Raw genomic sequence first — 72,089 nt, forward strand, 5'->3', positions numbered from 1 at the left:
ATGCCTGTTTAACCACATGCTTATCAACATTGAATTTTTAAAATTTCTTCATTTATTGGAAATTTAACAGAAATACAAAAAACAAAGACAAAATAGAACCAAACAAAAGCCCAATGACTTGTTTACATTTTTCTTTCTTCTTTAATAGTCAAATAAAATGTTTTTCAAGGTTTGTTAGCTATTTTAATTTCCTCTTTGGGGAACTGTCTTCCTCTGGATTTTGCTTGTTTAAATTTGAAGGATTATCGTTTCTCTCAAGTCCTGCTGTCATATTTACAGCCTTTCCTGTCTAGTTTGTGGTTTGCTTTGATATTGTTTATTTGACATAGAAAATCTTTTATCACATATAAAACTGAGTCTTCTTCACATGGTCTTCTCTTTGTACCCATTCTGTGTCCAAATTTCCTCTTCCTGTAAGGACACCTGTCATATTGGAGTAACGCCTATGCTAATGACCTCATTTTAACCTTTCCTCTTTAAAGACACTTGTCTCCAAATATAGTCACATTCTGAGGTACTGGGGGCTAGCACTTCAACATGCGAATTGTTGGGGGTCACAATCTGGCCGATAACAACGGTCAAGGTCATAATTTCATGGGAGCAAACATGGGCACTCTGTCTCCAGAGCCATTGCTCTTTCTTTTTCTTTTTTCAACTTTTTATTTTTAAAAGAGTTTAAGACTTCTAGAAAGTTGCAAAAATTGTACAAGGAGTTTTCATATATCTTTTTCACACAGATTCCCTTATGTTAACATTTAAATACATTTGTTTTTATTCCTCTTTATATAAGCCAGTACTGTTTATCAAAATTAAGAAATTATCAATACAATACTATTATCAAATCATCAGACCTTAATAAAATTATACCAATTACCACATTACTGTCCTTTATAAAGAAAGAAAAACAAAGCTTTCTTATGTTCCAGACTGTAGTGTTTTCTTTAGTTGCCACACCTCTTGTATTTCCTTTAACTTTAAACATATCTTTTTTTTTAAAATTTTTCCTATCCCTGACAGTTTTGAAGAGGACAGGACTGATATTTTCTAAAATGTTCCTTAGTTTGAGTTTGCTGATGTTTCTTCATAATTAGATTTAGGTCATGCATTTTGGGCAGGAATTTCACAAAGAGTTACTGTGTCTCTTAGTGCATCATATTCTTTTTAAGATTTTTTTTAAGTTTATTTATTTTGAGATGGGGGAGGGGCAGAGAGAGAGAGAGAGAGAAGGGGGGGAAGAGAGAGAGAGAGAGAGAGAGAGAGAGAGAAATCCCTAGCAGGCTCTGCACTGTCAGGGCAGAGCCCAATGTGGGGCTTGAACCCATGAACTGTGAGACCATGACCTGAGCTGAAGTTAAGAGTTGGATGCTTAACCAACTGAGTCACACTGGCGCTCCTCTCAGGGCATCATATTAGGAAGTACATGATATTGATTTTCTCCTTTACTAGTGATAGTAACTGATCATTTGTTAAGATACTATCTGCCAGGTTTCTCCCCTATAAAAGTCACTATTTTTCATTTCTAAAATTAATAAATGTCTCATGGGGAGACACTTTGAGACAATATAGATAGCCTTTTCCCAACACAATTTTACCTCCTAATTTTGTATCTGCTGACAATTCTTGTCTAAAATAATTATGATGATGATTTTTGAATTTGATCATTCCTTCTATATCTATGAATTGCACTTCTGCCATTTGGATGAAATCCTACCGTGCCCCATTTATTTATTCATTTACTTGTATCAGTATATACTCATAGATTCTTATTTTATTCTATGGGTAATCTCTTACCGCCATTATTTATTTTGTTGTTCATATTATTCCCAGTTTGGCCAGTGGTAGCCACTTCAAACTGCTTCTATATCTTTTTGACAAGTCCCTATTATTCCTTGAGCATTTTCTTAATTTCTAGCTCAAAAGATGTCCTGAGATAATCTTGTACTCTCTCAGTTCCAGTCCTAGAATCATCTATCCCTTCCAAGAGTCATGGTTGCTGTTCCTGTAGAATGGCCTTTAAACAACAAGATCTGGGCTCTAGGTGTGCTCACTGTTACTGAGGTGTAGTCGATTCTCAGCAGAGAGCTAGTAAATGTATGTTTGTAGCTATACATCTATACTGACTATCATCGACCATTCATCTCTCTTCCTCTATCCAAATTGATTCTGTATATCTAAACATGTTGAAACCTTCGTTTCAAGTTGTGAAGATGGTCCTGACCAACAATCCTTCTAAATCTATGTTTCAGATGATCTAATATCCCTTTGTTAAAACTGCTCAACTTTAATTTCCAGTGTCTTTCTGACTTTTTATTCTGGAGGTTACCACCAGACATCACAAATCTAGGATTAGGAGCACAGGAAAGTTAGGTAACATTCCAAAAGAACTATATATGAGAAATTATTGGAAAGTCTGCAGACAGAATTTGGATCTTTTCAGTCTTTTTTGGTTTGCACTTATGTAATTTAGAGCATGTACTAGTATCACAATTGTATCAACCCTGAGGTTTGAGAATTACTAAGTCCCTGGAGGCATAGATAGCTGAGGGGTAGGTTTAGGATTACTGAACTCTGTCACAGACAGATCTGGCCTCAATTCCATATCCCAGAGAGCTCTGTGTCTTAGGTCAGAGGTCAGCAAATTATGACCATACCCATTCATTTATACATCGTCTAAGGCTGCTTTTCTGCTACAATGGTGACTTGAGTAGTTACTATAAACTGTAGAGCCTGTAGAGCCTAGCATATTTACCATATGACCCTTTACTGAAAAAAAGGTTGCCTATTCTTATACTAGATCATCTTGAGCCCTGATGTTGATAATCTTTTTGCCATATATCCATGTGTACACACACACACACACACACACACACACACACCCCACATACACACATACCATTGCAAGGCAATGCCATCAAGAGATATTTTATACATGAGTGCTAGCTGAGGGGAAAAAAAATCTGCCAGTGGTTGACTCTGTATCACATCGATGCAATTGCATTGGCATGAAAGCCTCTTCTTAGATTTCAAAGTATACTACGCCCAGACAGGGCATCAGATTAGTCTGCCTGTCCATTCTGTGTGGCATGCAACCTCTTCGAAAATTGGACAAATAAATGAGACCCCCGGATTCGGCAGACTGTGTCAGTTCTATATGACTTATCAGTTTGGCTTTGTGGTACTGTCAGAGGTGGACTAGTCCTATGTCTGCATTTCTCATTATTTTGAGATCTGAAAAGAAAGGGAGACATTCTTTGGAAAGACTACGAATACAATACGAAGTTCAAAGCCATGTGGAATGGTGTGATGTCTGCTGGTAATGCCAAATTACCGCATGGGTGATCCACTTGCCAAGGTCAATAAGACTGCTGGAGCAACCCAAATCCCCCTTTGTTCTACCCATAATCAGACATGTAGAGATACGGACACCGGCAATAGGAATTTAAACCTGGGTTTGTCTTACTCACTTTGGCCTTCCTGCGAAGTCTCCTGATGTTGACTTGATTTTTCTTTAACACCTTTTACTTTATGTTGAATTAAAAATGAGACTATGCTTCGGAGCTTCCTCCACCACATGTTTGCCTCAGGGCCCTCTGAACATTTTCTCTTGCTATGAAATAGTCTTTCTAGAATCAAAACATTCTGTGTGAAAATACCTTCTTCTTTGTTTTCTGATGACTCAGGCTGCTACTTACTTTGTGCACCTATTCGGATGTATTATGTTTTTATGTCCACTCCTTTTACCTGCCATAAAGCACCATCGCTGGGCTGCCGGCTAAGCTTTTTGTCTTAGAGGTGGGAAGGAGGACACACACAAACATAGGCACCACCATTAACTCTTTGATTGCTTGAACGCAATGCCCTCCAGATCCACCTGAGGACTGCACTGAGAAAGTGACTAGATTTTAGTTTTAGTTTCTTACAACGCAAGCCTTTTTAATCTATCCTCTGGTCATTCGCCCAAATTGTGAGTTCTTTAGGTGGAAACTTTGGCTCCCCATAATATAAAATTATTATTCCTAGAGGACGGAGGCTTTTAAGGAACTGGAAGTAAATATTGCAGGACTCTTGAGAGTAAGAATGCTACTTTTCTTAGGTAATAGTAGAGGCAGTGTTTCAAATGTCTTTTAGCACTTAGGGCTCTTGTTAACATCAGAGATATTGCAGTCTGCCCTTTCACACTTTGCCCACGAACCTCAGTACAAGATGCACACCATTCAAATCACCTGCAAACGCCCTACAGTGCTGAGTAATACTTATCCCTCACAGCCCTCCCATTCCCACTTGATAGACCTGATACCCTTGATAGTGTTCAATACTGAAGCCTTTTTAAAAAATGAAACATGTTCTTTTATTCCAGAGTTTTGGCATCTTTGACCCACTAATCTAATCCAAAACTCTTTGGGACTGACACTTTTCAGGATTTAGAATATTTGAGAGTTTAGAGAGATGTATGTATACTGAATATTATAATACCCCCTGTGGGGGGATCTGGGACAACTTCCTGAAATAAGACATACCAATATTTCTACAGTAAATTATATAAATATTCCCAGTGGATAAACAAAAAACTATAAATAGCTTCGTATCAATTTAAGTAGGGCTATGTTATTGCTACTAAAAGATTTTAGGTCAGTTCAAGTTCTGCCACCAAACACATTTTTAAAAATTTTGACTTGGGGTATTGCAACTATGGGATTGTTGACCTATAGGAGGTCAGCAAAATGTTTCTGTAAAGGGCCAGATAGTAATAATTTTAGACTTTTCAGGTTATACTGTCTGTGTCTCCTCCCACGCTCTGCTGTTTGGCCTTAGAAGATACGTAAATGGGCGTGGCTGTATTCCAATAAAACTATGTACAAAAACAGGCTGTGGACCAGATTTCGCCTGTGGGTCATAGTTTTCCAACCCCTGATCTATACAATAGTCACTGTGTTAAAATTCTATACCCTGGGTGTCAAATCCACTCACTACCTTGCCATGATTTCTTTGAATTAACATTTTGAGGATGGGACAACTTCTTTGAGAAGAAGTGACCTCTGCTGCTTGTCACACCATTCCCTTACCCCCTCTCAATCTCACAAGCCAAAAGTATATACAAGAACAGTATTTAGATCTAGGATAGTACTTAGTATCGCGATCTGAGTATGAACGAGAATATACTTGTCATTAACCTCATGGTTAATATTATGTGACATTATCATTTGAAAATAAGGAGTGGGTAGAATCTGGTGGTGTCATCGATTGTCACATTAATTATTTTAAGGGGGGGAAAGAAACTAGTTTTCCAGGCTTGAGTTTAACTTCTGGTTAACTTCTTGCTCTGACATTAGATTGAGAATTTGTTCTGTTCATACCTTACTTGTTTTTCTTTGTGTTTATTTCATTAGAAATAAAAGTTTATAGTGGGACTAAAACAAATGAACCACTTGTCAACTGTTCATGGAAGTTTGTGTTTTTCTTCACACAATATGGAGCATAACTTTAATGGATCAAGTTTGAAGGGCGGCTTCTTCTTCTTCTTCTTTTTTAATGTTTATTTAGTTTTGAGAGAGAGGGAGACAGAGAGTGAGAGAGTGTATGTGACAGCTGGGGAGGGGCAGAGATAGAGGGAGGGGCTGATTGAGAAGGGGACAGAGGATCCAAAGCAGGTTCCCTGCTATCAGCGCAGAGCCTGATGTGGGGTTTGAACCCATGAAGTGTGAGATCATGACCTGAGCTGAATTCAGATGCTTAACTGACTGAGCTACCCCTGAAGGGCTTCTTTAAATGGGCTTGTTCTTTTAGTGGGTGTTGTCCAGTACTTGTGATCAAGAGTGACAATAGAGAACAGAGAAGTATCCTCTAAGGGTGGCCTTCCAGTGTGCTGAAAAATTATGGGCCCTCACAGTAGATGATTCATTGAGTATTTGAATGAGATTGAGTTTAAGAGACATGACCGTACCTTCTGGAAGTTAGAAAAAAAAAACAAACAACTCTCAACAAACTCTGAGTCATGAAGACCTATTTCTTTAGCCTGGTTGTATGAAAGGGATGATTGGGGGCAACCTTGAGGACTAGCTAACATTTTTGCCAATTATCTGCTGAGCTGACTGAGTAGTGACCCATGCTAAGCGTGCAGCATATTTAGGCATTCTTTCCTCGCCTGTAGCATCTGCTCTCTTGATAACTTCCTGTCTCCATGTGGGAAGCTGCGTTCATGATTAGTTTTATGAGTATGTGGATCAGATTTTGTCATTGGAGGGGACATGATCCTTTTTCATTGTGGTTATAAACTTTCCAGACTTGGCCTTAATCGTTAAGGGTGTGTAGTTCTTTGAGAGTCTCTTGTGCACTTTCAAGAAACTTTTTCATAAAGTTTCTTATGTAGCTTCACACCTTGGTTTCCCTGCTAGATACTGGGCTCCCCGAGAGCAGGAACAGGACTTTTGTATGACTGTGATCTCAACATCTCCATTGGTACCTGATGCACATAGACATTAGACTTCAGATAAAACAAACAAATATGCATTAATATGCAAACACATTGTAATGACAAAAAAAAGTTAACCCAGTTCAGGGCAATGAGAAATAATACGGTATGTCTACTGGAAACAGTAGTAGGAAAAAGAAGGGTAGATTTGAAGGACAAACCTTCTTGTTTTAAACAGGTTTGACTGGGCCACCTTTGAGGGCACCTACAAAAAGAAAAAGGGCCGATGGTAATAATTTCTGCTTAATTTCCTCTGGATTTAACCTGGTCACTAGCTGATTTGGTTGTGTTAAGAGACAACGAACTTTTATTATCTAGTTATCTTTAAGGACTATTCATGTAACAAATGAAGAAAAAAGAGTCACTTGAGCTTAGAAATCACACGCTAAGGTACGAAAAAGGAGCTAGGGTTTGGAGGACCAAGCACTAATAAAGTAAAGAAGACAGTTTCTAAACTGTGTTGAGAGAATTCTTAGTGGTTGAGAGAATATTGTCTATAAGATCCTACATGTATATATTGCAATCTATACGGCTTCCCTTCTAGTCTGAATGTGTCAGAGAGACGATCCCCCTTCTCCCTTCCATCCCATCTAGAGATGAGGGCACGCAGCAAGCAGACAGTGACATCTACCCAGCTGCCAGGGCGGCGCAGTGAATGAAGCGGCCCCTCACAGCACTCTGAATGGATTGCCAATTTTTATTATGTTTAAGGCAGGCAGTAATTTCAGTTTTCAATTCCACTAAGTAATAATAGTTATTAATTAGCAAATTAGGCCACTGGGTTCTAGAGGTGAGCTCACAGAATGATTAAAAATGAGAGAGAGAAAATTCACAGATAATGCTCAGGTTTCATAGAAGCCTGCCACGATTGAGAGTTTATGTTTGTACATCTCTTCAGAATGGATTGCTGCACTTAAGAGCAACTTACATTGCCTACAGTGCTGTCTGTTCAGTAATTGCAGCAAAGTGAGGTACTGCACCATACATTGTCATAAAGATGTCAAGAAATGAAGGGAGATGTTCGAGGGCTCAGCTTCTAATACTTACATTTTAAATCTGGGGGCATTAAATCCAGGGAGGAGAATTCCTGAGTATTTTCCCCCACATACCAACAAAGGGCTTAGACATCTCTTGAGTAAAAGCTCTGAAATCAACCCCAGGGAGGATTTCTGGACTCCAGGTAAGTCTAATTCATTTTAGAGGCTAATTTGGGGGGCTTTATATTTCAAATATGATAGCTTTCATGGAGGTATGTGTACTCTGTCTAAAAGTACTTTTCATGGCTCTACCGAGATAATAACAAAATCCCTAAAATATCATTAAACTCCTTAAGGACTTGAAAGGCTAAAACTGAAGTTTATCTTGCAGGGTTCTAGATGGGCAAAAATTCAGGTAACGTATCTTCAGACTTTTGGAGTATATTCTTGATACTAAGAGAAATAGTTGAAAAGTGGAAACATCAATAAAACTCATTCTGAAGATACACAAATGTAGCAATTTGTTGGAGTTTAACATGATTTTATAAAACTGTACAGAGGCAAACAAAATCTAGGTATGAATATAGACTTTGCCTATAATGGCAAAGCGAACTAAATCATTAAGACAGATCCCAGACTGCTCTTTTTCAGAAAAACAGCAAAACAAACAAACAAACAAACAAAGAGAAGAAAAATAGCATCTCCTTATTCCTCTATTAAAATTAGCTATTGCATGAATTTTATTTAAATGAAAAATTGGTCTATTTTAGTTTGCTTATGTAGAAATAAGAAATAGGCATTACTTGAGACTTTAAGACAAATTTCCCTCTTCAGTTATTCTTTTCATCTGAACACCCTCTCCTTGCCTTATCTTTATTTTTGCTGCCTCTGTAGAGATTCATCTTTCAGGGATTTTTCCTACCATTTTTTCTTTCTTTCTACTTCTTTTGGTATTTTCTGAATACTTGCCCTTAGGGTCATCATGGGATAATAGAAAGAGTGGGTTTCAGTCTGACAGAAACTAAGTTAAGCCCTCGACTCCACTGTTCACCATTTATTTTGGCCTTGGGAAAATTGATCAACTTCTCTGAGCTTTGTTTCCTCATCTGTAATGCATGGGATATGTAATACCTCACACGGTGGTTTTGAGTTTGCTATGGTGCAAAAAAATACTTGTTCTTGGAGTGAAGAAAGGAGAGAACTTGGAACTGCTTAGTCAGCACATAGACAAGAGCTTTTGTACCAGTACTCATGTTAGACTAGATAAGACATAATCATCTGAGAGGTAGATAGACTTAGTAGCTATCAACACTAATACTGAGCATGTAACTGTGATAGCTAGCACTCAGTGGGTGCTTAATACATATTGGCTTCTTTCTCACCTTCCCAATCCTATTCTTACCTCCGACCACACGTGTGTACACAGATGCACAGACATACACTCACAGACATACCCATATGTTCATCCTTGCCTTAAGTGTAACCCGTGTCTTTAGGTGTGTGTGTGGATTTAGTGACCTCTTACCTATACTTACTATCCCTAGTTCCCACATAAAAGTGTAAATTTCCACATTAGAGGCTCTGGCCCTCTTCCATTATGTTCTTCTTAATATTAATGCATTAGGAAATCTCATTTGCCATGAGAATGAATGTTAGGTCTGTCCACTGAGTTTTGTAATTCGGAACTCTCATCTAATTTTGAGTCTACAATGTAAAGAGTATAACAGTCAATTTCCATTGGTGGAAGATAACCACAATTTTGGAGAGAAGGTATTGAAACACACTGGAAAGGAGAGAAGAAAGGGTTGACAGTGTTAAACTGACACAAGATTTTCAAATAAGATTTGAAATAAGATCAAGTTCATCAGCTTCTATCATAGTAAGTCAACCGAATCTTGTCCTTGAGTAATCAACCAACCAACCAAACAAACAAACAAAACTAGGATGATCTGTGAGGGAGACCAAGAGATTAGATCTAATATTTGAACATCAATCCATTGTTCATCATTTGACTAGGAAAAATAAATGTCTCTGTTTGTGTCTAAGGATATCACATGTAAGTCCCTAGGGATCTCACTCAAGACTGAGAGTTCAGCAAAGGAGCTGGCTAGATTAAAAATGCATTTCAAGGTTAAGATGCTCTCAAGGAGTTTCTGCTTCAGTCATTGCTATCACTGAACTTTTCTGCCTTTAAGGGTTTGTAATATCTAAATTCAAATTATTCCATCTCTAAAGCTACTGAGTGATTTTTTTTTGACCACCAGCACAATGCAGTTTTCTTTTTCCTGTCACCTCATATCATCACCTATGACACAGGGTTGTACAGGGAGCACAAACCTGGAGCTTTCATTCAAGGTCACCTCAAGCCCTTCATAGTGAGACATTTTGAATAATTTGAAATTATTTTTACTAGATGTGTTTGTGGCTGTCAGACTCCAATCTACATGGTTCATAGAAGCTCAATTTATTTTCTATATTAATAGCTTATTGAGCAAACATACTACGCCAGGCTACATATATATGTAGCTTTTTTTCCCAGTGAACTCAGTGGTCTTGAATACCCAATGAAAAATGTTTCTATTATCTTTGCCTGTTTGCATTTCAAAAACTATAACAATGTATTGATTCTTGAGACAATTATTGGGGCTTATAGAACTTATCCTCCTGCTTGGATATGACTTAGAATTAAAGGGTTCATTAGATGTCCCAAGGGGAGTTTTCATATTCCAGGACAGAAAAGGGATACCATGGGTTATGCAAATGGCTCTGTCAAATGTGATGTAAAGTACTGGGTGAAATTGACAATTTCCGTCAAATATCTGAAGGTGTGATCTACATGAGACTATCTTTAAAATATTCAGGAATCCTGATAAGCTGCATTTTCCAATTTTTTTTATATTTCATGGCTTATATTTGGTACTTGATTGTACATCAATTAAGCTATTGTACCAAGTAGAATTCAACTCCTCCGAGGCACAGGGGGCAAAACAAAGATATTTTGAGGAATTTACCATGTAACTGAGAAAATGAGCCTTGCATAGATGAAACAATTAGAAAATTGTTGAACCACACAGTAAGTGACTAATCAGTATTGGAAGGGATAGATCAGTGTGGAATGTTAATAGCAGGTGATGACTTTATGAAAGAGAAAAAAATTTAACATAAGTGTTGGTATTTAAATAGAGAGGAGAATGGGTTTGGGAAGTACTTTCAGTGCAGGAAAATAACATGACAAGAGGCATAGAAATAAAAACAGACAGTGTGAACTCCCTTAATTAAGTTGGAAGTGAGAATTGAGAAATAGTGGGAATAATTTGGACAGACAAGAAGAAACTAATTTCTGGAAGTTCTTGTAAGTCAGACAATGAGATCTGAGACTGATACAATAGGTATTAGGAAACCTATGCAGTACATTTTTAGGAGTGATTACTGATAGCATATGCAATGCATATGCTATGCAATGCTAGCAATGTATTACTCTGATAGCATATGCAATTGCATCAAGGTTCTCAGGTCTTTGGTTTTGAGTAAAGAATACAGCAACAAAGAGAAAACATGCATAAAATGATTGTGGAATTCCCAGTATTCTTTGGAGAATGTTGCGGGAGATGGGAATGGGAATGATACAATATTATTGGAATTAGGCAAATATTCTGAGAACCAAAAAATAGAAAATGTGCATTATGGAAAGTACATGTTAGTAATTTTCACATCCATTTCTTAAAAGTTTCAGAATTATTTTTTATTTTTTTATTTTTTTTCAGAATTAATGTTTAAATGTTCACCCTGTAAATAATAAAAAACAAAATACATGAACATTGAATCCTTCATAGGTTCACTAAAAACAAGTGACAACAGATGTGAGATATTTTAATTTTTAATAGCATTACTATGCTACTATGTATTAATCTTATGTCCTAGGAAAAGGTCTGATATATGGTAGGTGCTCAATAAACAAATGTTGCATAGCTGCTTAAATATGTAAATCAGAGGAACAGATTTGTCTAAATCTAGATTGGTCAAAATCTCTGGCAATGTTCTATGGGGAAAAGACAAAGAAGTGTGTTGAAAATGATTTTATAGTTAGGTTGGTTCATTCCTTGTTGTCCAGTCATAGTGTTTTGATTAACACGTTAATTTCAACTGGAAATACACTCAGTACCAATACACAGGCTGTGTTCTTGTCCCATCTCCCCAACACTTCTATTGAAAGTTTCCATGTTGCTAAAAAAATAAAATGCCTATTATATTTGAATGGGTGACAAGTTGCAAAGTTTGGCTATACATTTGTTGACAGGTTCAGAACAACAACAAAAAAATCTAAATGGCCTCCAAGATAGTTAAATATACAACCTGAATTAAGGAATGTGATTGGGCCAGAACAGAGAGGGCAGATAGAGCTTTAGTGCAGCAAAGGAACAGCCCAGAAATTTGTCCCCCAGGTTGGGGACCTAATTAATTATGTAACAACTTTTCTCTTCCTGGTGGTGGAGGTGGAGGTGGAGAACCCAAAGTTGGCCTCTATTAATCTGGCCCTATGACTTGTTGCCAAAAGGTCCATTTTAGTCCCTGTTCATCTATTAAGTGGAGTTGCTCTCCATTTAGAGTTAATTGCTATATAAATAATTGAAGTTCCCCCAATGGGAAGATTAATAGAAGGAAGTTCTAGCAGAACCCCTTTCCATTAACCATAAGAAGGCAAAAGGTATGAATTGATTAAATATAAATAAGAACCTGGAGCATTGGCTCCAGCCACTCCTTTCCTATCCTTCTGTGGACAAGTGCTAGTTCTAGGCTACCCTTCAGTAGGGGACTGTTCCATCATGGTGCTCCAAGGAAACCTGTCTTTTTCTGATAGGATAGCACTGGGTCATCCTCAGACCTCTTCTTCCTTATTGACAGCCCATAGTTACATTATGAAGCAGATAGTTTATTCAAATACTCTCAATTGCCCATAGTAACTGACCGTGTCATTCTTGGGATCTTTCCTCTATAACATATTCTTTTTCTGATCCCCTTGTAGATGTTCTGAGTGACCTACTATTATGACTGGTCTCTACCTGTCCTTGAGAAACATCTCAGACCTCTACTCAGAAACTCATTCCCTTAGACCAAGTATATCCAGTTTCTCTCTCTCTTTCAGGGTTTTATGTATGGGATAGTTATCTAATCTAAACAAGGAAATTAATGAAATATCCACCACTCCCCTAACCAAACACACACACACACACACACACACACACACACACACCTACTCCAGCATTCTCTGCTTTAGGAGAACAATGATGCACTTCTGTGTGGCAAAATTCTACATAGTCTTAAAGGGAACACCTTGATAAACTATGCAGTGAAGGTGGGGGTTTGGGGTGACAATATCTCAAACAAATGTGGCACATGGTGTGCTCTCAGTAAATATTTGTCAAATAAATGAGTTATGATTCCCATTCTATTCAGTCCATCTACTGGTATGAGCTACGACTAATGTCCTCACTGATTTTCCCAACAATCATGAACACCAAGATAAGTCATCATGGTTTTTTGCAGAAAGTTGTCTCATAAAAGAGCAGGATTTTTATCTTACCCATTTTGAAACAATAATCAAGAAATAATTTTTCTAAAATCTTGTGAGGATTTTGGGAGCTGAATTTAAATTTCAAATACCATACCACATTCAGAAGGGATAGCCTCCTCTTTTTGCCCCTAATGGAAAGGATGCTGAGGCTTCCAGTCTATTCTGCCAGTCCAATAATAGAAACCATTTATAATGCTCTGTTATGTTCCAGTTACTTCATAAGGTGCTTTACATACGTTATTGATTTAATCTTCAAAAGGGGCGCCTGGATGGCTGAGTTGGTTAAGTGTCTGACTTCGGCTCAGGTCAAGATCTCACATTTCATGGGCTCAAGCCCCAGTTCAGGCTCTGTACTGACAGATCAGAGCCTGGAGCCTGCTTCAGATTCTGTCTCTCTCTCTCTCTCTCTCTCTCTCTCTGCCTCTCCCCTGCTTGCACTCTGTCTCTCTCTCTCAAAATAATAAATAAAAATGAAAAAAAATAAAAATAACAAAATCCTCAAAACAACCCAGTTAGGTAGCTATTGTCCTCATTTTAAAGATGAGGAAATATACTTGTAAATGCTATGCCTGAGATCACAAAACAAGGTATGCAACAAATCAGGGGTTACACCAAGTGGTCTGACATTTTGGTCTCCCTGGGAGCACAGTGGAGCAAATCCGGGGTGGCTGGATTCAGTCCTGGCTTTGCCACTTACCATCTGTTAATTTTGTTAACCTGTGAAACTCCAATGTACCTCAATTTTATCATGAGTAAAATATGGAAGGTAATACATTTATTCACAGGGTTAACCTAGGATTCAATTACTTAGTTCATGTAAAATATTTAGAATAAAGCTTGGAACATAGCAAGCATGTAATATATCTTAAAGGTTATCATTTGAATTTGTGTAGAACCAGTGCTTAACTTTTTTGTAATTTAGCAATTAATAGTTTAATAATCCTTTGTTTTATTTCAAGGTGTGATATCAGAAATTAGATGACCTCATGAAGGGGTCACTTAATAAACTGTAAACTCTTTAAGGACCGAATGCTTCATGTGTTTTAAAAAACTGGAGGATCACCCAACGAATATTAGACACACAATTAACACTTATGAATAAGGATGAAAAATCCAACCTACTACTCTTCCCAAACAAAGCCTTTTTTACATTTGTGTGGAATTTTATAGTTTACAACGTGATTCACAGACTTAAACAGGAAAACCTTCACCTAACCTTTGCAAAGTATGTCCCTTTATCCTGCATATCACAACTCAGAAAGCCAAGCTTCAGGATGGCCATCAGATGAAACAAATCAAGATTTGCTTCTCTCACATAACAAGGACTGAAAAGTGATGTGGTGACTGGCATGGTTTTACCAGCTTGATGAGGTTAGGTTTGTCTCTGGTGTCATTTTTTTTTTTTTGAATTTTCCTCTGTGGTCATAACAGAGCCACCCCATTTCTGGCCAGGATGTTAGCATTTAAGGCCATGAAAAGAGGAAAGTTTCGCCCAATTGCTCATTGTCGTCTTATATGAAGGAAGAAACGCTTCTCTAGGGGTTTCCTAATGCCCCAGAAAACTTTCTTTACGTGATATGGGTCACAAGTTCGTTGTATGGAAGCCCTTCATTGCAGGGAAGACTTGGGAAGGATAATGGCTTGGCTTCCTCCCCTACAGAGTGAGTAGTAGCAAGAGCAAGGTGGTGGCAATAGCTTCAAGCTTCTTGATAGTGTCCGCCAAAAATCACTTTTAATACTACTACTATTCCTGCTATCCCTACTACTGCTACTAGACATTTGCCCTAACAAATACAGTCTACTCATTTGTTGTTCCTCTAGTTCATCAGGAAATGAGAAATGAGAAGATTCTTTCTAGCATTGATGAAGAAAAGTCCGTATTTGAAGGTGAAGATGAGCATCTTTAATCCCACGGTGGCCTTTTGACAGAAGACATTGATGACTAGCATCGGGGCCTTTAAAAACCCTCAACTCCTAAGTTTGTATTCAATCAGGAGCCCAGAGTTGTAGCATGTGTGTCTATGAGCTCCTGGTTATGTGATCACTGGAAATACCCACACTTTGAAATAAAAAGCTCAGATGAAGCTATGACAATGTCTGAAAGATTTGGTTTGGCTTAGATGGGGCTTGAATGGTGCCGAAGCAGGAGAAGGACAGAATAAATACAAACCAAGTTGGAGCATTCCCAGTGACATATCTTTCATGCGAAAGTGGCTTCCTGGGAAGTGAATAGAGACAGCCCCTGGGGCCTTTCTCACCAAATATGAACACCCTTCCAACACCATTTCTGGAGGCAGGGCCCAACAAGTACAAAGGAGGGGAAACTAATTGAAATCTTTCTGAATTTCACAAACACAACAACATTACCCAGAAGGATTAAGTGAATATAGGCTGGCATTTATCCAAAGGATGGACTTCAAGTCACTCTTGCCTTATCCATCAGCTATTTCCTCTCACAAACCCTGCTTGTTCCTCCCCATATCTGCAGGGAGATGATTATATGAATGTGGTCTGTTTGGAGAAGTGAATTGAGCCCATGCCACTGGAAAACTCAGGAAGCTGGAAGCGGGGAGTGTGATGGAACTGAATCAACTCCGGCTTCATATCCAAGCTGGTGTGAGCAGGTAGCTTAGATCATTTTGAACCTAATGTCCTCTGGGAATTCTGTAGCCACTCTCCTGATTGTGCCCTAACCCAACAGTAGTTTGGAAAGCCAAGACTGGATTTTGGAAATGGGCAAGTAAAGAGAACTTTTCTAGTTATTGAATGTTTGGGAATGGAAGAAGTGGAGAAAACACATAGAATCACCTAATTTTTTGCAAAGTTTGAAGGCCGCTGGCAGTGTGTTTGCCTCACAGCTATGGTGCTAGCAGACCCAGCTGAGCTAGACCCACTGTACTGTGTCTTTAGTATACATCTGAAAGTATTTGCAAATACTTGGCACTTGGGAAAATGATTTTGAGCCAAGTACATTTTCTCAATATAAATTGAGAGAAAGAGAGACAGAACAGACAGATAGACAAAGGGAGAGAGACACAAAGCTGCTTATTCAGATGAAGGGGAACTTCATCTGATCTGCTTCATTTATACTTAGCTCATCGAAATGAGTTAGTGTTGGGCTCTTTACTGTGCAAAATGCAGTCAGCTTCCATGGACATTCCTTTTCCTAGAGAATGGGCCAGCTGTGACAGGATGATGTTTTAGGATATTGGTCCCAGAGCTAAGATTCACAAAGTTTGGCTGAAGGCGAAACCTATTCTCCTCTGCTCATTACCAAACAGTTACACTGCATGCAGTTGGCCATTTAGCTGCCTCCTAACACCTTGCATTGCCATCTTATAAATGCTGCTGCTTTGTTGAAACACCTGCAGCGTTTCTTGGCTTATTAGCACCATTTGATCACACAACAGGAGTAAGGGAGGCTCATTTGCCTCTTGGCAAAACAGGTGAGGATGAATTGAGCGCTGGATCACCCCTTCCTTTAGCATGGCAATCCTGTTGGTGAGGGAGCTTCCCTGCCATCAGCAGAAAGAAGTGGGGATCAGCAGCTTGAAGCAAGAAGAAGTCGACCACATGGCTACACAGTCAATTACTAGTAGATTAGATACTAGCTTCCCTAGTAGTTCTCTTTACCTTGTCGAGGCTACCCTTAGACAGTGCTCTTCTTTCCTCTTGAGTTTCTCCCCTCAGAATAATATTCATTCTGGAACAATTTAATTGTAAGTCAGAGGTGGTTTTCAGATTTGGGCAAGAGGTAGAGGGAAGAAAATACGATATTGGAAATAAGCGTGATATTTGTGTCCTGAAGAGACATTGCATAGAGCAGTGGTTGTTGAACATTTTGGTCTCAGGACCCCTTCACACTCTAAAAAAGTTACTGAAGATCTCATAGAACTGTTGTGTGATATGTGATACACACATAAAATACAGAAATTTGAGCATATATTGTTGCAAAACAAGATCACGGAGGTTGTAAACTTTTTGTTGTGTTTCCAAAAAAGAAAGATTTCCAAAGACAATTTTTGGATTTCAAAATATTGATACACTAGATAATATTAGGGTTCAAAAACGCTATAGCTAGTATACACAAAGATAGCTGGTGAAAGTACAGTAGAAGTAACGAGAAAAAACTGTTCATCTCTGAAAACACACTTTTAAAAACACTATTTCTCATCTGCCCTTTGCCCTCACACATGCATAGTCTTTCTCATCGTAAACATCCTCCACCAGAGTGGTAGACGTGTTATAATTAACGTATCTGCATCGCCACGTCAAAATTACCAAAGTCCACAGTTATTAAGGTGCAGTCTTGGTGCTGCTCATTCTATGGGTTTGGGCAAATGTATAATGAAGATCCTCAAGCTCTACCTCTTTAGGCCCCCTCTCCAACCCCAGCCCTTGCAACCACTAATCTTTTAACTGTATCCATAATTTTGCTTTTCCCAGAATGTCATATTGCTGGACTCATACAGAATAGAGCTTTTTCAGACTGGCTTTTTTCTCTTAATAATATGCATTTAAGTTTCTTCCTTGCTTTTTCATGACTTGATAGCTCATTTCTTTCTACTGATGAATAATAACCCGTTGTCTGGCTATATCACAATTTATTTATCTATTCACCTACTAAAGGACATCTTAGTTACTTCTAAATTTTGGCACTTATGAATAAAGCTGCCATAAATATCCATGTATCCCTATTTGTCTCAATACCCATAACACCTTTTTGTGTGCACATAAGTTTTCAATTCCTTTGAGTAATACCAAGGAGACAATTGCTGGATCATAATGTTTAGTTTTGCAAAAATGACCAAACTGTTTTCCAAAGTGATGGTACATTTTGTATTCTCACCAGCAGCAAATGAGAGTTCCCATTGCTCCTTACTCTTTCCAAAATTTGGGGTTCTCTGTGTTCTAGACTTTGGTCTTTCTAATGCTAAATCATGGTATCTCATCTTTGTTTTAATTTGCATTTCCCTGATGGTGAATTATGCAGAAAATATTTTCATATCCTTATTTTCTGCCTGTATATTTTCTTTGGTGAGGTGCCTGTGAAGGTCTTTGGCCCATTTTATAATTGGATTTTTGTAGAGTTTTAAGAGTTTCTGTATATTTTGGATAACAGTTCTTTATCACATGTATCTTTTGCAAATATTTTCTCTCAGTCTGTGGCTTTTCTTCTCATTCTCTTTACATGGTCTTTTGTAGAGCAAAAGTTGTCAAATTTAATGAAGTCCATTTATTTTTTTTTAATGGACGTGCCTTTGGTGTAGCTAAAAAGTCATTAGCCATACCTAAGGTTATTAAGTGTTTCTCTAATTTTATCTTCTGGAAATTTTATAGTTTAGCATTTTACATTTAGTTTTGTGATCCATTTAGAGTTAATTTTTATAAAGGATGCAAAATCTGTCTAGGTTCTTATTTTTTTTTTAATGTGGACGTCTAGTTGTTCCAGCACCATGTGTTGGAAAGACTATTTTCTTTTATTGACTTTACTCCTTTAGCAAAGATCAGTTGACTATATTTGTGTGGGTCTATATTGGGGCTCACTATTCTATTCCATTAATCTACTTGTATATTCTTTCCCCAATGTCTTGATTACTTTAGCTTTATAATAATTCTTCAAATCAAATAGTGTCTGTCCTCCAACTTTGTTCTTCTCCTTCAAGACTGTGCTAGCTACTCTGGTTCTTTTGACTTCCATATAAACTTTAGAATCAGTTTGTCTACATCCACAAAATACCTTTCTGGGATTTTAACAGGATTTTACAGAATCTGTAGATCATGAGGGGAAGAAGTGATAACTTGAAAATATTGAGTCTTCCAATCCATGAACATGGAATATGTCTCTACTAAAATTCACATAGTTATTCCTTGAAACTACTACCGTAAGTAATCCTGGAATATATGGGCACATATTCTATTAATCATCAGAGTGATGGCATCATCATCATTCTTTATGTGGCTTATGGAAACTTCCACCACATACTCATCAAAGAGAGTGAGAAGTTAAAAAAAACATTCTAGTATACTTGTATAAGTACACTTGTATACTTTTAGCATACTTGTAAAAATAGTTTTAATCTCACAAGACTCTACATGGGCCTTTGAAACCTTCCAAACTGATCATCTGTTGAACATTGTTGGGCTACAAGACCAATGCCCTGAGTTTGAAGCTGAGATGTACTGCTAACTAGAAAAGGGGCTGTTAAGAAGTTAGTTAACGGCTCCATTTCATTATCTGTAAAATCTGATAATGAATATTAGAAGGTGAATGTTGATTTTGTCTTACTGTGGAAAACTAACTGAAATTGCTCTCCCCTCCCCTTCCATTTGTTGTATTGAAAAGATTCTAGCATGTGGGAGGCAATGGTCACCTGCTTCCCATCACTCCAACCACTTTAAAGGAATTCTGGGCAAATAATTGTCATTACCCTCTGGTAACAGTGGACCAGTTTTCCTCCTGTTGGTATTGTGGCACAAATGATATTACAACATTTATTTAAAAAGAAAAGAAAAGAAAAAGAAACAAGCTTTTTTGTCTGTGAGGATAAAGGTGATAAAATGGTAGCACACTGAAAGAGGGCTGCTTGGGACTCATCAGGTCTTAGAAAAGCAGTTAGGGACCCTGCCTTGGTTGCTACAGGCAAGTGATCTTTTTATTGTTTCCAATTTACTTTAATATACTTCTATATATAGATTTAGAAAGAGTGTGGGGGAGGCTGTGCGTACCAGATGAGTTTGGAATATCTTATGTAAAAAAGAAAGGAAGTGCATATAAAGAATGATGAGTACATCTTGGGTGCCTGGGTGGTTCAGCCGGTTAAGCATCTGACTCTTGATTTTGGCTCAGGTCATGATACCACAGTTTGTGAGATCAAGTCCTGCATCAGGGTTTGCACTGACAGCGTGGAGCCTGCTTGGGATTCTCTCTTTGCCCCTCCCCTACTTGCTCATTCTCTGTCTCTCAAAATAAATAAATATTAAAAAAAAAAGAATAATGATGAAGACATGTTAAAAGAACACAAGAGCTAGTTTGAAGGGGACCTCCCCTAGCCAACTGGGACAATTTGAACATCAAGGTAAATAAGGACAGTAAGATATTATAACTTATTGAATACCATAATAATTATTAAGTTCATGGTATGGATATATGTAGAAGAAGGGGAAGCTCTCCCTTGCAGTAGAAGCCCAACTAGCAACCATTTAAAGAATGATAGAATGAGGAATCATAATTGGTTAATGTTAATTTCCTGATTTTGATTATTTTACAGTGGCTATGCAGACAATGTCTTATTTTTAGAAAACATACTATGTAGCATTTCAGGGAATGGGGAGTGAGAGAGAGAAAGAGAGAATGAAACAGAAAGAGAGAAAAGGAGAAAGAATTAAACTCTCTGAAGGGTTTGGGGAACTCAAACTTTTTGCATTATGCTTGTAACTTTTCTCTATAAGTTGGAAATGTCAATTTTTTAAGAACTAAAGTAAACTATAGTTTACTTCATCATAAGCTATAGCATAATATAAATTTGACAATTTTACTCTATGCCATAAGGACCATTGATTAACAGCTAAATACCAAAATCAGATGCTGAGTTAGCATTTGGAGTATTCAAATAAGAAAATCATATCTAGAAATGTCTACACATCAGTAATTTTGACCAACCCAGAGGTACAGTTAATCAGCATAATACATGTTAACAAATTTTACCATAATTAATATAAGAAGTGGTCAAGATGTATGGATTGGCTAGAAATACTCTAGAGTAGTTTCACCCTCTCATAAACAGAGTGTAAGAATCTAGCCAGCTCTAAGGCCTTCACTCATTTCACTTTAAGGGGACTCTAAACTTAGGAGTCCAAACAAGTCCATACAGCTGCCTCTCACTGCAGGTTTTTTGTTGCTTGCCTCTAATTAGAAATTTAGCCAAATCCTGTCAATCAATAGATGTCTCATCTACATCTGGTGACCCTTTCAGGCAACAACTTAAAGAAATCCATAATCTTTGAGCTTATACATTGAATAACTGTTCTTATGCCCACTTGCTGATGAATATTTATTTGGTTTGAGGTTGGCTTTCAGTTAAAACACACCATCTGTATTATACCACCCTAGGAGAAGGAGTTTTCTAAGGCTTCCATAACAAAATACCACAGATTGGATGGTTTAAATAGCAAAAATTAACTTTCTCATAGTTCTGGAGGCTCTAAGTCCAACATTAAGGTGCTGGCATGATTGTTTCCTTCTGAGGCCTTTCTCTTTCGCTTGCAAAGGGCCACCTTCTTGATATGTCCTCACATAGTCTTTCCTCTGTGCATCCATGGTGTCTCTTTTTGTTTTTTATAGAGACACCAGTCACCCTAGACAAGGGCCTCAACCTAATGGGCTCATTTTAACTTAGTCATATCTTCAAAGACTTTGTTTCTAAATATGATCACAATCTGAGGCACTGAGTTTGGGACTTCAACCTATGAATTTGAGAGCAGTAAGAGACACAACCTAACCTGTAACACATACTTAGAACCCAAACATTCCTTTAACTGTTAGAGGCTCCACATATGTATCAGAAGACCCTAATAATTGTGAATAAACAAATGGGCTTAGGTCAGTTCCAGCATCCGTTTACCCGAGGCATGAGACAGTAGATCCTCCAGCAAGAGCCACTGAGGCCCCAAACTTTCCAAGCTAGTGCACAGTAGGCATAGGACTCAGATACTAACCCAAACTCTCCTGAGTCATTTCCAAATACACTGGGTATACAAACTGCAAATGTTCCAAAATACCAATAAGTGCACTGGGTAATAGAAATAGAAATTCATGGAATGCCTGGGTGGCTCAGTCGGTTAAGCATCTGACTTCAGCTCGGTCATGATCTCGCAGTTCGTGAGTTTGAGCCCCACGTCAGGCTCTGTGCTGACAGCTCAGAGCCTGAAGCCTGCTTTGGATTTTGTCTCACTCTCTCTCTCTCTGTCCTTCCCCCGCTTGCACTCTGTCTCTTTCTCTCTCAAAAGTAAATAAACATTAAAAAAAGTTAAACAAGAAATTGATGAAAACTTTCTTAAAATATGTGTGTAGGAACTAGGGAATATATTTGCTCCCACTCCAGACTTCCAAGCTGGGAAAACGCTTAATGAGCACTGTCATTACGAACACTGGCTTTATGGAATTCCTGTGATGATTAACATCCCTGGTACACAGCTGATGAATCATTGACACTCCATAAATGCTAATATTATATAGGAAAGCTATTTAGCCCTCATTCTTTATGCCTAAAACTTATCAGATCATCCTGTGGTCTTCCTAAAAGTGACTTACCATTTATAGAACTGATGGTGAAATTTAGTTTAACAATAGGTGCAATCAATATTGATGCATACATTTGGAATAGTCAGGAGGTTTTTGAATGTAAAGTTCTTGATATCTCAAAATGAACAAGCTGATGAGTTTCCTGGTTATGTTTAAAGATGTGTGATAATTCTGTGAATACTGAATGTCATGGATGTAAGCAACCAGTAATTAAGGTGAGATATTAGAAAATGCTTCTCAGTCATGCTTAATAATGTCACTTTTGAGAGAAAATTTTTAGATAATACTTTTGCAATTTGGTTATTAGTTAGACACCCACAGGGATAATATTTACTGAGATGTATGTAATATACAATACTAACATATAGACATTTATGCATATATTCTGATAGAAAAAGTTCACATGCTCGTAAAATATACATCAAATGTATAGGAGGCTCTTTTCCATGGCTCTCAAAGAAAAAGGCAGATTCCTTAACCTAACATCATTCGTGTTCGTCATTCCTTATTAATTCATGGCTGAGAGATCCTGGCTTTCAACTTTCAGTGATGGACATATTCAATCTCAGCTTCAAGATACTTTAAATTTTTTTTGTTTTGTTTTGCTTTTTGGCGAAAGTGATTCTAGTTAGATTTGGTGGGTTATGGCCTCCCATCCCCACTCCAGCCTTTACTGCTATTTTCTTTTGAGATGCAGAAGAAAAGTACATCACAAATATTTCTCTTCAAGACATCATGGTTGATGGTGCTGCTTCCTTTCTAGGGGCTAGCCAGAACCATTTTTGTCTACCAACACAGCGACTTTTAAGCTTCCTGTCCTGTGGCACTCACTCCACAAGCTTCAGGTGTTCTGGCTTAGTCACTGAGACCTGTGGTTGACACGGAGATGGAGACCAGCTGCCCAGGCGAGCCTTCAAGGAGGGATTTACTGACCTAGTGTAGGGAACGCAGTGAGCAGACTAGTGTCCTGAGCAGGCTGCCTCCTTCTGTGGGCTCCTTTGGGGTCTGTCAGCTCACAAGACCATCTCCCTGGACATGCTGCCCCTCTGGTGACAGCCTATGTTCGTGACTGAGTGAGGTGACGGCATCCAGGCCTGGCAATTTTGGCCCAAAGTGGGGGCCCTGAAAAGCAAGTTTCTCTCCAGAGCCCCCTCCTGGGAGACTACAAATTTGTTGGGCCGCAAAGCAGTTAGACTTCTTTCTCTGCCCAGTCCTGCTTCTGCTCTGTTCTTTTCATAGGTCTCAAGACCTAAAAAACATCTTACACCAAACTTCCCTTCAGGATCTGTTTCTAGAGAACCTCACCAGTGGCAGCTTCTCTTTCTTTAAAAAAAATTTTTTTTAACATTTACTTTTGAGAGACAGAGCATGAGTAGGGGAGGGGGCAGAGAGAGACACACACACTCAGAATCTGAAGCAGGCTCCAGGCTGTGAGCGGTCAGCACAGAGTCTGATGTGGGGCTTGAACCCACGAACCGTGAAATCATCACCTGAGCCGAAGTCAGATGCTTAACTGACTGAGCTACCCAGGCGCCCTGGCAGCTTCTCTTTCCTTTTGATCATCTTTTGTCTTACTTGTCTTGCCTTCCCACATTTCCTGAAGCAGTGTAAAGAGAATATCTAGTAACAGCCATCAAGTTAGTATCTAATTTGTGTAGAATTTTTTAAACGTACATGACTTTCACATGTAACTTTCTTTTTCATATTTATTCCATCAACAGACACAGAGGGGTGAGAGATATTTTCTGTTGGCAAAGAGCCAACACTCAACAGTCAGGCCAGTGCCACCTGACTCAAGGGCACTGGGGACATTTTATAGATTCTGAGGGGTTTTACCCAAAACACCAAAGGGCAAGTTGTAAGCTAGAGCCTACTCTGTTTCTGAACTGTGGTCAGGGAAGAACAGAATGCTGAAAAGATTGTAAAGGAAGACAGAAGGAAGGTTGAGGGAAATGTACACATCATTTTTTCCCCCACTTTCCCAGGAGAAAAGTCACAGTGAAATTCAAGCATCAGGAGACTGGTATATGACAACAAAATGGCCTCTGAAGAAAAACACTAAAATATTTATTTATCAAAGGAAATATTTTTTTCCCATAGATATTCTTTCCTACATTGGTCATCACAGCCAGACACCTGTCTCTAATTTTCAAAGCATTGCTATCATTCAGTATTACCATGTGGGTTAATCTCCATGCATGTGGGCTGAATCTGTGTTTTAAGAGGCCAGGACCATCTGATACATATGAGAAAGTGACATGCGTTTTATACGAGGCTTAAATTCCTATGAAGGAATGGCTGGCTTTGTCCTTGATCTGCTCACCGAACTCTTTTTAATATTAATGTGCTATTTAAAAATGCATCATTTACCTCCAAAGTAGCTCGGTGGGCGGTATTAGAGCCCACGGGCAAGCTATGAGGCTGGGAGTGAAGCAGCTGATTGCTGTTTATCACACACTACCGCTGGTTCCCAAGGGTCAAAACTTCAAGTGCAAGTTGGCAGAGAAGAGGGGTTTCCATCTATTCCCTGGTGTTGAAACTCTTAAGATTAGTGCGACCTATGCCACCTAATTCTTGGCAAGATACTAATATAATAATACTTATTTTTTTAAGGTCAAAACTTCGGATTTCCTTCATTAGCGCCATCACCTGCATCTCCAATTAGACTGCACCTTCGTGGCTTCTTTTCAAACCATCGTAACTGTGTTTTGTAGCAGGCTCAAAGTACTCTTTTTGTTTCTACAGAGGCAACACACTGAAAGACACATTTCCAGTCGAATTTATGGACTGCTTCTATTCCCACCTTCATCCTGTGCTGCTAAAAAATATAGGATTAGACTAGAGCCAGACAGATGCTATAACTACTGTTGGAAAGAAATATAGATTTTAGTTGGGAAGCTATAGACACCAAGATAGAACCATGAAAATGTGAGCTGAGTGGTTGAGCTTTAACTCAGCAGAAATACTTGTTCTATTTAGTGTTTGTTATTCTCAAATGGTAAATCTTAGAGAAAACAGTGCTAGAGAAAGTGAAACCAGAGGTTTATTATGAAAATGAGCACAGAACTGAAGACATGTTACGAGTCCCATATAATTGCCTGACGGGGGCATAGCTAATCCAGTACAGCATCAGGCTAAGGCTAGCAACTGGATTCTGCACAATTTGATCTGTTATCTTCCCCCGAATATTCTCATACTGTTTTGTTTGGGGGGTATTTCCATCTCCCTCTGACATAAACAGTGCCCAGAAATCTTGTTTTATCGAGTAGGGAGAAAGAAAAAACATTTTGTTTAGCATAGTGCACAGTTATTCTTCCCTGTGTTTGTAGACTAAGACATTTTCTTCAAAAAGTAGGAAGATGGCTCAGCCTACATCAGAGCAGGGCTGTTCGTTCATTCACGCATTCACTTATTCATGGATAAAGCATTTATTAAGCCTGCACTACAGGGGCTGAGGTTATAAAATGACATTCAGACTGAGTTCCTTAACCTGCCCCACTGCTTGTGTAAAAGCTCCAGTGGCTCACAACTGCCATGTTATTTACCCTTCCCTGAACCCATGACTTTTCCATGTGACCTTGGAGTTGCCTCTCCCTCTCACTGGGCCCAGCCATGTGGCTTGTTTGGCTGAAGTGATAATCACAAATATGAGCAGTCAGAGGCTTGAGAAAGCTTACATACTTGGACTTGCTCATTCTTTTTTTTTTTTAACTTTATTGAGGAATAATTGACAAATATAATTGTATATCTTTAAAGTGGACAATATAGGGCCACCTGGGTGGCTCAGTTGGTTAAGCATCTGACTTCGGCTCAGGTCACGAGTTCAAGCCCTGCGTTGGTTGGGCTCTGCACTGACAGCTCAGAGCCTGGAGCTTCAGATTCTGTGTCTCCCTCTCCCTCTTCCCCTTCCCCACTCATTCTCTGTCTCTGTCTCTCAAAAAATAAATAAACATTGAAAAATTGAAAAAAATAAAGTGGACAATGTAACGATTTGGTATCTATATTTATGGAATGATTACTAATATCACGATATTTAATACCATATTATTAACTGCAGTCACTGTGCTGTATGTTATGTCCTGAGAACTTCTCATAACTTAACAGCATCTTACCTACATGGGTCACATATATCATATGCTGCCACATACAGTCTGGTTGTTTTTTGGGCCAATGTGGCCATTGGTGAGCACTGATAGTGCTCAGTGACTGAATTTCCAAGTGAGTGTCCTCACATAGGACTATTTTTCCTAACCATGGGATTTTGAAGCTTACCCTGCCCTGCCTGCTTCTCTTCACATCTGGCTCATGGCCTCAAGCAGACCTCACCCAAAGGTTTTCAGGGGTCCCTGCCTTTCGCTGTGTAGAGCTATCCTCTTAGGCTAACTGAGTGGAATCAAGTGCATATGATTTGACTTGGCATGACCCTTTTCAACTAATTTAGATATTATTTAGAAAGATTAATAGTGTGAAGAATATTATTGATTAAAGGTTGTATATGTGATCATGTCTATGATCACTGGGCGTCAGACTCTTGATCCAGAAAGGAACCTAATGTGTGACATTGAAAGCCGAAAGTTGTTTCAAATATCCTATAGCAACAGTGCCTGTCCAGGGAATAAGAGTAACCATACATTTCCAATGGCCTGCATATGGAATCAGAGAATTTTATTTTATTTTATTTTCAATATATGAAGTTTATTGTCAAATTGGCTTCCATACAACACCCAGTGCTCATCCCAAAAGGTGCCCTCCTCAATACCCATCACCCACCCTCCCCTCCCTCCCACCCCCCATCAACCCTCAGTTTGTTCTCAGTTTTTAAGAGTCTCTTATGCTTTGGCTGGAATCAGAGAATTTTAGATCTCTGAAGGTGTTGAAAACTATCTCCAAATCTGTGGTTGGTTTTAACAGGTGATAAAAATTGAAAAAATTTTGATGTCAAATTGGCAAATTTGAGACTATTATTTAATATTGTAATTAAATTAAAAAAATTCATTTCCTGTTAAAGACTTAAAGATGTATTATGCCAACCAATTTCTCACCTATGCGATATTTGTGATATTTTAATCCTTGGCTATTTAAAAACTTTTCTTGATAATCCCTTTGTCACTTTCAGGGCTTTAATAGCTACACTCAGGAAGCAAAGTAGAAAAAAATGAAAGCCCAGGAGTTTCAGAAAAATCCAGGTTCTCATTCTGCCTTAGCCACTTATGAAGTATGGGCTACTATTGGCCTAGTCGCTTCACTTCTCTGAGCCTTGGTTGTCTCTGATGCCTAGCTCAGAGGTGAGAAATAAATACACAAGTAGCTTAGTACAGTGTCTGGTGAATAGTAAACACTCAAAATTTGACAGCTACTTTACCTCTCCACTCCCTGCCTAATCTTTAGTAATACTGTGTCCAAGGTGGGCTGGGGTGGGGGATCTTTGGCAAATTCTAAGAACCTTCTGATTAAAAAGTATGGAATCAGCCTGTTGGAAAACCACATAAAAGCAATGAAAGCAAAATTGCAACCCCAGTATCTCCCGCAGGACTTTATCTCCGTGTCAGAATGGGACACCAGGAAGAGGCTTCCTCGTGTGCTGAGATGCTCCAGGAAGGGTGTTGGAGGCATGAGGAGCTTCAGCATCTGCTCCACAGAAAATGGCTTATGTTTAAAAATAGATATCTCTCTCTATATATATATCTATATCTACACAGAGATATCTATTTCATATATATATATATATATATATATATATATGTATATCTTGAAACCAGCAGAAGATAGCTTCAGATTCTCCTCCTTCGCCTCAGGCATTTGCACTCAGAAGTGTGGAGGAGGTCATGGGTATTACAAAGGCATCTGTTTAAGAAGTTATGGGGGGGGGGTGCAATCTGGGAAGGCAACTTGGTCAGGACTGAGTTCAAAATTATGATGTGTAGGTGGAGAAATTCTAGCAAGGATCTAAATCAGTTTTTCATCCTAACAGTTCTTTGGGATTTGTGGGTATGGGTTAACATTTGGCCAACTAGGCTGGGCCATAAAATTATATTTCAAATATTGTACAAAAAGTAATAGCACACAAATCTAAAATCCAAAACCTGGAGTTCTGAAAACTGGTGTCTCAAAATCTTTCACTGTAAAACAAAAATGGAAGTAATTTTTTTGGGGGGGGGTAATAATTCAAGTTACTCCAGGGTTCTTCATATTATTTACATGAAAGTAGAAATAGAAAGAGCCCCAACTCTTAGTGCCTATTAATATGGTTCATATCAAACTGCATGAGGGAAGTCACCTTAAGGAATTAAAATAATCACTGAGAAGTGACAGAAAGCATGCACTCACAATTTATTTCTATAACTGCAATACATTTGGACAACATACTAGTTACCTAGGGCTGCAATGACGGATTACCACAAAATGAGTGGTTAAAACAACAGAAGTTTATTGTTTCACAGTTTTGAGGCCAGAAGTCCTATATCAGGTGGTCAGCAGAGGTATGTTCCCTCCAGAGGCCCTAAGGAAGAATCCTTCTTAGCATCTTCTTAGCTTCTAGTGAGCAACAGTCATAGTAAGATTTAGGACCCACTCTAATCCAGTATGATCTCATCTTAATGTAACTAATGACATTTGCCAAGACCGTGTTTCCAAACAAGGTCACAGTCTGAGTGAGGTTCTGGTAAACATGAGTTTTGGGGAACACTCCTCCACCTAGTCCAGACACCAAAATCAAGATAACATACAGCAGTCTTTCTGTCTTGCTTGAAGAAGTCAGTCAATATTTCTCAAGTGCAGGGCATTGTTTGCAGTATAATAGGTTAGATCTGAGGGCCAGGCATGTTGCTCTGGGTATGAAACTGGCCTCTGGTTTGCTTCTCTGTTTTTGCTTTCTTTTTCCCTCCCCACCCCCCATCCCCGCTTCTTTTGTAAACTGTATTGACCTCATTCAACTTTGAATTTGATAGAAAGAAAACAAACAAACAAACAAAAAATATATTTAGCAACAGATATAGACACTTATTGTCTATCATGTCTCGAAATAACAGCCAAAGCAAAGTTTTGACGGAGAAGAACACATGTAACAGCTACTTTTTTCCATTTTTTCAATTCATCGTATTGTGATGGTTATTTTATTCCTGAAGAATTTGCCGGATAATGGAGAAAAGAGAGATTGAGGAAAGGTTGAGCTACACAAAGTTAAATTAAGAGATGAAAAAAAAATCTTCAAACCCACATTTATATATACACACACACACACACACACACACACACACACAATTTATCTGGCTGAGTTATTTGATAAAAATAATAGATAACGAATGTGCCTGCTCCCTTCCCACCTGTGGTCCAGACATTAGTGGTCCTGAGTTCGATTCTCAGCTCCACCACTATATGAGTATAATTTATCAACCTTTCTGTCTCTTTAAAATGTGGATAATTTTTTTTTTTTCAACGTTTTTTATTTTTTATTTTTGGGACAGAGAGAGACAGAGCATGAACGGGGGAGGGGCAGAGAGAGAGGGAGACACAGAATCAGAAACAGGCTCCAGGCTCCGAGCCATCAGCCCAGAGCCTGACGTGGGGCTCGAACTCACGGACCGCGAGATCGTGACCTGGCTGAAGCCGGACGCTTAACCGACTGCGCCACCCAGGCGCCCCAAAATGTGGATAATTATATGTGTCCTATCTATCTTTCAAATTCATTGTGAAGATTAAATATGATAATGAAAATGAAAGGAATTTGAATTCTAAAAGAAAAATGTTCTCATGACTGCCAAAAGTATTATTCGATCCACTTGAAAACTGAATGGATATTCTTGGCAAAGCCTAAGATTTATTGTCTCCTCCAGCCTTGTAACAGTGGCTCCCTTTTATTGAGCAGTTGCTAGAAAACACCATGTGAGTTGCTTTATATAAATTGTTCCTAATTCTCACAATGACTCTGCAAAATCAACTTTATCTCCCCTATTTTACAGAGAAGTCATTGAGAAGGAAAAAGACTCAGTGAGCTCTATCTGGTCAACTCAAACTTGAGCCTGAAAGTCACACAATTTATAAGTGTCAGGCCATGATTCTCTGCCAAAGTCAAGTTCGTTTTCCTTTCTCTCCCCTCCACTAAGTTTCTCCTGGGACTTTTTATACACACACTCATCTGCATTGTCTTTCCTCTCCTCCATACCAAGGGTATTGAGTAAATTAGTCATTTAGTTAAAAAAAAAGTCAATCTCAACCATTATTGGATGGCACTTGGGCTTAATCAAAAAAATGGAGAGAATTTTTCAGTTTTCATCTGGTTATTAGTGAACGCTGAGTTTCTGTGCAGATGGAATTAAAATGGACCAACAATGTTCTCTACACAGTCTTGCAAACCTAGGTACAACCATTTTCCTGTTTAGTCCTCGGCTTAGTGCTGGTGCTCGGTGATGGCAAACAAGGGGTTTCCACTTGCTCCTCTGTTCCGGTTCAGCTGAGACCCAAACCACTCAGGGACAACTGGGGCCCTGCCAAGCTCATCTGACTCTCCACTGCTGGGAATGGAGCATACTGACGTGAGGGTATACGAAAGATGGAGTTCAAGAAGATAGCACTGATTTCTAATGATGTTTTAGCCTCTCCTTTCAAATTTTCTGTTTTGCTAATGCTTTACAATGTATCTAACTTATTTCTTCAATTGTAGATGTATTGGAAGTGTGCGCTCAAAAGTTTTTCACTGATTTGGGATAAGATTAACAAAACTGTTTAGAAACCAATGCTCCAGAGTAGTAGAGGCATTTAGCCCCAACACTGGCTTGTATCTGAGTTTGTAGGACCCCCGGTATGGCCTGTTTTCTTCATAACCTCTGCGAGAATAATAGTTCTTTGGGGAGGTAGGATAAGAATGAACTAACAGTTCATTTTTTTTCTTCCTCCTGATCGTGTGTTAGGTTTTTACTCACAAAAATAAATTAATGTATTTGTCCCAAACACCCCATTCTTCATGGCCTCGCCTTGGCAGTCACAGTACAAGGGGGACATATCTAAATGGTAGTAGGAAGAGTTGACAACAATCAAGTAGGAGCTCAGCTTCAAATGGCCTTTTTCACAGAGCAACCAGCATCCCAGCACAGAATCACAGAAGCTCCGAGCCGGAAGATAACCAGATAACACCGAAAAATTCACTCAAGCAATTATTTTTGATTAAGCCTATTTGGTATCTAATAATGATGGGGATGAATGTATTTAAACCAAATGACTAATTTTTAATGCTCCCTTTTCCAGTGAGTGACCGTTGGGACTCCTTGTGTGACCCTAAGTCACCTTGGATTCACCTTAATTTCCTAAACAGGCATGCAGATTCCATTCATTATGCACGAAGCTCTTTTTTGCCGTGGTGCGCATTGTCTCACCTCCTCTTGACTTCTGTTAATCTGACAGCCACACAGTCCCGTCTTGGGGAATATTGCAAAGCATCTCCAATTCAATAGCATTTCTGTGGTCGAGGGGTTTTATGTAATTACAGAAGTTCTGTCGTTGATTTGAATGTTATATCCCTGTTGTGGAATTATGTTTGGACTTCATCCTAAAGGACCAGGAAGGGATTGTGTTTGTTTTGTTTGAACATTGCTTATCACAGAACTATGTTGGAGACAAACCCCAATGACACAAACATTCAAACACCACCTTCAGATGTAATATTGATTTATAAAACAACAGTGCACAGCTGCCAAGCTTCACTCTTGAATACAGAAGGTCTTCAATTCCCAACAAATTACTGGCATTTCTACCAATTTACAAATTAGAGTTTCCTCAGAATATCTCACAGTTCTTAATATTCCAGTCACCTTCCTCTTCAGCCTTCCCTCTTGAAATATGTGCGTGGGGAGGAGGGGGGCAGCGAGAAAGTAGAGCATTTGTAAAATTGGAGTTAAAAAAATCTAGATCAACTTTTATCCTTAGGCAAATTATGCACAGAGTTAAATTAAACCACTATATGTACTTGTAGATTGAAGAATCAGAGGTGGAGGAGGGGTCAGAGACACTGAGATCAAAGTTTCTGTTCTTTGAACAAAATCCCTTTGAAAAGCCCCCATGCCACCTATTCTGCTTGTTAATGTTTTGACGGGGAGTGTCTAGCGGTGTCATCAGCCGCAGCGTATTTTTAATACCATATTTTTTCAAAATTTTCTGTGTGCAGCTAGCTCTACTTAGCAAAGCACCAGATCCTTTGCCAGCTCTGTTATAGGTCTCTTAAGGGAATATTTTTGTTAATTGCAAATATTTGATTGACAAACATAGGATGCAATTAGCAGTCAGGCACAGTAGGAATGTGCAGTGAACTGGATCCCTGAACCAACGGATCTCAACTCTCTCAGCTTGATCTAAAATCGACTAGAGCATTTCAACCATATGTTTGCCTCAAACTTCCTCTTTCCCGTGAACGTTGTGATTTCCCCAAACTCGCTTCTTTTCACGTTGGTTCACCAAGGGAGCTAATTCCTCTCTGATCAAGACAAATAAAGAAAGAAAATTCTTCACAAGTTTCAGTCTGGTGGGGCTCTTTGACCATGGCGGTAAAATTAATGTGGACAAGATTATACATGCCAGTGTTCCTTTCCAAAGCCCTGGGTGGAAAAAGAATCTGACCTCTTTTGAATTCAAACCTTTTTTTTCCCCCCAAGCTATTTAAAACAACCTGGCACCATCTGATTATCTTTATAAATTACATTGTGCTTCTTTCTACCCACAGCAAGATGAGTCCTTTTGTTTTGTCTTAGTGCAGCACATAGAATAAAGTTCTGTTTTTAAAACAGACCAGTCATTATTAAAGGTATTCCTTATGCCACAAATCAGTTGGAAGTGCTGAAAAGTCTGATTAAATATCAGATATTCTGTACCCCCTCCTCCTCGGGGAATTAATTAAAACTCATTTAAAACTCACAGAATTTGGGGGGGAAGAGAACCTCAAAGCCTTTAATGCTGGCTTGAAAAGTCTTAAGAAAATTTAAGCTGTTTTCCTACCTGTATGATATAAAACACAGGAAGTTCAAAAACTGAAACAATAACCTCGTTGAACCGGGTTCATAGTATTGAAAGGCCAGTTGTCAATTTCTTTTCCCTGACTGACGCCATTCACGTGTATTTGGGGGGATGAGATATACAACATGAGTGCTCTCTCTAAATGATAAGCAAATAGATATCAACATTGTGGATAAAGAGATAAGAAACCTCTCAAGGCAGCAGGGACAGCATACCGCATGCTTAGGGACACCCTGCAAGTACGTGGCAAATGATGTAGGGGCTTCAAGGAAGATGGGGAGCCTGAAACCCAGGGAGATTTTAAATTAGTTCAAGGACACACTGGAAGTGCTCGGTGATATGGAAATATAGGGCAGGAATCCTGACATGCAGCCCATGAAACCAGAATGCTTGTCAAGTCTGTCAATTATAATGTGCCACACTCCAAATAAAGCTTTAAAAACGGGCATCTGAAGGCTGCAAGGCGCCACTGTGGTTCATCTTGACCATCCTCCTTTCTCTAGAAAAGCTGCGATTAATTTTTTAAAAGTAGCAGTCAGCTCCAAACATACAAATAAACGGTGTTCTCCGTGTTTGGAATATAAATAAAACCATGGAAGAGTGAAGTAGGAATCTGGGCAAAACAAAAAGGCAATCTCACGTTCTCTTGCTCTTCTCTTTTTTCCCCATCTTGGAACGATCACCCCAAGCTCCCTGATTGTGCAAATGTAGGTGATAGAACTGACTCACACTGAGAGCACTGACATAGCAGGCTCATGGGTGCGTGTGTGTCCTGTGACTTTTGCCCTTAGCCAAGACTGTGTCTAACCTGGTCACAAGAGCCGGAATCTCCTAGTTCACGTTAACTCACCATTTGGCTAGTGGTCCTGGGTCCTTAGATTCAGACAAATTTGGAGGTGGAAGGGATCTGGAAGGAAATCTACCCATTCAACAGATGAGGCATCAGAGGCTCAGAGAATGGTGGCCTGCTTTGAGTAACTGGAAGAGACTTCCAAAGTCTACTTCTTCATGGACTGATGGTTTTAGCCCCAGGGCCCAGGAAAAGTATGGGAAACGGAGCAATCAATGCAAAGAAGAACAAATCAAAGCAGTTACCCAGGTGGATGTGGCTGATTAGGTGACAGCTTTCTGTGAAGAACATTTTGTAAGAAGGGGAGGGCGGTTGGTCAGGGAAAGGAGTGTGTACTTTATTGATTAGCACAGGAGTACTCCTCAGGTGGTGGGTCCATAACCAGAAGCTTTCTGATAGAAAATCAAATAATGCACCTGGTGGGACTGGTACACTGTTAAGGTATGTATTCACCTCTTGCACTGTCTTCAGAGAAGGCCACTTGCCCTCAGAGAAGCAAGTTTCTTTTCAGACTTTCTTCAGTTCGCAGTTTGTCTGCTAATGCTCTGGTCTCTACAGGACTTCACAGTCCGATTGTAAAGGCTTTGCACGTGGGGGCCTTTCTCTTCCTTGAAAGCCTTAGTAGGGGCTGTCTGCCACTCTACCAGAGCTTCTCAAACTTAAGTGTGTGACAGAATCACCTACAAGTCCTCTTCAAATGCAGATTGCTAGGCCTCATCCCCAGACCCTCTCATTCTGCAGGTTTGGGGTGGAGCTCAGGAATCTGCATTTCCAACAAGCTCACAGATGCTGCTGATAATGCTGCTCCAAGGACCATACTTTGAGAACTACTGCTTTTTAGACAGAAGCAATGTCCAGTGTATATTATTGTCTAAAAAATTCTTGACTTCAGCTGTATAGCAGTAGATAATAAGAGTCAGAGAATGAAATAGTGCATAGTATCTTCTAGCTGCTCAATAAATATTTTTGATTGATTGAATTGAGGCTATATTTACTTATATAGGCCAAAAACACAATTTATGGAGCTGAACAGGTTCCAAAACATTTCTCTTTTGGCCACACCCCAGGCTGGATTCAAATCGTGGCACTGTCCAGCTTTGTCAAATCGGGTAGTTTTTCCATCGTCTACCAGTTCTAAATCTTAGCTTCCTTGGTTATAAAATTGGAGGAAGTGGGTATATTCTGAGGATTAAGTAAAAGAACTATTATTACACGTCTTCGCAGCACAGTGCCTGAGTGCAAAAATACTCAGTTTTTAAATATAATGATTGGTGAAAATATGTTTTCTGTAAGTAACAGAGATGAATAGAAGGTATTCTTTAACGTAAGAAATATATCTTAAATTATGCCATATGATCTAATTCTCTAAATACAGAAAATCTGCATGTATATCCATGTGACTCCAACGTGAAAATAAGCATAGATACCCTCTGCCACTAAAAAATATTTTTATTAGAACATTTGATGCAATTAATCAGTTTGTTTTAATTTATGAGCAATCACTAAATGGTTTAATGGGTCGGCGCATAACGAATACATAATGGAAAACTTTAAAAACCAGTGTACTAAGTGGGCCAGATGCTCATCAGCTGTTTAGAAGCCTATACACCTGTGGCTTGGTATTAAAAAGTGAATAGTATTCCATGTCCTTTGTTAGTTTTCTTGCAGACACATATTTTAAAAGTCTTAAAGAACAAGAGTCTAAAAAGAACATATCAGAACAGGCTTATGGTTAGGTTTTACATTTGTTTATATTCTTTAAGTCATATATTTATACCTTTGGTTCTTTATAAAACTAAGGGGAAAAAAAACCTCATTTTCTAAATGAGTTCCCATCATTGAATGAAATTGGAAGAATAAGTAGATCATGAAATTCCATATAATAAATATATTATTTATGTATTTATTTTAATTTAACTTACATAAAAAACTTACATGGTTCTTACTATGTTCCAAGGCATTATACTAAGTGCTTTACAAATATGAGTTCATTTAATCCTCCAAATAACCTTACGGGATAGATATAATTAACATCACCTCCATTTAACAGTTGAGTGCAGCACAAGTAAATTAATAAAATTGCTGAAAGTCACATAGCTAGTAAATAGTGTGGCAAGGATTCGAACTGGTTCTGAGTCCCTGAGCACTGTGCCCTACCTTCTAGTCACCCACCAAATGATCATCTCTGGACTGGATGATGCAAGGAGTACGCGACCCCGCCTTCACAGAATTTATAACCTCTGGGATTAAGAATGCTACAAGAATTCATTAAGTGACAAGTGCCAATGTGTATGATCTATAGAAGGAGGCCACAAACTGGGGAGCTACAGATCAAATAATGGCTTGTGGATATGTTTCATTTGGCTCATCTAATTTTTTGAAATTTTTGAGTTACTGCTTTCAAAAGGAAAAAATTATATTAATATTCCAGATTTTCAGCTCTGAAAAACTCTTACTTTTAGAAATGTCGTGCTCCATGAAACAATCAGATGGCACTAAGTCCTCTTCTGTTTGCTCCAGTCCCTGGCACTTACACAAGACATTCACACACATGCATGTCAGCTTATGGTATTTGCTTAGCCCCTGAGTTGTCATACATACTATATGTCCTATGAAAGGGGTGTAGGGAGTCATGGGAAAAGTTGTTGCCTAGAGTATTTCTGGGGGCCCAGGAAACAAAATGTTATTTGCACTGAACTTCAAAAGAGGAGGAGGACAAGTGGATGTAACAATACTTGGATGAACCATTAGATTCCTTCTGATACCCTAGTCTGTATCCATACAAAATATCTTCTAAATTCTATCAAATATTGAATCAGCATTACAGTTTTCTGTTACTCACTTTTGTGGTGACTACTATTGGACTAGAGTCAAAATATTCTTGCCTGCATAGTGAATATTGTTTATTCACTAAAGTATTGCTAATCTTACTTCTCTGCACTGGAAATAAAGCTCCCTCAAAAATACTCACTGCACAAAGACAGAGGCATTTGTTCTGATGAATGCTAAGACAGAGGCATTTGTTCTGATGAATGCTATGTTTCTAGAACTAACACTGTGCCTGGAATGTTAGAAGAACTCAATAATGTGAGAGGAGGGAGGGGGAGAAAGAAAGAGAGAGGAAGGAAGAAGGAAGGAAGATGGAAGGAAGGAAGGAAGGAAGGAAAAAAAGAAGGGAGAAAAGAAGGGAGGAAGGAGGAAACCATAGCATCTGGTGATCAATTTCCCTGAGAGCCTTCTCCCTCACTTCTAAGCATGAGTAATAGCTGCTGACCACAGGCAAGAATAGTACAAGAACTTAGTGGGAATTATAAAGCTCTACAAGCTTTTGCCATGTTCAGTAAAGGTCAAATTTGTAACTTGTTTTAAGAATTAGGAAGAGCCACAATTTCTCAGGGTGTGGCCCCTAGACCAGCTACATGAAAATGAAGCACTGGCTGAAAATGTCAGGTCCCCTGCCCCACCCCAGATCTAATGGCACACGGCAGACGTCATTTCTGTGTGACAGGGGATTCCTTTACACGCTAAACTTTGCACACCCAACATTGGTAGAACCACAATTCAGTACAGGAGAGGGCTTAGCACCTCAAGACTGTGAGCCTAGAATCACAAGATTCACAAAATCCAATTCAATTCACTGGAGGTGGAAATTATACAGTGGGTTTTGAGTAGATGTTAATTCAGCCTCTCACTTCCTGATTAAGCTGAGCTTTTACCTGGCTGGTGAGTGCTTCGTTAATACATGCTATGTTACCATGTATCTACCAAAGTGTCACTAAAATTCGTCAGACCTAAGACTAGTACATTGGTTGCTTTATTTACAAAATTTTGTTACAAAATTTTGTTATGTTTGGCTGATGCTGTGGTTTAAAAATGAATTTGCATGCCTTTCTGAGTATGCTGTGCCCAGTTGGGCCACAGACTTCGTCACTTCCTCTTACGTTTCACCAGGCTGTTTGACATATTTAGGCATAACTCTACTGAGTATGGCATCTGGAAACAAACCATTTCTTACCACCCTAGCCCAAGCCATTATTACCTTTCACCTAGTTACTGCTGTAATGTAATTATTGGTCTTACTGCTTCCCGCTTGTCCCTTTAACTCTATATTCTCTACCCAAGGGCCAGATGATCTTTTGAAAACAGCTTATAACCTCCTCATGGCTTCCCATCTCACTGGAATAAAATCCAACATTCTTACATGGGATTCATCAATGCTGTTTAAATTTTTTTTTCAACGTTTATTTATTTTTGGGACAGAGAGAGACAGAGCATGAACGGGGGAGGGGCAGAGAGAGAGGGAGACACAGAATCGGAAACAGGCTCCAGGCTCCGAGACATCAGCCCAGAGCCTGACGTGGGGCTCGAACCCACGGACCACGAGATCGTGACCTGGCTGAAGTTGGATGCTTAACCTACTGCGCCATCCAGGCGCCCCATCAATGCTGTTTATAAAATATGTGTAGCTCCCTGCTTAATGGACACATGGTAGAATTGTACCATTGCCCACAGCTGTCCATTCTCCTCACCACCACCATCATTGAATGTGGCCGTTTGACTAGATCTGGCCAATGACTGGTTTGTGCAAGTGATGTGTCACTTCCTCCCTGGGACATTAATTGCTGATAGGAGACCCTTATGAGATTTTTTTTCCCCTGCCACTATGATGGGCATGCCACTAGTGTGTGCTCTGCCCACCCTGGTTCCCAAGATGAGGCTGACATACTATAGAGCCTCCAAACTAACGGGAGACATGATGTGAGAAAAAAAAAAATCCTGGTGTCTTCAGCCAGTGAGATTTTGGGGTTGTTTGTTCCCCACCATGATCTTGCATATCCTGACTGCTACTCACTTTTGTCTCCAAGACCCAATCGGATCTAACTCCACCGACTTCTCTGAGCTCTTCCCTCACCTCTTTTCTCTCTCCCCATTCTGTTCTGCTATACTTACTGTCCTGGAGTGTATCAGCCTTATTCCCAACTTGGGATCTTTTCACTGTTCAAAATGCTTTATGGCCACATCTTTACATGCTCCCTTACTTCATCCAAATCTTTGCTCAAATGTCTCTTTCTTAGAGAGGATGTCCCTGACTATGTGTCTAACATAGCATCATTCATTACTTTCTCTATCCTTCCCTTTTTAGTTTTCTCCATACCTTCCATAGGTTTCCTTTATCATTTTGCATTCTGTCTCTAAAGCTAAAATGTAAATTCCCTGAGGGGTGGGGATGTTGTTTTGTTCACAGATGTTTTCCCAGCACCTTGAACAGTGCCTGGAGTAGAGGATCACTAAACATTAATATTTGTTGAATGAATGAGTTTATTTGGACATATCACCTAACCATCCATGTGCTCATCTGAAAGTAGGGATTCACAGGGCCCTCAACCTACCCCATAAGGTTATGTTACACCTTTAGAAGTATAGAGCATAATGTGTTTTATGGTTTCAGCACAATGACAGGTTAATTCACTGAATTGTTCCTGTCTAAGGCATCAAGAAGAAACATCCTAACAATAAATGATACATCTGAGACCAATGGGTTTGGCTTCTTTGGTTCCTTGGGCATTTTATAGCCTCATGCTCATGCCTTATGTTGAAATAATTTCAGAAGGAACTGTGAGCACCAGTAGGCACTGTAAGGATGCACAGGAAGCTGAAATCTTTCATTCTTCTCAAAGGAGGATCTGTTTATCATTTATCTTGAAAGCGCCGGCAGAGTTTTGCTTTGTCATACAAAGTTTATTGATTCTTTTATAGCAGCGTTGTTTGAAAATTAATTTGGAACTTAAGCAATGACCTCTTTGAGAAATAGTGAACATTTAATTTTTTATGCTGAGCTTTCTGAACATTTAGTAATGGGGTATGAGTCACACTGAAATAGAAGCTTCATTTTCCACTCTGAATTCTACACAATACAATTTTACCTATAAAAGACAGCACATCTCAGTAAACTCTGGAAATATAAATTTATAATTTCCCCCTTCTTAGAGTTGGCCATACAATACAATTACCATAAGAAGATTGCTTTAAACATGCAATTATAAATATGGCATGATTCTATAAATTATCTGTAATTTATTTATAAATCTTCTGCTAGGGCTAATGTTTAACACATGCACATATTTTTTTATATTCCCTTTCCCTTCAGTTCTGTCATATCATTAGATAAATATACTTAATGAGGGTTTATTATGGAAATAAAATAATCTAAACAGCATTGTATGGTCTACTGTATTATGAAGGAGTTATTTTAAAAGCCTATTAAAGTCCCTGCTTGGGCTTGTCCAAGTTTGTGTGAGTGAAGAATGATAACCTAGAAGAAAATTCCTATTTTGATTATTCAATCAAATACATTTTCTTGTATTATTCAATCAAATCAGCTCTTTTTCTCCTTTTACTACTCCTTGTCTCTAAGTCACAGTCGGATAAAACTGTAAGTCAAGAGAATAATTTCTTCTTCATGACACTGCTAGAGGTATTCAAACGGACCAGGTGGTGAGTCAACTTCCTCATGCACTAGAAAGGCAAAAGAAAAGCATACTCCTTCTCTAAAAGACTGCTCTGAGGTCTAAGCATCAATTAGTTTTTGTTTTTGTTTTAAGAAATGCGTTAAGAATTTGCAGCTAGATTTTTGCAAATTGTGTATGTCACAGCCAAATCTGATGTGGTATTGTAGTCAAAGAGGTATACTTTAACCTTACTGACAAAAGAGCACTTCAATTTTGATTCATAAAATGGGATTCTTCCAATAAATGAGGTACAGCAGACTATTTATGACATTTTTATATTACAGAAAGTACTTACATGCCCACTCTACTACGCTTTCAAATAAAACAAGCGAACGTCAGTCAAACTAATACCCATGACTTGAGTTCTGGGATCCTATCCCAATCATCTCTGAATCCTTAGCACCTAACTATACCCTTCACCTACCACCTGCTAATTAAGATACTGTACACAAAATGAGATGCAAGTGACCTATCACCAGAAAGGCAATAAAACAAAGATGGAGGGGAACTCAAAATAATTATACTGGGATCCCACACTATCTGTACATACCTACATATATGAATAAAGATGGTTAGAGACAAAAAGGAGTGGTCAATGTTGAAAATATTTTAGGTTTATAAAAAAAGACAATACCAATATGTGTCTAATTCACAAGGCATGAGGCATCCCACAGTGATAGCATCTGGACAGGTGACTGTAATTTTTTCCATTACTTTTTCCACAGTCTTTTAAGGACAACCTAGGGTAATAGTTTTTGAGAAAACCCTCTTCTCCCTTTAAGAACAATTTTTTTTTTAATCAAAGGCTGCATTACCTCCCCTGGAATAAAATCTTACTCAAAATTTCAACAACCACAGCATATTAAAAAGAAACACAGACAAGCACAGATAGAAGACCCTCTCTCATGGTTTCACCTTATTTACCACGTATGGTATTCCCCATGACAGTGTCCAAAGTCTTTACAAAGAGCTTCAGGCCTCCTACTTAGAAAAACAGTAATTCAGATCTATAGGAAATGGATAGTTTTTTATTTTACCCAACAGATGTGTGTGTGTGTGTGTGTGTGTGTATCTTGATGTTGCATTCACTAAATAAAGAAAAACCCTATATTAACATTAAACTTGGTGTATATATATGTGTGTGTATGTGTGTGTATCTATATAATGTATATATGTGTGTGTGTATATATACACATATTTATATTTGTCCGATTATTTTCTTTGTTGAATTATTTGTTGAGATCTATACAAATAGACCACTCTTAAACTGGTTGGTAAGGAAAAGAAAAAAAGATAGGAACCATATTTGGTTCCATATTGTGATTGTGGAAAACAAGTAGTGATATATTTTTCCTCTATTGGACATATTTTCAGAATTATGCATGGGGATTTATATGAATACCCCATGCCATTTATAACAGTGCTACAAATAACAAGGATTATGCTCATTAGCAAACATTGCTAATTTTCTGAAGGAGATGCTACGCAGACATGGCTGAAACGAAAGTCTTTTTTAGACAGAAAAGACAAACCTGGAAATGGGAATCTATATCTTGGTCCTGTGACTGTTTAGTGTAGTGTTTCATGAGACGGAGAGGAGGCAGGGGAGAGAAAGACAGGGAGAGAAAGAGGTGATGCTTTGTATAATATCTTACGAGAACCACAAAGAAATCTGATGTTCATCTTAACCAGACACAGCTATGATTTTGCTATCTAGTTTCTCAGAAATATTCATCGTATATGAAGAACTTTCTACTCTAAGAAACTAGGGCCACATGGGACGGGGAGGAGGGGGAAACAAAACAGTTCTCTAAAAAAATCTTTTCTCTCTACCACTAAGTTTGGACAAATAATTGACATGAAGGAAAGATAGCTTTTTACAAGGAATGAAAACTTAGCTGTCGAGTTGCCCTCAATTTTCCTCAATCCCCATCTTACCCCAATTTTCTCATCTGCATAGCTTGTGTTGTGCTTGCTGATGTTTTTCTTAGGGCTAATTTTTGCCTCTAAATACTGAGAAAGAATAATCAGGTGCTTGAGAAGTGGTGTCTCTGTTCATCTCCCCACACGTGACTGCTTTCTGTCTGGTGCTTTGTCATGGTGCCTCCAGAGCCGACTTCCTCGGCTTCCTTTGTTATCCTCGCCAGATAAATAAACAGCACGAAATTACCGAACTTATTATGGTAATTGAGAGAAGGAAACGGAATGCCGAGCCTGCCCCCCTATCTATTACGCTGCCATTGCCAAAGTTGGCTAAACCTCAGATGCTAGTGTCACATCGGCCCTCTCCTGTGCCCCCCTTTTCTCCCACAGCCCCCCACCTTCTTTGATGATTGTTTTCTGTCCATCTTGAGCTGGGTGTCAGTTCATTTAGATTTACATCAAGTAGTAAATTAAAATAATCACTCAGCAAACACTCTGAGCTCAGTTTTCCCTTTCAGTCAGGAGTTGCGCGAGCTGCTTGAAGCATTCAAGCAGAAAATATTGCTGTCTAGATATTTGTCCTCTGGGTGATAAAGGAGGCATTGTCTTGGGACCCACTCAGGCCTCGGAGCCGATCGTCGCTGTGCATCACAGCTGTGAAGTGCGCTTTGTTATGTGTCTGAGGACTCGGGTTCAGGACCTTGTTTCTCTTGAAATACCAGACTGATCAGAGCTGCATATGTTCGGGGGAAAGCAGGGGTCGGTGGTTCTCTGTCCACATTTTTACTAGATTATTCTTGGACAGAACTCTGGGAAAATACCCTGCAGCCTAAACCATCCCAAGAGTTTTGCTTTGTTTTAATTCGTTTTCTTTCTTTCTCTTTCTTGCATCTTTCTTTCTTCTTTTTTTTTCTCCTTCATACTCTGCATTGTTGCAGTCCTAGAAAATGCTGGATTTTATCTGCATGAGTCAGAAACAAAGGCTTACAGCACTGCTTTGAACCCAGTGTCACAATGTACCAAGTTATAAACCTGTTTCTTTGTGCTCTCATTATAGTACATCTATCTGCCTGTTTAGAAATCAAAATGCAGAGTTCGGTCACCTGGGATGAAATATAGGGTAGGCTAACGAGGTGTTTTTGTTTTTGTTTTTTGTTTTTTTACCATTTGTAAATGAGCAATGGAATCTTGAAACAAAACAAGGAGTTGATGGGAGGAAAAGAATCAGAATTTTTGCTCTGAATGAAAAAAATTGTTTTAGAAAAGATAAAAATTATCCTGTGTAAATCTCTAAGCCATTACATTTTGATTACAGCTTTTTTGTAAGTCTGTTATTGTTAAGAGTGTTTGAAGGAGTAAAATAGCTGTCGCTGTAAGTCGTGAGAGAAAAAATGTCAAATGATAAGGAGCATAGTGGTAGGCATCTGAAGGAAAATTGAAATATTTAGTCAATTATCTGAGTTTTTCCAAATAGTTCCACATGCGTGGCTAATTGACTTCTGTTACCTATTTTTTGGCCAGATAGTTGGCATTGTATTATATTTGTATCTGAGCCAAGGTATCTATAGTAAATGTGACCCTCGATATATTCCTTGTGTGTGTTATGGCAAATATGCACCTTCAGTTATAAAGTTCTCTATTTGTACGTGGAAATGGAAGTAATAGAATTAGCAAAAATTCAGTATGAAAGAAATGGTATGGACACATATACATTTACACACACATACATATGGTCACACATGACTTCCTCATGAAGGAATGACTTCTTATTCTTGAATTAGTCAGTTAAGTGTCCAACTCATGATTTCGGCTCAGGTCATGATCTCATGGTTCCATTCAAGTCCCTCACTGGGCTCTGCGTTGACAGCGTGGAGCCCGCTTGGGATTCTTGGTCTCCCTCTCTCTCTGCCCTTCCTCTGCGCGCGCTCTCTCTCTCAATAAATAAATAAACGTAAAAAAATACATTCCCCTTTGAGGAGTTCTGAGTCAGTGGTGACTGAAGCTGTGGCTCATGACCCCGCCATGACCAGGTGCAAAGCTCACCCTCTGGACCATGTGAACTTTCCAGTAAAGCTGTACGTGCAAGAACCAGAGGTGTCATTCATTGCACTGGCAATGCTCTGCCCTCAGAGTATGCCAAGGCCTGTGAAAGTAGAGTCACTAGACCAAACACTAAAATCAGAGATTGATTCCAGTCATATATGTATTTGAGTTTGTGATGTTTTGTGTCTGGTAACTATCAATTTGGTTCAGAACCAAAAGATGAAGGAATGAAACCAGAATATTTGGTTCTGATTTGCTTGGGCTCTAGGGTCAGATAGCCTTGTTTGATTCTCTGCTCTACCAGTGATAGCTGAGTAACCTTGGGCAAGTTACCTAACCACGGTGGGCTTCAATTTCTCCAGTGCTACAACGAGAACATTATCGATATGTACATAATTTGGTTGTTAAAATTATTTAATGAATAATGCACATTAAATGATTAGAATGGTGTCTGGCACATAGCAAATATTCGACAAATATCTTATTAACAATAGAGAGACTAAAACATAACGATCCCCCCAGGTATAAGAGTGATGTTGAATCCAGGAAATACAATTCAGGTGGATCAATTTGTCCTAGGTTTTCTAAGGTTGATGTATACATCAGAATCAGGTTGTTCTGAATGAGAATCTCGGTTCAGCCATTTACTAGCTATGTGCATGGGTAAATTAACTGCTCTAGGTTTTCATTTCTGTGTAATAATAACTGTCTCACAGAATTGTTGTGAAAATGAAAATAGAAGGCGCACATAAGTTGCTTAACATAGTACCTGAACAACAGAGCTTCCCCTAAGGTATGCAGGATCTCGGGCCAAACAAACAAAACCCAAACTAACAACAACAAAAATCACTCCATACAGTCATCTAAATATTATTACAAAATTCAAGGGCCAATCACTGACAATTTAGAAAAATGGGTAGAGAAGAAAAACTTTAGGCATTTTTTTCTTTGCAATCACTGTATATGAAAATCTTTCAGCGTCCAAATGCCATTTCTTCCTGTTCAGGTACAGGAAACTTCTCCTCATGGTTTTTGTCTGTTTGTTTGTTTGTTTGCTTTCACATTGTAATTTAAAAAATGTCCTGTTTCTGACTAAAATCCCAACTCTCACCATGAAAAAAGATAGCAACCCTGTTTGTTATTGTTCATAATGCCAGGACTCTTCAGAACATGTATGTACGAAAACAATGTAGATCTTCTTGCTTCTGTAGTTCCCTGGTACCATATTTTAAATATTAGCCACAACATTACTTATGTCACTTATCTCACCACTGTGCTGCCCAAGAATACTGGTTTCCAATAATTCTTTCGAAAGTTGTTTCTGTGCCTCATTGATGGAAAGCACAAATGTAAGTCTTGCCCAGAGTATGCAAGATAGTGTAAGAATAACCTGTTACGTCATCATGTTAAGTTACAGTGCAGAATTTGTTAGTGGACATGTAGAGCACTATATTTACCAACCATGCTTTCTCTTAAAATAATTAGGCTATAACCATTAAATTCCTTCAGTGTGATCTCCTTTCTTTTTTTTTTTTAAGTTTTATTTATTTTTGAGTGGCAGAGAGAGACAGAGTGTGAGTGGGGGAGGGGCAGAGAGAGAGGGAGACACAGAATCTGAAGTAGGCTCCAGGCTATGAACTGTCACCACAGAGCCCAATGCGGGGCTCAAAGCCACGAACCGTGAGATCATGACCTGAGCCGAAGTTGGATGCTTAACCGACTGAGCCACCCAGGCGCTCCAAATGTGATCTTTTTCTATGTTGTCTGCACCCTGTCTTCCACACACATCCACCAACAGGGAAGACAAACAAAGGACAAGGGGCTAAGTAAGAAGAATGGCCCCATTTGCATAAGAAATGTCTGTCCTTGGATCAGCATGTTTTAAACTTACCTAGGATAGTATGATGTGAACATATCAATTAATCAGAAAATTAATGGGATGGACCTATTGGCACTGTGGAGAAATGATCTTGGAAGCCTTCAAAGGAGATAGCAGTGGCCATCTGGAAGTATGTCTGACACATGGCACAGAGCCTGTGGAAGGGTTGGGGTAACTTTTTTGAATGCCAACAATGATGGACACACTGGGTAAATAACATCTATAGTTGTCCACACCACCCTTAGACTGAAGTATGTAGACTGAAGATGTTGCTGTGGTTGGTCAGAACATGGATGGATAAGAGTTAACACATGGGCCATATACATAGCTCAAGCCAAAGGTTAGCAGAGGATTGCAGTAGCCTATAGTCTTAAACTCCTCCTGTGTCTGACTTTAAAGTCATACCATTCTGACATGACAGCCCCAAAGAAATGTTGTACTGACCAGCAGGAGAAATCCATTCACCAGTCCACCCTCCTGTAATTGGCTGGCCATGTGGCCCCAGAACAGCCCAGGAAGACCCCATAGGCTCAAGCTCCAGAGCTCCTGGGGCATCTGGTTGACCTCATAATTGCAGGGAATGCCATACCACTCCCAAGGAGAGAAATAGGTCAGGACTCAAGTAGATCTCAGTTTAGGCTCAGGTAGACCTATTAACATGGTGAGAGAAAGAGACTTATAAAATTTTGAAGAAGTCATTCAGTGGCTAGAATGGGATTTTCTTTTTTGGGTAAGGAAGGAGAAGGAGTGGAAGGAATGGATATATGAGGCAGAGGCAAAAGAGAGAGGAATACAAATGGCAAATAGTTGAAGAAAATGCAGGGAGTGGGATGTGGGCTTGTGCAGGGGCTGCTGGGGCACTGAAGGATGTAGATAGAGATTGCAGGTGAGACTGGAAAGTTGAGTTCAAGTTTTGAAGAGCCTTGAGTAAGATCTGTATCTCTATAGTTTAAAGGCTTATTTTATGCCAGGCTATGGGCATTGGAGACATGATTCCAGGTTTGGAGGGAGAAGAGTAGATTGTTGAAAGATCTTCAAAAAATGTAGTGATACGTGTTTTAGAAAGATTCCTGGTAGAACTTGAAGGGTTAGATAAGAGTGGGAGAGGCCATAGAGAAGAAGAAGGAGCTGTGGAATTACTTCAGGGAAGAGAAGAAGAGAACTTCAGTTAGGGCAGCAGAATGAGAATGGAGAGAAGGGGATAATCTAAGATTTTTACAGAGTGAGATCAGCAGACTTTGAGAACTAATTGGACAGAGACTCGAAAACTAGATTGGCCATTTGGTGTTCCAATATCTATGAGATTTAATCATTCATTCAGTCCATGAAATTTTGTTCAGTGTTGTGTCCCCAAGCGCTGTGAAGGGAATAACAGAAGGAGGAGCAGGTCTGGTGGTGGTGGGCTTTCAGCATGGAGAATCATCTATATGTCAAATATGCAGATTGCCAGGCCTCTCTTTGTAGGTGTGGGTTCTAGAGCCCGGAGATCTCTATTCTTAACATTAACCCAGGTAACACTTTTCGTCAAGAACATTTGGGAAACACTGCATGAAATAATAAATTCGATTCTGGATGGGTGGAGATAATGTATATAGATAGAGATATATGGACACATAAATATAAGGGATCCTACTGTATTTACATGGGCTTTGGAAGCAAAATATGTTAACAGGAGGTTTACTGAGCTACTCTGTGGGGAAAAGCAAACAAACAAAAGAAGCTAAGACAATAAGAAAGAAATTCTCCAGAGAGCACCTCTCTGGATATGAGAAATGGAACTAGAAAACTCCGCCAATAGAAATGTCTCATTCGTTGACTGAAAGATTGGCTCAGCCTCCCATCCAGATCCAGCTTCAGGCTTTAGCATTGATTATGGTGATTGATATTGTAATTCTTCGTTTTGCAGCAGAGCACCTGCCTTGAAGCCCACACAATGCTTATCTGCTGCTTTGCTGAGAAGCCAATACCAATGAAGGCAGAAGACCTTCTGATGGGAGAGTGGGAGAGACAGAAGATGGTTTTATGTTTATTGCACCACCTTTTATCTTCATCAGGACTGGAAAACAGGTGGCATTTGATTTTGGTGCAGTCCTTAACCAGGGTTCGTGTGTTATCCGTGAAATCCCCCACTCTTCTGAACCACAGCATACACGCACTATCCCATGCAAGCTAGAACCCTGAGTATCTGGATTGTTCCTGGTTTCTACAACTAAGATCTAGCTTTCTCTCAGAGTTCCATTTACCTTTTTTCTCCCAAAGGCAATACTGTTTTAATCTGACTACTCGATTTCTGTCAAAGTTTTAGCGCATTGTGATGGCTAGTGTTCTATCTGGTTCAGGTAATATACACTTTAATGGAAGACATTGGCAGAGGTTGTACCTTAAACTAAAAGGGTGACTTCAATGATGGAATTTTGGGGAAGAACAGATATTTTGTTTAGGTGGAGAGAAACTAATTAACTAGGACATGCGGAGGATGAATAAGATATAGGGAACAGTACTTTTTATAATTAAAATTTAAAATTTTTAATTACAAACTCCAAATATCAATGCAGGCAATAACAACTTTTTTATTGGACCATTTAGGACATTTAAATGAGATAACATATATAAAGTCCCGCTGTAGGACTTCACATATATATATATATATATATAATAATCTCATATATATACATATATACATATAAAATCTCATTTAAATATTGGCAAACGGTCCTATAAAAAGTTATAAAAATACAGGAAAAGCCGTTGTTTATGGTATAATTAAGATGGGGATTCTGGAACAATCATCTTTGGGAGCATGCCATGTTGTTCTTATGACAATTAAGTTGCTTAGTGTCTTTAGAAGCAATAAGCCTGGCTTGGCTTAAATGTTGATATCTACAGAACCTTAAGAAATGAGGAATCATGCACCTTACTGGCACCTGGGTGCACCAGATTGGTATTTTGCCAAGTACTTCAAATACATCATATTCCGCATGAAATAAATACACTGTGAATAAAATGCTCAAGTTGTAAAGCGTAGATACTATGATACTGCTGTGGTTGCTCAGATGCCTTTTCCCTCTTTGACTTTCTGTTTCTCAGGGGTGTTCTGAATAGTGGAAGGTTGTCAAAGAAAACTGCGTGCTGGTGGAATAAAGTTAAGCTACCATGCCTTGCTATTCAACACCAACTCAAAGGAAATGCATACGCTATGCATTGGAAATGCTGTCAACGGTGTTCTGGCCCTGCTTAGGTACTCAAATCACTAACCCTGCCAAGGAATAAGTTTGTGAACCTCCTTTTCAGAGGTTCTGTCTCTGATATTTCAGAACCATTCAATTATAATTCTGATGCTTCCTTTTATGTGGCAGTCATGGGTTGTCAGCAAAGATAGAATTAAGAGAGGCACGTGAAGTGTGCTACAGCGCCTCATGCCTAAGGATCTCTATTTCTTTTGTTCATGGTGACAAATGACAGCCTTAAAGATATTTGTCCTGATTCCTCACTGTCCCTATGCAGGTAAAAACTTCCATTGAAGTCAAACAAGCTTCATTGAAGTTAATGGGAAGTAATGCCCTTGAAGGGAAGGAAGACTAGGGTGATTAATTTTAATTAGCCAAACATAAACAAGCATGTGTCTACAAGTAGTGACAGGAAAGTGGTTGTTTGTAACTCCTAACTTAGCTTTAGGGGTCTAGGTATGGCAATTTTGTGAAGAATCAAACAGAACTATTTCAACCCAGAAATATAAGAATGTCCATAAAGAATAAAATCCATTCTCTATAGGTTTCTCTCAGAGGTATACCCTCAAAACATTAATTCAGCACATAGCTATTAAAATATTAGCACACGCCAAACACTTCTTAGGCCTTGGGGACAGAAAGATGAGTACAACTAGCTATCCATGTAGAGCTCACATTCAGACTGTGGAAATAGCTCAGTAAACAATTTTGGTATAAGTCATTTATTTGCATCTCCATCATTCATTTATTCATTTATTCATTTATTGACTCATTCAGGAAATATGTAGCAAACACATTCTGAATCTTTTCTGCACTGTTCTTTTAACGGGAATGTGCGAAGTACTATTGGAATCTTGTGGAATAAGAGTTTGATTCGATGCAGAAGGGTGAGCTCTAATCATGGACGGCTTCTCAGCAATAGTATCACCTGAGCTCAGTTTCACAAGAATACTATTTAGTTAGGCTAAGATAAAAGAGAAAAATGTAGGATGCAGAAACTATATAAGGAGAGGTACAGAAGCATAGAAATTCAGGACCTGTTCTGAAAAAAATGTGAACATCTCTAGGCTTCTAGTGTAAGGCTCAGCAAGATACAGTCCTCAGGCCTAATCCAGATCAACTATTTTTGTACAGGCCGTGAGCTAAGAATGCTTGTTTGTTTGTTTGTTTGTTTTCAAAATTTTACACGGTCGAAAAAATTCTAAGGACCTATTGCATTGAATGTGAAAATTATATGAAGTTCAAATTTCAGTTTCTATGAATAAAGTTTTATTGGAACACAATAACACCCATTTATTTACATACCATCTATGGCTGCTTTTATGCTCCCCAGTATAGTTGGATGGTAACAACAGAGCATGTATGGCCTATACAGCCTAAAGTACTTACTATCTGGCCCTTTACAGAAAATGTTTACTAACACGTATGCTAGTGTATAAGGTGTTGGGAGATTGAGACCAAATTGTGAAGAATCTTTAGTATTCTGTGAAAGAATTTGGACTTCACCTCATGGGAACTGGTGAATACAAAAGTTTAAGGGTTTGTTTTTATGTTATAAAGTAGTTTTTATGAATTCAGCATTCATTAAGTTGATAAAATCCTCCATGCAAAGATGACTGTGGCCACATGACCACAGAACAATAACTGGGGATACCTAACAAATCTCTACAGTTCTTAAAGATCATTAACAGGTAGTTCAGATATGTCTCAAGGCCTGTAGGTCAAAGAAAAAAAATAAGAGTGTTCAGTTTAGAAAGTCCCCTAAGTGACTACTTGGCAGAGACAGTTTCCTGAGGAGGTACAAACATGTACCTAGTTTTTGGCATATGATTAAAGACTGAAAAAAAATTATTTGATTAAAGCCAATATTTACAATACTTGTTTAACAAGAAAAATCTCTTCTTTAATGCAAAAAAAAAAAAGTCTCAGGTCATTTTCGCTGTAACAGTTATACTCATGACAGAAAATGCATAATTAAATCATGTTATTTAAATTAATTTAAATTTAAGCTGTGTTTTTAGACACCGAAATAATACAAATGTATGTAAGGTGTATTCAATCTTCTGAATAATATTTGGTATATGTGGTTTCAGGGACTTTAAAAAAGTGTAGGGAATTCAATGTTCATGGCAAGAAGGCAAGGAGTCAACCAATGTTTATAATGCCATAGACCAGTTTTGACTGAACTGCTTAATACCTTAAGTGATTTGCAGTTTACTTGTGTGATTTCTTATCTTTCAAATGAAAAAAAAAAAAAAAAAGAAAGCCAAAGCAAACAAGTTTAGTTTATAAAGTAATCAAAAAGAAACAATTTGGTTAACCATGTGCTATGTCACTTTTAGACCTAATTGACATTTTTCTTTTAACAGTCAGTTTCTTAAACAGTTAATTGATTTGTCTTCAGATAAGCAGGGAAAGAAAGGTCAGGCTGGAATTCATCCATACCACGCCCTCTATTTGGGTTCTAATCCTCACCTCTTCACTTCCCTTTTACCCAATTAAATTCTGGCTACCAGATAAAAACTGGCTCAGAGGTCACTTGCAGAATAGGTCCAATTATACTCATCTTTTGCAGTGCAAAGAAAAGTTGATAGCTCATTGTTCCTAACAGCTTAGGAGATACCTGGGAAATAAAAATAAATAAAATCCTGGCAGTAGACCGATAAATTGGTGATATCAGAGTCAATCATGCCACAGGAACCCTCATCCACAGAATTAAAAACAAACACTGAAAATACAATATTCTGGTTTTCTCCTCAGAAAACTTGGCTGAATCCAGCTTAAAACTGCATTCGGTGACTCCTCTCTAACATTTTGACTCAGGGGTGATCTGGAGGTCAGCTCTGAGGTCAGGAGTAGGGCAATGTGATGAAACTTCCATTTCATTGTCAACCATGCATTTGAATGCAGTTCTTTTTTATAGGCAGAGTTAGAGCAAAAGGCCAGTAGGGATACCCTCACTTGTCAATTACTGTATGTTTTATGTCTTGAGTCCCTGGCCCTAGAACCCAAAGAACTCTGTCTGTTTGTTTGTTAAGAATTGACCCAAGATCCTTATTCCAACCCCAGAACATGCAGTAAACTTCAAGGTTACTACTTGCATTATAATTATGATTACTACTGTCAGTGTCATTCTGTTTACATGTTGCTTTTAACACTTTTATTACCATCACTTCTAATCTCATTTGATCTTTCACAATAGCCCTATATTGGTACTTTCATTAGACACATGAAAACATACTTGGTCATTTGTTTTAAAGGCCACAAGTCAGATGTTTTATCTATTTTAATACAAGACATTTTTGAGAGTTCAAGAAAACCCAACTATTCTTCTTAAGTATATCTCCCCCTGCTATATGTCTTATAGCCAAATAAAAGAGATTTGGTCAGCATCTATCTAATCACCTCACCCCTAGCTGAACATTTAGACAAAGATAAACTAAAAACAGATTGGCTAGTAAATAGGAAACGTAGCTCAGAGAAATTAATATAGTTTATAGCTAGTCAGACAAATTACAGATAATACAGGATTAAGAACCTGAATCAAACATCAAATTAGAAATTCAACAAACATTCATCAGGAATTTTTTATTGACAAGGCATTATGCTAGGCACTGAAAGACTGATAATAAATAAGGTACTGCTTTTATCTTCAAGATGTCTTGTAAATCTGTTGAAATAAATGTATTAATTTATTGAAGCTCTATTCTAATCCAAACATTTTCAAGAAAAAAAAAATTTAAAAAGACTACTACATTTAAAGTTGAACACACTGAGGAGGGCACCTGTTGGGATGAGCACTGGGTGTTGTATGGAAACCAATTTGACAATAAATTATATTTAATTAAAAAATAAAAAATAAATACATAGAAATCTCAAAAAAAATAAAGTTAAACACAGTCTACATGACAACTATGATAAAAATACAATTACAATATTCTCTGACTTAAACCTTAACTGAAAAGTTCACATGTGGCAAAGCACCCAAGACTTGATCATAAGACTCATGGAACCCCATAAAGAATTCTAAACATCATTTTCATAAAAAAAAAATTCAATTCAAGACTATATGGTGGAATGAGAACTAGTTTTTCAATCAGAATACTTGAATAGAATCCTGGCTCTGCCATGAACTATTTTGATCTTTGATCTTAGTCAAGTTACTTCACTTCATCTTTACAATGGTGGTGGAATTGGGGTAGATACTGATGCAAGGCTTATTTCACCTTAAAGTCTCCATTACTTTAAAAGCCTATGGGGCACCTGGGTGGGTCAGTTGGTTAATCATCTTACTCTTGGTTTTGGCTCAGGTCATGACCTCAGGGTGGGGAGATCAAGCTCCTTGTTGGACTCTGTGCTAGGAGTGGAGCCTGCTTGAGATTCTCTCCTTCTCCCTCTGTCCCTTCCTGACTCGCATACATGCGCTCTAAATAAATAAATAAATAAAGTGTATTTAATTAATAACAGTGAGCATTATGAGATCTATGTATACACTAGTCCCACCCATATTAAATAACAGCCCTTACACTCACTTTCCACTATGGTAGGCAAACCAGGTAATACTTTCTTAGAACTATGGTTTGAATTTTTTAGACTTGCTAAGAGTTCTCTCATACTTTGATAAGAGATATGAGTAACTGTTTTTCATGATCACATATATTTATAATAAGTGATGCTAGAAATGGGTGCAAACCATAGCAAAGTGGAGGAGGCTAGAGAAATAAAGAAGCTTACAGAAAAGTTTTGATTTTCAACTTGCATGGGGATAATTTTAGCTATTCCACTGAGCCTTTTACATTAAGCTCCTCAAATCAGAGTAACAGGTGCATACGTACTCATAGAAACTTTCCTGTTAAGGTACATCACATCATTTCATTGACATGGAGATATAAAAATATATAACGTTAATAAATTAAAACACAGTCCCAATGAATATTTACTAAAGAATCATACAGTATTGCCTTGGTTTCTAAGAAGACTAATAGGGATTTTCAACTTTGTTCAGATTAGTTCTTTGTTGGGGACAAAATGGCAATGGAGTATCAGCAAGGACTGTAGCCCTTGGAGCTCAAAGGAGTCTTTATCTCAGTTGCTTTTAAATGGTGTTAGGCATGCCCATCCAGAGGAGCCAAGGTGAAGGATCTTGTGTGGATTGACTGTTGGGGCCCTGACTGATAATTCCTACTGTGATATACTTCAATGCCAGCCCACAGCAAAAAGCTGGGATTGGATTTAGAGCCAATGTAGGCTCTAAATGGAGTTTTACTGTGAAACAAAACACCTGTCTTTCATCCCAAGCTAAATTGACAAGCAATAATTTAGTTGTCTAAACTGAGAGCTTTCAGGATTCCAAACTGCATAATGTCAAAAGACAATGTATAAAGTTGCATTTGGAAGGTTCAAAGGTAGAATGCCATGTAGGCAAACATATTAAATGACTGGTCTTTCCCTCTCTCTCTAGCTCTTTCTTCTGTTTTCTCCCTTTGCCTTTGCTACTTTTTCTTTGTGTTTGGGAGTGGGGAAGATGGGTGGCATATGGTACAGGGGGTTGTGACTAGTTCTAGAAATTGGATGGGTATGTAACAAAGGAAATCACAAATCTAAAAAAACCTTTTCCTCTCTTATGATTTCCCCTAGGTGAGCATTTCCTATGATGAGCTAAACTAATCAGAGATTAAGTGGAATAAAACCAACAATATTTGGGCTCTTCAAACAAAACACTGGGGTGAGATTACTAAATTCCTACACCATCTCCCTACATAAATGCGAAGTAACACAGCCTGGATTTTGTTGAAACTTTTTCCACACAAATTATTCTGATTTCTCTTATCTTCCACTTCAGTTGTGGTGTTGCAATCTGGGTACTTGGCATCAGAGCATCCAAATTTAGACCCCTAACTTGACTAAGTTTCACACTTCTCCCTCAAGAATTTTGGGATAAATTGTAAAAATAATTGTGGCCTTTGTTTCCCTCAAGCCAAGACCACATATAGATACACACTGGGCATTTCTTTTTCTTTTTCTTTTATTTTGCAGGTTCACATGCTGTCTGTCCCTTCTCCTGTTCTCTTTTCCAGATGAGCAAATGAAGGAAGCAGGGTTATTTAGCAAAATGAAACAGATGCTACAAAAGTAGCCAGTTAGTTGTCTGCAGAAATATCTGATTGGACTCTGCCAGCTGTCAATTAGCATTTCCGTGTTTAGTTGATAAAGTGGTATTTACTTTTCAGGACTGCCATTGGCTGAGATGTTTGGTGTAATGAATGCTAAACTGAGCCTAGATCATTTTTTAAATCGTAGCTTGGGGCTTAACAGCCCTTTAAATGAATTGTATAAACAAGATAGCTGTTAATTCTCAATCAATGTGTCATTAATCATCAAATAGTATTAAAAAAAGCAACTGTCTTTAAAAGGCTCAATAAACTCTATTAAGGTTACCAAATTATCCATTCAGGGGTCGTTTTCTCATTCAGAGTGTGTCAAGATTTTAACACAATTGTACTTGACGATACATATTTCTGTGACCTAATAACTGAGAGAGATATATATTTATCTTCATCAATTAATATGGCCTCAAGAAATTAGTAACTATTATAGCCTTAAATCAGTAGTCATTAATAAAAATGGAAAGTAGAACCCACAGTGAGTTCCATGTGTGTTTAGATTGCTGATACCTACGACCAAGAACTGCACCAACTTCATGTTAGAAAATTAAGTGTGGCAAAAACTAGAAAAGTATTTGTCAGCCATTCTTTCCTATAACACAAATGCAATCATTTAAAATTCATCTACAGTCCCACAGACCCAACCCTTGGGGAGCAGTCAGATGACCCTAGCTTACACCATTTCGTCCACCAGACTACAGTTCTGCCTCCCTGGTCATAGGATCCTAGCATAGTGCCTGAATACATCAAGCAACGAATATTTGTTTCATGAATGAACAAGTGACGATGGGGGACATAAAGGGATGTCAGGACCAATTACATCTATTAACTTTAAGCTGTGTGCTTTATACCTATTATCTCATGTAACCCTAATAATGACTTGTTTAGGTAGGTAGTATTATTCTCATATGTAATTTAATTTCATATTTATTTATATATGAATTTATATACAAATTACTCTTACATTGAATTAAATGAATTAACTTAATATAATCAATAATATATAAGCATATTTACTACATCATGAGCTTATTTTAAGAAGTCAAATAATGACAGAAGCTTATCATGGGAGCTGTTTTTCCCTAAGGCCAGTTTCCCTGGAGGAGCCTTCTTCAGTCTCTTTTCTGGGGATATTATGATGCCTGGATGCCATACAAAGAAGTGAGTAACAAATTCAGCCTGTGTTTTCCAGATGGAGGTAATAGTAGAAGCATGTTGGAGGATAAATGAGATTTTACCAGCTGGACAGGAATAGAAAGGACAGTATTTTAAGTTAAAGGAGAAACAAGCACAAGCCTTAGGCTTGTAGAAGTTGCTGGTACGTTTGTGTAGCTGAGAGCTTACTATATCTGTGTGGGGTTGGGTAGACGGAAGAATGTAGGCATCAGGAAATGGAGCTGGAAAGATCAACTTGGACTGTTATGTAAAAGATTTATAGTGCTATGCTGAGGAATTTGCATTTTTCCTGTATGTAGAAAGCCAAGCAAATGTTTCAGGAGGCATCGAGTCCGTGTTATAGAAAGATGTGGCAACATCGTGGACAATGGATTGGGGAGGAAAGGAAGCAGGGTTAAGTCCACTAGTTAGGACGCTCTGGTGGTCTTCCATGCAAGCAACAATACAGACCTGAACTGTGGCTGAGTACTTACTGCAGTCGCCATCCATGCCCTGCCTAATAGCCCAACTCTCACCCCATCGTCGGGAATGGAGTTCAGATAGGGTGTGCCCATCCACTTCTCAGTGAGGCACCCACATCCCCAGGTCAGGAGTAAATCCTGATTAGTCTAAGCAGTCGAGGAAAAGCCACTTAATTTGCCGGTGATTGGCTGAGGGGCACACCATGTCACGCCGTGTGACACAGTCTGAACAATGTGATGCGAAGGGACTTCGCTGGGAGCTTTTGAAAAATGGTTTTTTCCTTTTATGAAGAGCAAGTGGGCTGGACAGCTCCTTCCACTAGATATTTTCCTGCTTGGACACAATTCTGTAAACTGTGGCAAAACATCTGACCGTGTGGGAGAGCCGAAAGAACGAACCTGGGCTTTTTATGACATTGATGAGCTGCTGAGGTAATTAATCCTTATTGTAACTATGGTAAGAGATAACAAATTTTCCTTTATCCAAGCTGGCACACCACTTACCCTTCTCCTCTTCTTCCTGCTACTACTGCTACAAATAACATCATGTGTCTGAGAATATTACCACATGGCAAGCACCATCTAAGACAACAACCCTACAAATTACATTCCATTTTTATCCCCATGCTACAGATGTGGACATAAAATCAGTAAGGTTAAGTAGTTTTCTGAAGATCACACAGCTGTGGAAGGGTAGGGCCAGCCAGAGTTTGAATTCACCTTTATATCCAGACTTGAACCTCCATGCCACATTGCCTCCCAAGGTACGATAGTCAAGGAAGGTAGGATGGAATTTTGAAGATGTATTAGAGGTTGTATCTGTAACTATGAGCTTAGGGACTTACTATATTGGATGACAAAGAATCAAATATAGTTACAAGCATTTTTTTTTTTAACCGAATGACACAGTAAATGCTGCTCAGGGTAACTGAGGATTAAGAGAAGAGGTTTGGGGTTAGGAATTAGAAATACTATGTAGAGGGGTGCCTGGGTGACTCAGTCAGTTAAGCGTCTGTTCTTGATTTCAGCTCAGGTCATGATCTCATGGTTTGTGGGTCCGAGCCCCGTGTTGGGCTCTGGGTTGATGGTGCAGAGCTTGCTTGGGATTCTCTCTCCCTATCACTCTGCCCCTCCCCCACTCCCATGCTCTGACTCTCTCTCAAAATAAATAAACCTAAAAAAAAAAGAAAAAAGAAAAGAAAAGAAAAGCTATGTGGCTGGGTTTGGGACCTGTTAAAAGTGTCTGGAATATGTTCAACAGACAGTTGGGAATGTGAGACTGGGATTTTTAGTTATTATTGCATAGCTTTGTCTGGTCTGGGCACTTAGAAAATGCTTGTGTCATAAAATAAATTGATATATAAGCCGCCTGTGAATCTGTACATTAGTATGCTCTCTCTTCTGCTTCCAACTTCCACCATTTCATTCAGATAGATATATAATCAAACATTAATGTAACAAGAAGAGAGAATATAAAATATCTACACTGGAGCATGCTTAGTATTATGAACAACTAGCTAATAAATAGCCACGATGAAATCCTTTAGTTTCAAAAGATTCATTGGTTGTATTTACCTGTACCCTTTCAAATATGGATTCAAAGTCAAATACACATCATAAATATTTTTATTTCTTTACTGGCATTTTTAGTTATCTAACGAACAATTAGATCATCCCAGAAGGTAGTTTTTCAAGTGTTTTGTGTATTTTTTTCCCCTGAAAGCATTTTGTAGCAAGGGTCAACAGCCCGATGATGGTTTTGGAATGCCAACCAGGTGACAACAGACTGACGCTTCTGTCACCATCCATGTGTTTTGGGTTCGTGTGGCAGAGATGCCAGTGAGACCACCAAGCATTATGCTCTTGAACAGGAAAGTGTTTTCTTTCCATGAGCTAATTTTTTGTAATAATAGAGTCGAATGAAAGGGGGGCGGGGCGCGGCAGGAATAGCTTGTTTTAGCTGTGAGACACGTACCTAAGTCTCAAGGGTAACAACACAGTGGGAATCAACCCCTGATCAAAGAATTCTAGTTATCCAACTGCTTTGTGCCTTTATGCATTTATTCCAGTTATTTGGGTTTCGGGGGGCACCATTTATTGATGATTTCTAGTGTGCCAGGCACTCTACCTATGCCCGTGTTTGTTTCTGCTGCTGGACTAAAATCAGCTTGAAGACAGGGAATGTCTCTTAGTCCATTTTATATCCCAGAGGCAGAGGCTAAAAGGCTCTTTGAGCTGAAGTGAGTTATGCCAGCTGTAAAGAGAGAGACATCAGAAGGGAAACTGGTCTGTAGGATTCAAATGTTGCAATGTACACGGTCTACAGGGAAATGGCACGTCAGTTGAACAACCAGGTGGCTTGGATGGACTTAGTTCTCAAAGGCGTTCACTGCTCATTTAGGTAATCAGCAAATAAATGAAATGCCCAACTACTGGCTTGACAGTCATTCCATTCAACCCGGCTTTACAAGCACCAGATACAGGTATTTGCCACCTTGTGAAGGTTTGAGTTCTGCCACTTTGCTTTTATGAAAGGCCTACTAGGACTGCCTGTTTTCGCTCACCGAAAGAAATCCAGAAGAGAGAGGATTTTTGCCTTTATGAAAAAGGGCGAGAAGTGAAAACAGCATTCAGCATTTGTTTTGCAGGGAGCCTTTATAGAGGCAGCGCGCACTCCCCCAGCAGTGAGGGTGGTACTGCCCAGCTCCTTCCCCTGCAACCACACTCAGCACCTCAGCATCAAGCCACCCAGGCTTTGAGCTGTGTCTGTGAGCATCTGTGCTTTACCTCCATGTATTTTGTGCATCCGTTAGCAAGTTGTGTCCTAGGATACCAGGAAAGTTTTAAATAGGTTATTTTTGGGGTCTGGGAACTCAAAAAGTTTTCCATATAGATTAATGGTAATTGCTTCTCTCTTTATGCCATTTCAGCCTACAAAAAAGATTCATACGGGCACTCTACTTTCAGAGAGCAGGACATACCTGTACCTTTATGGTAAGAGAGACCTGGATTCAAACCCTGGCTCTTTCACTTTCCAGCTGCACATCTGTGGTGGAACCACCGTTGCTTTAAAGTTTCATTTCCTCACTTTTAAAATAGTATTGACGCAACTATCACTTAGAGTGATATTTAAATCTGATAGTGACTATAAAATGCTAAGCTTGGCATGGGGTAAGTGCTCAACTAAAGGTAATGCATGTAATTAATTCTTTTTATCATAATGTCAATGGGGTCTAATCTAAACATTGCATATGTGGCCTGTGACCAAGGATCCCTGGTGGTAGTTTACTTTTGTTTTTGTTTCGCCTTAGATTTCACTGTTAGGTATGATCAGTGGTGTGGCTTTCCACCATTGCTTTTCAGCCATGACTCTAAACAAGGAAGTACTCTGAGGAAAAGGCTGAAAAATATTGATTACTACAAGTAAATCCTAGGTGATGAGTCACCTTTGGTGGATACCACCTTTGCTCTGTTCCACAGCCATAGGCAAGACTCTTCGCCCAGGGTCTCAGTTAAGAATGTCTTCAGCTGCAAATAAATACACAGGCAAACAAAACCTCATAGCAGATTTAGGTGGTCTAAGTTTAGTGCAGCAGCTCAAAACTGTCAGGATGAACACAGGCATGTTATCTCTTTGTGCTGTGGATTGGCTTTGGGATTTGTGCCCTATGGCTGTGGCCTTATGATTATAAGATGGCTGCCACTGCTCCAGGCTTTACTTCTGCTTCCCAGACACAAGAATGGTAAAGGTCTTATCCTCTTGAAGCTTTGTATTTTTATTCCGGGGGTGCTGTCCTCCTTGGCAGGCTTCCAGTTATATCTTATAGTCCAGAAGTAAGTCAGACATATGCCTGTCTTTAGACCATTTGCTGGCTGAGGTGAGATTTCAATTAATAATTTCTAACAATAGGATAGGTAGGGACTTATCCAGAGGTTTTCACCCACTACCTGAACTCATGGGGAAGAAGAGCAGGGAATATCTTTTGGGAAGGGAACAGGGTCTTCCATACTCCAAGTACCTTGGGAGAAACTGTATTTGATTTAAAATTGAGGATAATTAGAGCATTTAAATTACAAACAGGATGACCTTGGGCAAGTTACTAAACTACTTAGAGCATTAGTTTCCTCTTGTGTAAAATGGGGAAAATAAAATCAATCCGAGAGGTTTGAAAGCTCAGGGCCCAGTCTCTCCCTTCCTGGCTGATAGTCACCTCTCAATAAATGTTGGTTTCCTACTGCGAGATGTTAGCCGAGTTTACTTTTAAAACTCTAAAACCTAGTTTCTTCATCAGCAATATGGGCACAATAATAGTGAGGTAATTCTTGGAAAGCACGCAGCAGCAGAGTTTCAAAATCATACAGCTCAATGATTATTGCATGATAATGTAAGATGTTAAGGATAATGATGTAGGCTGGTTAGTCTATTTGGGTAGTGTTCGCTAATAGTCGAAAGACAAATATTTTGGCTGAAAATAGCTCCACAACCCCGAAGCTTTATTCTTAAAGAGAAATTCTTTTGGGCTTCTAAGGACTTATGGTCATTGAAAATTTCTTCATTCAATTCAAAACTAGCACTGAAGGTTGGTGGTTCTTAATTTTATTAGCTGTTATCAGGTAACACTTAAAAAGGGATGAGTGAGAAGTATTCGAGTCTTTTTTGTAACTGTGTATTTACTGGTTTGGTAAGGTCGGAGAGAAAATATCTCTTCCTCCCACCTTCCTCTGCCTATAGATCTAAGAAAATTCATTTACAGGACTCCGCTTCTTGTCAAACAGACTGCCTCAAATCCAATTTTTCCCTTGTGATTTTAAGAATTTGTTTCAGGAGACCCAGCAGGACTGGCTTCTGTCTCAGGCTAGACAAGCCCACCAAAATGGCCATAGGGTAAGCTCTGAATGGCAAACTCTGCCCAGGAGGAATTCAGCAAGGATGGAGAAACCTCTTGGCCTCCTGCAGGGAGGGGGCTCTGAGGGTTCTCTCCTCACACTTTTGTTTCCCTCCTTGTCTCCTGTTCTCCCTTTCCTCACCTCTTAACAATTATGCCATTAAAAAAATCTTCCAGCTATAAGCCTTTTTTCATTCCTCTCCAGGAGATATGTTATCTCGCCTTCATGTTGGGAGTCTTGGAAGCCTGGGAGTTTGATGAAGAACTTCTCTAAGTAAAACCCAAAGAATCAGGAAGGACTCTTTCAACTCTAAGACTTCCAAAAGAGGAGGAAGAACCAGATAGTGTGAAAAGAAGGAAAACTCTAGCAAGAAAATTAAAATGGTTGGGTTTGTTCTTTCTTCTCCTCCTCCTTCTTCATATTTTTCTTCTTCTCTTTCTTCTCCTTTGCCTTTTTCTTTGGTTGATGACTTCCTATTTTTTATTTGATTCAGCCTCTGGATCTTAACATAATACCCAATCATATACATATCCTGTTCTTTTCCTATTTTTAAAAACATTATCTTCCCAGTTTTGTACACATTGATGGACTTTTCCTTCTTACGTAGTTCATTAATGATGCATTGCATAAGAAAGAAATTACATATGTTTGGAATGTGGATTTGCTTCATGTGTACAGGAGAGAAGGTACATATTTGAGAAATAAAGCAATTAAATTTCCAGGCAAATATTAAGACTGGAACAAATCAACAAAAATGACTTTCTAACTTCTAAAAATGCTGAATAAATGAATGGATGGATGCTTTCAGACTCAGCTCCAATTCTACATGTTTGAAGAACCACTCACTACCCTTTTTCTTCTTGGAAAGAATTCCCTGCTGTAGCTTAGCGCTTACGATACTGTATTATGATGCCTCTCCACTTACAGGCTGTAATCCCCTCGACAGTGAGGATCTACCTAAGGGACTGGTCCACCCAGAGGATATTCATCAACATTTGCTGGCCTAACATTTGCTGTTCATCAACTTTTGCTGGAGGTGAAAGGGCAAAGAGTCATCAGTTGTAGGGTGGACATTAAAGTCTATGGAATGCAAAATACTCCAAAAATTGGGATCAGCCATTTGGAAAGGCAAAATTTTGTTGGTACTAAAGGAATGATCCTCCTTTGGCTGTCTGACCATTTTAAAGCAGATGTCAGAGTCACACTTTTATCATGTTTATCATCCTAAACACAAGTTACTTGAAACTTTGATGCACCTAAATAATGGCATTATCACTGATTAAAGAGATTAAAGTAAAACAAAGAATAAATCTCTCCAATAGGACACATCTTTTCTCTTTTTCTTTCTGTACGTCTCTAACCTAATTAGGTATATATGTGATATTATGAACGAACAATCAGCAGTACCTAAACAGGAGATGCACCATGTTCACGCATCTTTTCCACCTTCTCAGCCACCCAGTAGGGGGCGCTGTACTGGACACGGTGAACTGTACAAAGAGGATTGAGAGGCTATATTTAAGCAGCTGGCTTTCTAATGGGGAAGGTGAAAATAATAGGCTTTAAAACAGAGAAGATTCAAATAATAATATCAACAACAACACTATCATTGAAATAATAGCTAACAGTTTAAAACGCGTATGATTTATCAGACATTGTGCCAAAAGCTTTATACACATTTTTCCATTTAATTTTCATAGTGATCCAATAAAGATCTTATTAATGGCCCCGTTTTATGGAGACTGAGATTCGATACAAGTTAAGAAATATACCTAGTCACACAGTTAGTGCCAGAGCTGGGAATTGACCCCAGAATCTATTGGACACCAGAGTCTATGTTCTAAGATTAAATCTAATAATGAAAAATTCAGGAGCTGGAAGCAGGAGGGGGATAGTTACTAGGTCACCCAATATATCTCAAGCCTAGGCAAGGACAACAGTTATTAAGGGGATTAATAGTAATAGTCTTTACCTATTATTATTATTTTTTTCATGGTGATGATAGTGTTGAAATAGTAAATCAGGATTTCTTACATTCTTACTTATGTGAAGGAAAGATACTGAGTGTCTTACTTGCAGATTATTCTTTTAGATTCTTTTTTATCCTTTTTCTCCAGCTTTCTTCTTTCCTTCCCTTTTGCTGTCTGATATTGATGCATCGCACTTCCATATCAGATCAAAAGCATATGGGATTTTGAACTTATTGACACTGTTCTGTTAAAAATTACATTTAGAAGCATGTTAAAAGGTCACCTCTCTGGTTACTTATTTCTTGACACTTTGCTAGCACGGACTGTAGCCTTGGTTCATTAGTCAAGGATATTAACAGCCAGGGTTCGGCTTTCTGAGGTCACATGGTACAGTCTGGGCCCACACATATTTCTAAGGCTTGTTAGAGTCTTTATACTTTAAGAATTTCCCATTAATCTCTGCCCAAGAAGTGCAATAATAGGTTAGTTAGTCATCAGATACAAATCAGAATCATTTCTACAAGTATCTTTAATAGCGTTCATTAGTTCTGTGCTTATGTTTTAAGGGAAATGAAGGCGGGGGAAGAAAATGCCCCCTCTCCAACACAGAACCTTTCCCTTCTTCAAGAGCATCTCATTTTGGAATCACTGAAATTAAGACACTGAGAATGTGCCAAATCAAATGCAGAAAATGTGCTTTTCCTGTGGAAATGAGGGCTCCTACAATCCTGACTTTTTTTTCACATAGAGGCATCATCTTTGATCATTATCAGATTTTACAACTCATTGTTCCCTTCCAGTCCTCAGGGTGAGAGGATCATGTAAATGGACAGGCAAACACTGGGATTATCGAAGGCATCCGATATTAATAATGGCAATAAAAAATGTTTACCTAACTTGAGTAGATTGTGTGTATAGATAGGATTTGTGTGTGTGTGTATGTGTGTGTGCATGTGTGTGTGTGTGTGTGTGTGTGGTGTTCCTCCCTCTCACTTGGAAAGGAAATATCAGAAGATCAGGAAATGCATTATAGGGTTTTTGTATGCGATATTAGTCCATTTCTTGGCGGACACCCAAATCTATTGTGGCGAGAAAGTAATAGATGAACTAACTAGGGACTCAGACTTACTGGCTAGTGTCCAAGAAACATTAAAAAATTGAGTACTGAACATAACAAGTAGGATGGTGCATGCAAATTTAGATGTCTTATTGAAAACAGCACATTTATTAATATATTAGACTTGTAGACGTGAGGGTGTTTTAATACCTACTCAGAAATTACTCATGGGTCGGCTTCACAGAAATATCACTTGCATAAGCATGAGCTTACAGAGATGGTGCCTGGCATGAGTGATCGTGGCTGGACTATTCTAAAGGAAACTGGGAAATAAGCAACATGTTATGGGCATCGGCAAGGCATCACCTTTCTTCTTAATTAACTAAACACTAATGTATTGAATGCCCACTATGTGACAGGCCCTATTCTAATATGCTGGGAATACCCAGATAACAATTTAAAACATCATCACACAGGAACTGTTTTTTTTTAAGTCAGATTTATTAAAATAGGATTTATGTACGGTAACATTTATCCTTCTTAGAGGTACATTTTGATGAGTTTTGGCAAATGTTTAAGGCATATAACCATCCCTATAATTAATATACAGAACATTTCCATCTTTCCAGAAGTTTCCTGTTGATTCTCTGTGGTTAATAACCTCCTCTGATCCCCAGCCCCTGACAACCATGAATCCAATTTCTCCTAGTTTTGCTTTTCCAAATGCTGTATAAATGGAATCAGACAAATCACAGCCCTTTGTGTTTGTCTTCTTTCACTTAGCATAATGCTTTTCAGACTCATCCCTGTTTCATGTGTCAGTAGTTCATACCTTTTTATTGCTGAGTAACATTCTATTTGAGACATTAGCCAGTTGATGGGCTTTTGCATTGTATCCAGTTTTGGTGATTATGGATAAAGCTACTCAAATATTTGTGTACAGGTCTGGTGCATTCTGTGGGTATATATTTTCATTTTCTTATGTAAATGCCTAGTAGCAGGGATTGCTGGGTCATACCGTAAGTATGTGCTGAACTGCAAAAGAAACTTCTGAAGAGTTTTCAAAATGATTATCCCATTTTGTTTTCCCTCCACAATGTACGAGATTTATATTTATTTTATTTTATTTTATTTTATTTTATTTTATTTTATTTTATTTATTTTTTAAAGAAAGGTAGACTGCCACATGCAGGACCTCATTTGGATGTGTCTGGAGTCTTGGAAGCTTGACTACCCTACGTTCTCCTACAAATGGACCTTGAGAATTTGTTTGGAAGTTCCAGCAGGGGAGTGCAGCTGCTTGTTTACCCTTGACCAAAGAAAGTCCTCCTCTATTGGGGAAAGTCGTCCTCTTGTCCTCTTCTACCAAGCACACAGCTTTGGGAGGGACACACATGGAGCAGCGAGGGAGGAAGGGGACACTTGCCTAGCTAGCCAGCTCAGCCGAATCAACCCTGGAAATCAGTGGGGTGACAGATGTTGCAGCCAGATCGCCCTCACATCCAATGTACGAGATTTTTAGATGATCCACATTTTCGTCAGCACTGGGTATCATCAGTCATTTTAAGTTAAGTTATTTTAATCTATATGTGATGGAATCTCATTACTGTGTATACATGCAGCTCAGTAATGACTAAATGCTGAGCATTTTTGCATGTGCTTATTTACCACCTATATCTCTTTGGTACAAATCTTTGGTTTAGATCTTTTGCCATTTTTTTTTAATTGGGTTTTGGCTTCTTCTTATGGACCTGTTCTGAGAATTTAAACATTAAGTGGAGATAACTACCTCACTGCGTTTTTGTGAAAGTGAATGAAATATGCATATTAAAGTACTTAGCATAATCCCTAATATATTATAAGTGTTATATAAATAAGTATTATTGCATTAGTATTATTGTGAGACAGTATTCATGTTCTAAGGTGCTCACCATCTAGTTATCAATGGCTTCCACTTTTTTCTAGATCAAGTCCCACCCCATCCTGGTCATAATCCTACCTGAGACTCCACCAAGTTTTGATAAAGTCCTAAATGATAATTAAGACCTTACATGGTAATAGATAATTGTATAATACTACAGGGCTGTCTTTATTGCTTAAAGATGGAAATATCACCTAAAACCTAGGGGCTATGGTGAAATGACAGGTTGCTGGACTTGGTTTGTTGTGCAATGACTTTGATCGTTGACACTAAATTTCTTGGCTTGCAACAAGTGATACCTTAGAGGACCACATTCTGAGAAGGCAGGGCTCAGTGCTTCTAAAATATTTTAGCAGGGCCATGGGGGACCGCACAAGGGAATGTCACTTCTCTAACAGTTATAAGGATAGAAATGAAAAGGGAAGCCCTATTGGCTAATAAACAGATGGGGGAAATATGTTCCATTCCACTGATGATTTAGAGAATGCAAATTAAAACAATATTACATACTATTTTACAACTCTTAGAGAGGTAAAAATGGAAGACTGATAACACTAAGAATCTTGACAATGTAAGAAATTGGTAAAAAGCACTTAAAATTTTTTTAACGTTTTATTTATTTTTTTTTAATTTTTTTTTTCAACGCGTTTTATTTATTTTTGAGAGAGACAGAGACAGAGTACGAGTGGGGCAGGGGCAGAGAGACAGGGAGTCACAGAATCTGAAGCAGGCTCCAGGCTCCAAGCTGTCAGCACAGAGCCCGATGCGGGGCTCAAACTCATGAACCGTGAGATCATGACCTGAGCCGAAGTCGGACGCTTAACCGATGGAGCCACCCGGGCGCCCCAGTAAAAACCACTTTAGAGAGAAATTTGGCAATAATGAAAAACATTGAAGATGCCCATTTCCTACCACCCAGGAATGTGACTTTTGGTGTCCGTGTTAGAGAAATGTTCTCATGCTGTATAAGGAGATATGTTTAAGGGTGTTCACTACAGCACTGTTAACATACAAAGCATTCACCTGTTCTTTACTACTAATCAATATTCATATAAACAACTTCTAATCTTTAATTAGATCCATATCTTTTCTTTTTTCTTTTTTTTTTCTTTTTTTAATGTTTAATGTTTATTTATTTTGAGAGAGAGAGAAAGAGAACACAAGGGGGGAAGGGCAGAGAGAGAGAGAGAGAGAGAAAGAATTCCAAGCAGGCGCCACACTGCCAGCACAGAGCCCAATGTGGGGCTCGAACTCATGAACTGTGAGATCATGACCTGAGACAAAATCAAGAGTCAGACACTTAACTGATTGAGCCACCCAGGTGCCCAGTCTTTTGTCTAGAAGTTACTTTCTCCTGAAAATCTACCATGACTCTGTCATAAGCTAGCATTCTTATCTAATGTGTATTAGGAGCCCTGGAATCACACAGAGATGTTTCTATTACCTAAGTAAATTCAGCGTTGTACACAAGACAATCTGCACTCTGCAGGCAGATTTGAAAAGAAGATGCAAGAACTCTTTAAGGAGCAAATTGGGAAATTTAGATAATTTCTTGCTGAAGTGCTTAATATCTGGTAATATGAGTACTTGAAATGTCTTTAAAATGCCAGTTGGGAAAGGAAAGAATACATTTTCTAGAGAAAAACCTTGATTCACTAGAGCCCTCAAATAAGGAGTCTGCACCCTCTGGTTTCCTCTCAGAAAGGGGGAAATAATCACACCATAAGTTCATATTAAGTACTAGTCAAAAAATTAAATCAATGCACCTTCAGAAACACTTCCTAAACCTCCTACACTTCCATGTGAGTCTTAGATGATTATTGGCATTTAGTGATTTAACAGTAAGCTGGAGGTCTTGAAAGCACCTCAATGATTCAAAAAATTGGTTTTGCTCAAGGTGCTATCTAATTACGAAGAATAATAAAGCTTTTGAAAAACATGATTTGAAACAATAAAGTCTGGGTTTGGGGGTGTCAGCTCTAAATTATCAAGAAAATTTATGTTTTACACATATCCATTCAGTAACTCAAAACTTCAGATAATGTGTATCAAAGGCAAGGCTGCCAAACCAATCTACTATACATTGCTAGAACCAAAATACACTGTGAAATATTTTTGCCAAAAAAGGAAAGTATGCATGTTATTTCTCACAATAACTCTAATTCTACTGGCAAAAAAAAGGACAACCTATATTCTTCAAAGATGTTTATTGTGATGTTATATTAAGTAACAAAATATTTCAAATAGTATAATACCCCAAAATGGGATTGATTGAACCATTGAGCACATTCAATTACTTGAACATTATTCAGCTCTTCAATATGCTGAGTTGAAAACAATATATCAACAAAAATGGAGGGCATGATATATATAAAAATTCTGTGTCTATGCTATGATTATAATTATGCCAAATTTATGAGTTCACGTGAACAGGAATTTCAGAGAAGGCGGCAAATAGCCATTCATTCTGTGGCTGTTTGGGGGTCATGGAAGAAATGATTATTTTTTAAAACATTTTGTAACTTTTACCTTTTTCTGTTATTTTAAGAGAATGGTAAACACAACACCCTATTCCTTGAGTGCGCTGATTTATTTAGGGCTCCTCTCTACACACAATAGCCAACATTAACGTGAGTTTTCTGAAGATATTTAGAATAAAATGAATCTACAGTCTTTGCAAAGAGGCTATAGTTTTCTCCCATAAATCACACCTCCTTTTAAAAGGAAGGAATCTTTCTCTTCTTTTCCTTTGGGCTCCAGCAGGTGGGATCACCTACAAAAGATATATTTGCAGTACCTGTTTTCCCTACATCAGCTAAGCTTTTCCTGAGTTTGTATAATCAAAACAACTTTAAAAAAATAAATAAAGATCAGAAAAGGTGGACTTCTGAGCTGAAAGAGTTTTCTTAAACTCTCACGGCTCTAATTGTTACATGCAAATTGTTCAATAAATAACGCTGACCATAAAAAGAAAAGATATTAATTAAGAAAAGGATTTAGGCTGACTCAGTCTCATACATGAGACAAAAGGTTAAGTAAATGCCAAGGCCGCTGTGCCTCTTCAAACAATGAATATTAGTTTTAGAATCATTAATGTCTGCTTAGAAAACAGAGTCATATTGGAGACTTGTATGCCAAAATAACCAAGAACAGAGCTGATTCTTTTCAATCTGAAGCAAAATAATTCTCCACCTGAGGGCTAAATGTATACCATTAAGAGTGCTAGCTACCACAGCAGGGACTGGCACTTTTAACGTAGCTAAAGCGAGATCGTGTTTTTCTTGACTATGGAAACTTACACGGTTAACACGGTTAATAATACGGATCAGCAAGGTCTGGATCAACTTTGCGGAGGAAAAGCAGGGCTGACTGGTGTTGGGAAGCCATTCCAGTCTCTGATGTGGTTATAGAAGAATTCCCAAGTGCAGGCCAGTAAGGGACAGGAGTGAACGCAGGACTGGGCAGCTGTCTGCCCCTGGCCAGGCATGCTTCCTCTCAGAGCAAAGAAAAGGTATCTTCAAAGCAAGATACTTTGCAGACTCACCTCAATATCCCCAACTGGTTGAGCCTTTGATACTTCCTATATCAATCTGTAAATTCTGCAAACTAGCCTTTATTTTGTAGTGCATTTTTCTACGAAGGTTATTCTTCAGTCACTTTCTAATTTCTACCAGAGGTAGGTCCTCCACTCTGCTGCGGTTGAGGTGAACAGGAAGGGGACGGTTTTGGTGCCACTTGCATTTTGATAGAGTTTATAAATATAATTTATCTTTCTACTGTTTTCATTGAGTTTTCCAAATACCTTGGGAGATCATAATGCCTCTCTCAAGCCAGAATAAGTCTTTTAACATTAATACTTCCCAGTATGGGCATAAGTAATTCACATTTACAAATTTGGGGAAGTGAAGTGTGATTTTCAAATTCTAAAATTGAGAGTTTTTGGGGGGTAGTAAATTCGTTTATAATTATTGCTAATGTTAATTTGTATAGAAAATATATTTAATATGTAAGTTTTAAAAATCCTCTCAAATCCCTTCTGCGTTAAATATCTGTGGTACTGGAAATAACTGGGGTTCAACAAATGCCTTTTGTCTCAAGTTCTATTTTGCTGGCTGTCTAAATATGTGCATTCCTTTAAAAGACAATTCAACCCCTGCACCTAATGCATATATTTTTATAATGTTGGATTCAGAAATCAGATTTTTATTTAGCTAAATACAGAAAATAAAGGCTTGCGATTCCAGAGTGATCCCACTGATGATTAAAGTAGATCCTGGGGTGTACAAGGTAGAGGACTCTTAACCTGGATCAAGAAATATGCATGAGAAGTGACATGACAGGAGGTGGGGGAGACCCAGGTCACATGTCGGCTCCTAAGCTACTTGGCAAAGCAGGTTCAGTAAGGCATTTCACCAAGCCCTGCCTTAGTTTCTCCACTTTGAAATTTAGATAATACAACCTGCCTCCATTCTGCCCTTCTGGTTCCCTTCTCACTTCATAGACATATTTTGTGAGATTAAAGAAAATGTAAAAAGAAACAAAGCAACAACAAAACTGTTGGTTGGTAGGGAAAACAATTTTTTTAATGTTTATTTATTTTTGAGAAAGAGAGAGACAGAGCATGATTAAAGGAGGGGTAGAGAGAGAGGGAGACACAGAATCCGAGCCAGGCTCCAGGCTCTGAGCTGTCAGCACAGAGCCC

This window comes from Prionailurus bengalensis, chromosome A3 (assembly GCF_016509475.1).
Source record: "Prionailurus bengalensis isolate Pbe53 chromosome A3, Fcat_Pben_1.1_paternal_pri, whole genome shotgun sequence".
Taxonomy (NCBI): Eukaryota; Metazoa; Chordata; class Mammalia; order Carnivora; family Felidae; genus Prionailurus; species Prionailurus bengalensis.